Genomic DNA, 72,089 nt, shown 5'->3' with positions numbered 1-72,089 from the left:
TTCTTGTAATGTATCTTCCTTTGACTGCAACCACTGGTGTGGGCCGGCCGGAGTGACCGAGCGGTTCTAGGCGCTACAGTCTGGAACCGCGCGACCGCTACGGTCGCAGGTTCGAATCCTGCCTCGACCAAGGATGTGTGTGATGTCCTTAGGTTAGTTAGGTTTAAATAGTTCTAAGTTCTAGGGGACTTATGACCTCAGCCGTTGAGTTCCATAGTGCTCAGAGCCATTTGAACTATTTTTAAACCGCTGGTGTGTTCTTCCAGCATGTCGACGCGATTGGTTGTTCCATTCGTCACGTGACATGATCTAAACCTAACATTCCACGGAAGATGGATCGGCCGATATGGTAACGTCTCTCGCCAGACGCTACCTCTTTAAATTTTTGCCTGTGGGGACAGTTGAAAGACGAAGTTTAGAAAGCAAAACTAAACACAAGAGGAAAATCGATCGTTCGGATTATGAGTAATATTGCTTAGAAGGCACGTGGTGTTGCCAAGAGAATTAGAAAGTCTCAGCTGAGAAAGTTAGCTTCGAACTTTATCATTCGCCTTTGCTTAACACTCTCTGTCTTTCTTTAGGTTAAATTTATGAGACATATTTCTGTAACCTATTAAAACTGAATTAACAAAATGGTACAAATGGCTCTGAGCACTATGGGACTTAACTTCTGAGGTCATAAGTCCCCTAGACGTAGAACTACTTAAACCTAACTAACCTAAGGACATCACACACATCCATGCCCGAGGCAGGATTGCAACCTGCGAGCGCAGCGGTCGCGCGGTTCCAGACTGTAGCGCCAAGAACCGCTCGGCCACCCCGGCCGGTCCTGAATTAACACTTTCCGTATTTGTTTAGCTTATATTCTAGCAGCTGTGTCGCTATAACGAATAAAAATGGGAGTTTTATTCGGCTTGGTCGGTACTATCACATTCTAAAACACTAAATTCCTGCTGAAACGCACTGTACACGCGAGTTGAGGCAGCCGCGTAGGTGGACCACCCTGAAGGCAGGCTCGCCTGCGACACACGGCCCCTCCTAGTTACGGAGCCGGCCGCGAGGGGCGCGTCGGTGGCGGCGGCACTCAGTGGATTCATTCAGTCTGCTGCAGCAGCGCGCTTCAGCTGGACGCCCCGGGGCCTCTACTCGTTCCGCCCGCCCCTACACCGCCGCCTGGCGCGAGCCGAAACTTTCTCAACACTAGAGCCTAGCTTTTGCGGTAGAGTCAGAGACCGTCCACTGGGATAACGTCATTAGGCAGACGCGTCTCACAGTCTTTTTCCTGTTAAGTGAACGTCGAAATACGTGTTTAGGGCTGGTTGTAAACAGTTTTCGGTAATGTAACAATCGAATTCTGCGGTGGTCAAAATAACTTACGAGAGCTGCTTTTAGTTGTTTTGTGTGCCCGTCCTTATATACATGATGGTTTACGGCGCCGGTGTTGCGAAGTGAGGCAAAGGTGGTTTTCGAGGGGAGTACATTTCGCGTACAACACATTGTATTTTCCTTCCTATTGCCGTTTCGTAGTTTCGAACTGTTGTTAAAGCAAGCTGTTCTGTCGCGGTGTTTAATAAGTACCGAGCATTACGCAAGGGTGAATTCGAGCGAGTCCTCGTTAAGACATAATCCTCTTGATTGGTGGTAACATATGTATTATTATAAACCATTCTAGCTCCTTCTAGGTTTTGGGAGGGGGGAAGAACATAAATGTTGGTTTCTTTTGGTCATCGTTACGAAATCTCTTCCTTGTTGCGAGTTTTTTGACCGTAAATGCGCGGCAGAATACTGCTGGTGAGTTAAACGTAATCTAACGAGGACGGCAGTATTTAGTTGGCGGTAGGGTATTAAGGGTAGCGACAGGGATGGCGGAAGCGGCGTTCAGTTCTGCCGTTCGCGGTTCTTGCGAGCCGGCTTCGGCGTCGCAGGCGGCGGATTGCGAGCTGTCGGAGGCGGACGGCGTCGGCGGCGGCGGCGGCGGCGTCCACGCTGCCCACGGCGAGCTTCCGGGGGAGCAGCCGGAGGGCCCTGACCTCACCGTCGTCGACGGCTGGGTCAAGTTCAGGGACAGCAAGAGGGTGAGTAGGCCTACCGGCAGAAGGTCGCTCTCCCGGCGCAACAATAGCACCTCCCAGCTGCAGCGCTTCGCTTCCTTTAATAATGCTCTGCCAGCCGCAGTGCCGGTAGCGTTTTGGCTTACGTGACAATGCAAGGGAGAGGGAACATAAGTTACTAAGACTTCCTTGGCAGAAAATAAATGTTTATTCCCCTTTCATTTGTATATCCAAACAGTTTATTTTTTAAAAAGTTTGTTTGTGTGGCCATCCTCCGCAACAAGCATATAAATACTTGTTTTGTAAATAAAACTGCCTTTTCCTGCTGCTAGTTACTTTATGTATCCCATACGCCTTCTCCTGTTCTAAGGCATCATCAGTGGGATCTATAACGATACAGTTTTTTTACTTATAGACTTATTTTTTTTTACAAAAAAGCGCGAAGTGTACTGTTTCATAATCTATAACTAACAAAACTATATCGTTATAGATCCCACTGATGATGCCTTAAAACAGGAGAAGGCGAAACGCGTATGGGATAAATAAAGTAACTAGCAGCAGGAAAAGGCAGTTTTCTTTTCAAAACAAGTTTATTTATTGTTTACCAATTACGACTTTCCGTGTTTTTCAAAATTAAATGTTAATTTTTAAATATTTGTTTGCGTAACGGCATTTTTCATACAGGGTGAATCAAGAGCCACCGAAAAACTCACAGAGGTGGTAGTATGGATCGAAATTAGAAAAAAATAACCAGTAAACATCATCACTAAACTGCATACCTTAAGAGCTGTCCGGATTTGTTTATTAGAAGAGATGTGTTTCGTAATAATGCAGATGAACAAGTACTAACATCCGTTAAGGTATGCACTTTGTAGCACACGTTTTCTGGTCACTTTTATCTTATTTTTGTCTATACTACCTCCTTACAAAACATGAGAAACAAAGATAATATGCCTCACAGTAACGATGTTCTAATGCTCATAGCACTACATGCCTATTGTCTGCAAAATGTATTGCAAATAGAATTAGGAGTAAAGAAGTAATAAGGTAAAACGTTACGCCTGATGCTGAAGTTTCACTGCATGGACAGCGAAAATATAGTAAGTGATAAACGTTTTCCCTTTCATCATTTTGTGGGGGTGTCAGTTAGAAACAATCTCCTAAAGGCTCTAGAATTAAGTCAATAATTACATGAAATACCGAAAATCAAATTTTTGTTGCCCTTGGATGCCGGTAGACAGTCAACCTGCAGTTGGGGCGGTGCCCCAGGTTAGTCGGTTGGACATCAGCAGCCGTCTTAGATTGTTTGCAGACGATGCTGTTGTTTGCTGTCCAGTAAAGTCATATGAAGATAAAAACCAACTGCAAAATTATTTGGCGATGATACCTATGTGGTGCAAAAATCGACAATCGACTCTAACGAATAAAAAGTGTGAAGTTCGACACATTAGTACTAAAATTAATCCGTTAAAGTTTGGTTACGTGATAAATCAAACAAATTTAAAGGATGCACATTCGACTAAACACCTGGGCATTACAGTTACGAGCAGCTTAAATTTTAAACATCACACAGAAATTATTGTGGGGAAAGAGAAGACTGTGTTTTATTGACAGAACACATCTGGAGTACAAACGCAGATGTTAATATGTCAAGACAGACAATATAAAGTTTCCATTTGGCAGAACTCAGACTTGTTAGACCATAACTCAGTTCGATCAAATGGCGATGACTTTAACTGTTCGAACAGGTTACGTCAAGTTCGGAAATACTCGGGTTCTTTCGATCGGCCCACGATCTGGTCATTTGTCTTGGCACTCTCGTAACGACCTGCCTTAGCGTTTTCAATTCACTATGGATTTTAATAACAAAAAATTGTAAAACACGGTGGGAAATATCTCTTAGGGTGAAGGTCATGTGCAACAACGGTCACTAATAAATAGATGAAAGATTACAATCAAGATTCTGTTCAAGTCTCAAGATTTTGTTCGTCCCGCGCTGTAGTCACGTCTGATAATACTTCCTCCAAGACGTGTCATGCCACTGTAATTCATACTCTCGGTGGAAACTAGTCATTTCAATATATCTAATTCGTTTGTTCGGCGTTCAGTTATTAATTAGTTGTCTTGATTGTTTCATATGAATGTTGCACTCTTGTTTTCAAACTAATTATCTGTTATTCTGCAATGTGAAGACGGACTGAATTTCTCATTTGCAGCCGGCCGGTGTGACCGAGCGGTTCTAGGCGCTTCAGTCTGGAACCGCGCGACCACTACGGTCGCAGGTTCGAATCCTGCCTCGGGCATGGATGTGTGTGATGTCCTTAGGTTAGTAACGTTTAAGTAGTTCTAAGTTCTAGGGACTGATGACCTCAGATGTTAAGTCCCATAATGCTCAGAGCCATTTGAACCATTTCTCATTTATAACGTACTTCGTAAATAACTACGGTCTCTCGTAAATAAATAAAAAGTATTATTATTTGGACAATATTTTCGTGTTTATCCGTTATGTTTCCTTAAAAACCAGTGTAAATATTTACATATCCATATATCCATACATATCGGTACTATACGAAAATTCGTATTGTAAATTTGGTCAACCGCAATAGGAGTTCGTGCAATGGTAGAATTTAACGCTATTTCCAAAACAGTTTTTTAACAGACAATTTCAGTTACATAGTAATGGTTCAGATGGCTCTGAGCACTATGGGACTTAACTTCTGAGGTCATCAGTCCCCTATAACTTAGAATTACTCAAACCTAACTAACCTAAGGACATCACACACATCCATGCCCGAGGCAGGATTCGAACCTGCGACCTTAGTGGTCGCGCGGTTTCAGACTGTAGTGCCTAGAACCGGCCGGCCACTCCGGCCGGCTAGATAGTAATGATCCTAGCTCCTGCAGAAGTAGTCCTCTTGACTGTCTATACACAGTTCCCAACGTTTCTGGAGGTCTTTGAAGCAAACAGGGGAAATTTTCAGCTGCGATGCTTGTAAGCTCATTTGTCACAGGCCGTTGGATGTCTGCGATATCACGATGCAGATTTCCTTTCAGTCACCTTTTCACTCCCGGAAACAAGAAAAAAATCGCAAGGCAAGAGGTCGGGTGAGTGTGGCGTGTGTGGGATGGCAGTAACAGAATGTCTGTTTCCTACCAAAGAAAACGATCAACATTGTCTGTGTTCTCGAAGGTTGTCGTTTCACGTTTTTCGAGGCTGGTGATCTAGGACTCCGCCAATCAGCACTATGAAGCTTCGTGTGAGCTTCCATCCCCGGCAATAATCTTTGACATAAATGTGGGATCAGTCTGGCTGTAGTAGTTCAGCAGAAATTCTTTGTCTCTCCGCTTTCTATTCGTCTACACTCCTGGAAATGGAAAAAAGAACACATTGACACCGGTGTGTCAGACCCACCATACTTGCTCCGGACACTGCGAGAGGGCTGTACAAGCAATGATCACACGCACGGCACAGCGGACACACCAGGAACCGCGGTGTTGGCCGTCGAATGGCGCTAGCTGCGCAGCATTTGTGCACCGCCGCCGTCAGTGTCAGCCAGTTTGCCGTGGCATACGGAGCTCCATCGCAGTCTTTAACACTGGTAGCATGCCGCGACAGCGTGGACGTGAACCGTATGTGCAGTTGACGGACTTTGAGCGAGGGCGTATAGTGGGCATGCGGGAAGCCGGGTGGACGTACCGCCGAATTGCTCAACACGTAGGGCGTGAGGTCTCCACAGTACATCGATGTTGTCGCCAGTTGTCGGCGGAAGGTCCACGTGCCCGTCGACCTGGGACCGGACCGCAGCGACGCACGGATGCACGCCAAGACCGTAGGATCCTACGCAGTGCCGTAGGGGACCGCACCGCCACTTCCCAGCAAATTAGGGACACTGTTGCTCCTGGGGTATCGGCGAGGACCATTCGCAACCGTCTCCATGAAGCTGGGCTACGGTCCCGCACACCGTTAGGCCGTCTTCCGCTCACGCCCCAACATCGTGCAGCCCGCCTCCAGTGGTGTCGCGACAGGCGTGAATGGAGGGACGAATGGAGACGTGTCGTCTTCAGCGATGAGAGTCGCTTCTGCCTTGGTGCCAATGATGGTCGTATGCGTGTTTGGCGCCGTGCAGGTGAGCGCCACAATCAGGACTGCATGCGACCGAGGCACACAGGGCCAACACCCGGCATCATGGTGTGGGGAGCGATCTCCTACACTGGCCGTACACCACTGGTGATCGTCGAGGGGACACTGAATAGTGCACGGTACATCCAAACCGTCATCGAACCCATCGTTCTACCATTCCTAGACCGGCAAGGGAACTTGCTGTTCCAATAGGACAATGCACGTCCGCATGTATCCCGTGCCACCCAACGTGCTCTAGAAGGTGTAAGTCAACTACCCTGGCCAGCAAGATCTGCGGATCTGTCCCCCATTGAGCATGTTTGGGACTGGATGAAGCGTCGTCTCACGCGGTCTGCACGTCCAGCACCAACGCTGGTCCAACTGAGGCGCCAGGTGGAAATGGCATGGCAAGCCGTTCCACAGGACTACATCCAGCATTTCTACGATCGTCTCCATGGGAGAATAGCAGCCTGCATTGCTGCGAAAGGTGGATATACACTGTACTAGTGCCGACATTGTGCATGCTCTGTTGCCTGTGTCTATGTGCCTGTGGTTCTGTCAGTGTGATCATGTGATGTATCTGACCCCAGGAATGAGTCAATAAAGTTTCCCCTTCCTGGGACAATGAATTCACGGTGTTCTTATTTCAATTTCCAGGAGTGTATTAGTGTGTTAGGGGTGAGTTTTGCATTAAGTTTCCGTTCCCTTAAATCTTTGCGTAATGCCTTATGAGGCATATCATGATTCAAATTAAGTTCTTCTGATACTGCACACGCAGTCACATGACGGTCTTACTGCAATAACTGCCTTACAAGCTCCACGTTTGCGTTGGTAAGTGCTATAGACGGGCGATCTGATCTAACATCGTCTTGCACTGAATCTCTGCCTTCACGAAACCTTTTGCGGTACTCGAAAATACGAATTCTTGAAATTGCCTCGCCTGCATGTGCTTGCTTAATTATTATCCACATTTCACCGTGTATTTTCTCGAGCTTAACGCAGAACTTAATGTCCATTCTTTGCTCACATTCAGCATCCATTGTGTCACCGTAACCAATGCACCAAGAACCCAGACAGTGTTTTACGAAGCGCAGCCCTGCCACATGGTGAGCTAGTGCAAAAACTTGGCCAAGTCGTTTCAAGGACGCACACATACCAGGTAACGTAAAGAGAACATTTGTTCGTTTTTACTATTGCAAACCCACACTTGTCTTCGAAATTTTGTGACAAATGGTAAATATGACTCTTTGTGATGCGTAACTGTGGAACAAAGAACGTAAGCTATCCTTTGCAAGCCACAGTAAATATGAAATCTAACGTCACTAAAACTATAGGCCAAGAACCTCTCTTGCTAGTAGCAAGTAAGACCATATACCTTATGCAAGGAACAATTGACGTTCGTCCTTGTTGCGTTGGATCAGTTTCAACGGACAGGAATCCTTCCAGAAAGTTATTCTCGTCCTCCCTCCTCCCCCCCCCCCCCCCCCGCTAATGCCTTCCACACACCATCTCTTCACATCCGAATTCCTGGAAACTGCTGCCAAGCTAAACCTCCAGATTCGTTCATGTAGCAGTCTTGCAGTCTTCTGATATGGAATGAATCTTTTTGAAACAACCTGTATAGTGCGATAGTGCGTGGATGTGTAGTGTCAGTGTACCGCTTCACGCGCTACAACAGCTGTTGCTCCATTCGTGTGAGGCTACAGGAGGGGGTCTATTAGGCTGCGTGGATTTCCACTTTACGACCCGGTTCAAACGTGCCTAGCAGCCGGTAATCCGTTAGAGTGCGATGTGGTGGGTTATCACTGGCTGTTGAGCTCCGAAACACGCTCCGCTGTCGGCCTGCAATGTCCTGACCGGCTGTTTGCTACCATTGGGGCTCGCCGCAAGCTCTCTCACTAACCGGCGTGTTTCTGATCACACTACCAGATCCACCGAATAGTTCGCCCCTCTTCATTGGAACTCCGTGGTCTCGACCTGAGTAACAGCAAATTTTCACGAAACATCATGTTTAAACAGGGTTTTACAAAAAGGTACGGCCAAATTTTCAGGAAACATTCCTCACACTCAGAGAAAGACATGTGTCCGGAAACGTTTACTTTCCATGTTAGAGCTAATTTTATTACTTCTCTTCAAATCACATTAATCATGGAAACACACAGCAACAGAACGTACCAGCGTGACTTCAAACACTTTGTTACAGGAAATGTTCAAAATGTCCTCCGTTAGCGAGGATACATGCATCCACTCTCCGTCGCATGGAATCCCCGATGCGCTGATGTAGCCCTGGAGAATGGCGTATTGTATCACAGCCGTCCACAATACGAGCACGAAGAGTCTCTACATTTGGTACCGGGGTTGTGTAGACAAGAGCTTTCCAATTCCCCCATAAACGAAAGTCAAGAGGGTTGAGGTCAGGAGAGCGTGGAGGCCATGGAGTTGGTCCGCCCCTACCAATCCATCGGTCACCGAATCTGTTGTTGAGAAGCGTACGAACACTTCGACTGAAATGTGCAGGAGCCGCATCGTGCATGAACCACATATTGTGTTGTACTTGTAAAGGCACATGTTCCAGCAGCACAGGTAGAGTATCCCGTATGAAATCATGATAACGTGCTCCATTGAGTGTAGGTGGAAGAACATGAGGCCCAATCAAGACATCACCTACAATGCCTGTCCAAACGTTCACAGAAAATCTGTGTTGATGCCGTGATTGCACAATTGCGTGCGGATTCTCGTTAGTCCACACATGTTAATTGTGAAAATTTACAATTTGATCACGTTGGAATGAAGCCTCATCTGTAAAGAGAACATTTGCACTGAAATGAGGATTGACACATTGTTCGATGAACCATTCACAGAAGTGTACCCGTGGAGGCCAATCAGCTGCTGGTAGTGCCTGCACACGCTGTACATGGTACGGAAACAACTGGTTCTCCCGTAGCACTCTCCATACAGTGACGTGGTCAACGTTACCTTGTACAGCAGCAACTTCTCTGACGCTGACATTAGGGTTATCGTCAACTGCACGAAGAATTGCCTCGTCCATTGCAGGTGTCCTCGTCGTTCTAGGTCTTCCCCAGTCGCGAGTCATAGGCTGGAATGTTCCGTGCTCCCTAAGACGCCGATCAATTGCTTCGAACGTCTTCCTGTCGCGACACCTTCGTTCTGGAAATCTGCTCGATACAAACGTACCGCGCCACGGCTATTTCCCCGTACTAATCCATACATCAAATGTGAATCTGCCAACTCCGCATTTGTAAAAATTGCGCTGACTGCAAAACCACGTTCGTGTTGAACACTAACCTGTTGATGCTACGTACTGATGTGCTTCATGCTAACACTGTAGAGCAATGAGTCGCATGTCAACACAAGCACCGAAGTCAACATTACCTTCCTTCAATTGGGCCAACTGGCGGTGAATCGAGGAAGTACAGTACATACTGGCGAAACTAAAATGAACTCTAACATGGAAATTAAGCGTTTCCGGACACATGTCCACATAACATCTTTTCTTAGTTTGTGTGTGAGGAATGTTTCCTGAAAGTTTGGCCGTACCTTTTTGTAACACCCTGTATATGTATCACTTTGATTGCATTCAGGTTGTTCTATTGTTCTAAATGCTCGCTACAGCATTTACTTTGCACTTTCGTGCGTACATTCAAATCACACAATAATTCTCTACTGGCCGTTAGTTTGTTGTGATTTGAATGAGGAGGTGCTTCTCCATCCACAAATAAAGTGAGGTATGGATCAAAAAGGTTGAACCAACCAAAAACCAAAGACTTTTTCAAGTAAAAGAACCGAGTACTTTGTCCTCGAGGGCGAATGTTCATCAGAGACAAGGGCATCGTCAGAAATGCTCTACGGAAGTGTGATACGACCGCTCTTATTCTCTATGTACATAAATCTGCCGGACATGGTGAACAGCAGTTTTCAACTGTTTACTGGTGACACTGTGGTGTACGGGAATGTGTCGTCCTTGAGTGACTGTAGAGGGTACAAGATGACGTAGATAGGACTGCTAGCTGGTGTGATGAATCCAGCTTGCTCTAAAAACAGAAAGACGGATGTTAATGCCGATGAGAAGGAAAAACACTCATGTAACGTTAGAACATAGCGTAACTAATGTGCTACTTGACACAGTCACATCGAGTAAATAGCTAGATCTAACTTTGCAAAGTGATATGAAATGGAATGAGTATTTCAAGTTGGTAGCCAGAAGGCGGATTCTCGATTTTGTTTTATTGGGAGAAATTTGGGAAGGTGTATCTCATATACACTCCTGGAAATTGAAATAAGAACACCGTGAATTCATTGTCCCCGGAAGGGGAAACTTTATTGACACATTCCTGGGGTCAGATACATCACATGATCACACTGACAGAACCACAGGCACATAGACACAGGCAACAGAGCATGCACAATGTCGGCACTAGTACAATGTATATCCACCTTTCGCAGCAATGCAGGCTGCTATTCTCCCATGGAGACGATCGTAGAGATGCTGGTTGTAGTCCTGTGGAACGGCTTGCCATGCGATTTCCACCTGGCGCCTCAGTTGGACCAGCGTTGGTGCTGGACGTGCAGACCGCGTGAGACGACGCTTCATCCAGTCCCAAACATGCTCAATGGGGGACAGATCCGGAGATCTTGCTGGTCAGGGTAGTTGACTTACACCTTCTAGAGCACGTTGGGTGGCACGGGATACATGCGGACGTGCATTGTCCTGTTGGAACAGCAAGTTCCCTTGCCGGTCTAGGAATGGTAGAACGATGGGTTCGATGACGGTTTGGATGTACCGTGCACTATTCAGTGTCCCCTCGACGATCACCAGTGGTGTACGGCCAGTGTAGGATATCGCTCCCCACACCATGATGCCGGGTGTTGGCCCTGTGTGCCTCGGTCGTATGCAGTCCTGATTGTGGCGCTCACCTGCACGGCGCCAAACACGCATACGACCATCACTGGCACCAAGGCAGAAGCGACTCTCATCGCTGAAGACGACACGTCTCCATTCGTCCCTCCATTCACGCCTGTCGCGACACCACTGGAGGCGGGCTGCACGATGTTGGGGCGTGAGCGGAAGACGGCCTAACGGTGTGCGGGACCGTAGCCCAGCTTCATGGAGACGGTTGCGAATGGTCCTCGCCGATACCCCAGGAGCAACAGTGTCCCTAATTTGCTGGGAAGTGGCGGTGCGGTCCCCTACGGCACTGCGTAGGATCCTACTGTCTTGGCGTGCATCCGTGCGTCGCTGCGGTCCGGTCCCAGGTCGACGGGCACGTGCACCTTCCGCCGACCACTGGCGACAACATCGATGTACTGTGGAGACCTCACGCTCCACGTGTCGAGCAATTCGGCGGTACGTCCACCCGGCCTCCCGCATGCCCACTATACGCCCTCGCTCAAAGTCCGTCAACTGCACATACGGTTCACGTCCACGCTGTCGCGGCATGCTACCAGTGTTAAAGACTGCGATGGAGCTCCGTATGCCACGGCAAACTGGCTGACACTGACGGCGGCGGTGCACAAATGCTGCGCAGCTAGCGCCATTCGACGGCCAACACCGCGGTTCCTGGTGTGTCCGCTGTGCCGTGCGTGTGATCATTGCTTGTACAGCCCTCTCGCAGTGTCCGGAGCAAGTATGGTGGGTCTGACACACCAGTGTCAATGTGTTCTTTTTTCCATTTCCAGGAGTGTATAAAGGAGAAGGCGTACAGAACATTAGAGCGACCCATTCTTAATTACTTCTCGAGTGTTTGGGATCCCCAGCAGGTCGGATTAAAGCAAGACAGCGAAGCAATTTGGAGGCGGGCTGCTAGATTTGTTATCGGTTGGTTCGGTCTTCACGCAAGTATTACGGAAATGCTTAGTGAACTCAATTGGGAATCCCTCGAGGGAAGCTACGCTCTTTTCGCGAGGCACTGTTGCGGAAATTTAGAGAACCATTTGACGCCGACTGCACGTTGATTTTACAGCCGCCAACGTACATTTCGGGTAAAGATCACGAAGATGAGAGAAATTAGCGCTCATGTGGAGGTTTATGGGCAGTAGTTTTCCCATCGCTCTATAGGCGAGTAGAACAGGAAAGGAAATGTCTAACAATGGTACGTTGTACCCTCCGCTATGTACCGTACGGTATCTTTCGGTGTACACATGCAGATGTAGATTTACGTCTCCACAAATAGCCGTAACAGACAAATGAAAGTCAGTAAGTAAAGGCAATTTAGTTTCTGTCCCGTAGTTTGGCTTCATTGGCTCAGGAATGACAGGCCTTAACCATACTGTTGTACTTCTATGCTATGTGATGTTCCAGTACATGGCTCTATTTCTTGTGATTTCAGAGCATTTTATTACGAGTGCCCATTGTCTGTATGCGGCAAAGAATAAATGAGGGGAATTATCCGTCTTCTATAGTCTGAAGGAACTGTAGCAATGAATTTCATTCGTAAATACAGTTGCATTGAAGTATGGTGATACCTGTCTCAATCAACAAAAAAATTACGAGTGGCTAAATCAGATTCAAAATTGACAAATATCTGTGAGCGACGAAGAGCGTTCGGGTAAGCCATCTACTTCATAAACTAACAAGAAGATCAAGACAGGTGAGTAAATGATTCGTCATCATCGTCATGTCGGATCTCATTACAGTGCTAGTGAGTTGAACAATAGTACGGTTGAGTGCTTGTAATCGCCCATTCATCTCTGAATTATTGTAAATCTAGTGCTCGTTGGGTACCAACTCAACTGACAGGCAAATACAAACAGGAACGTTTGGATATGTCAGAACTACATTTAAAACTTTCTCATGTGAAAGGTTTACTCAGCCACACAATAAACTCTGATGAGGCGTCGGTCCGTTACAACGAACCACAGAGTGTCGTGCAGAGCAAGGTGTGAAAATAGCCACCTTCGCCCTCAGCTAAGACTTTGAAAAGACAAATTCTGCAGGGAAGTTAATGTGCTTGAGTTGGGACATGAAAGACCTATCGCTTATTTATTACACTGCTGATGTTCAGACAGCGAACAGTAGCAGCTACTGTGAGCCACTGCCATATTCGAAACCCGAAATCAGATCGAAGGGCCCGAGGGAACCACTGTTTGAGGAAAATGCTCGCCACAGTACAGCTGGGGAAACTATCTACTGGGTTCAAAATCATTTCGAAGGATACTGCATGCAGTGGACTTTCGGATTCGGATACCTAGTTAGCCCATTGCTTTCAGCGACACATGAAGCTACACGCTTTCAAAGAGTCACATAACACAAGCTGTGCAGTAGATCACTGTGGAGAGTTGCAGTATGTGTTGTGCAGAACGAAAGAACACTCGTCGGCACTGTGATGGATTCTTAGCTTTATTGCGTCAATGCATAAATTCGTTGCGTTTTTCCGTAATTTAACTAAACACCACAGACACACACAACCTAAACTTTAGACATCAACGATGAATTCCCATCTTCACTATCTACAAGTTTGCCAATGCTGAGGTAACTTTCCGATTCCGTGAGAGTAGAAATCACATGGTTGTGAAAACAGGAACTTATTGAGCCATGTTCGGAGCGCATTTTCATCCGGAAAGGATTTTGCTTTAAGGTTGTTAGATGTACAGCTGAAAAGATGAAAACCTGAGGACACAAGATTACGTGAATGGGTGTGAGTACGGAATGACTTCCCAACCCAACTTGTACATAGTGCTTTTTCCAATCCAACTCCTACACAGTGCTTTTTGTCAGTCTTGTAGAATGCGAGTGGGCGTTATCGTGGAGTAGTATTACTTCACGCAGTCTTCCTGGTCGTTGTTCTTGGACAGCATCCGCAATACACTTCAGTTGTTGACAACAGATGTCAGCAGTGATGGTTACACCTCGGGGAAGCAATTCGTAGTACACCACACCGCCTCTGTTCCACCAGACGCGTAACATTACCTTCTATGGACGCCTGCAGTCTTTATTCGTGGAGGTGCTGCTTCGTTTGGGCTCAACCATTCCTTTCTTTTTCGTATGGTAGCACAAAGATGCCATTTCTCGTCACCAGTAATGACACAGGGTTGGAATGTTTGGTGTTGTGCACGAGCCAATTGATGATGAGCAGGTTGAGATGCACATAGGGACACTCGCTGATATTGGTTATTTTTGGCTTGGAGCATGTATCAACCAAGCATCTGATTTTTGAACCTTTCGCATTACATGCAAATGTTGCACGATGGTGGAATGATCACAGTTCATCATATTTACCAGTACTCGAGAACAGTGACATGGATTATTGTGGAATCTCTCTCTCTCGTTTGTGCCTTTTTCCGCATCACGCAGGGTCGGCATGGTTAAACGGATTTTGGCAAAGTTAGTTTAAGGGGTGGCCGGATGCCCTTCCAGCCGCCACCCCGTTCCCCCTGGGACGGAATTAGTGCACCCCAACTGTCTGCAACTAGTGTATCCATGGAAAAGTGCGAAAGTGTTCAGATGTCTGCGAGCTGTGTAACTGAGGCGGAACGTGGGGATCAGCCCGGCATTCACCTAACGGGATGTGGAAAACCGCCTAAAAACCCCAACCAGGCTGGCTGGCACACCGACCGTCGTCGTTAATTCTCTGGGCGGATTCGATCAGGGGACAGCGCCCCAACCCAAGTCCAGGAAGCAGCGCATTTAGCGCTCTCGGCTACCCTGGCGGGAGTGGATTATTGTGGACTAACGCGTTTAAACGATCATCAAACCGCGAAGGTTTTCCTGAACGTGGAGAATCACTAATGTCAAAACGGTCATTCTTAAAACGAGAAAACCGTTTACTTGCTGTGATCTGTCCTATGGAATTATTCCCATACACAGCCCAAAATATCTGGCTGCCTCCACTGCTGTCACCCCTCTACTGAACTCAAACAGAAGAATATGTCGGAAATGTTCAGATATCTCCACTTTGCACTCCATTTTCTAGGGTTCATAGCTTCACTCACTACTCCGAATAACAAAATGACTATATGTAAACTTAGACAGAAACAGTGAACTACAAATAAAAAATGACAATCGATAAGTAAACCCATAGCATCTGAAATACCAACATGCAAAAGAAAAACGCTACAAACTTAGGCACCAACTAATACTTCTTAATGTGACAGAGTATATACGTAACACATACAAATATTAGATCACTTTATTATAATTAACAAGACGAAATGCTTAACTGTGAAACAATACATTTCCACAGGTCTTTCATTTATGTTTGTTACTGTCATAGAAAACTTATTTATCACTCGATACAGTACAATATAAGTCACTTCGCTCAAAGTACAATTGACTACAAACTGTGCTGCAGTACTGTCGAATACAACTCTCGCACTGGTGGCTGTCGTCAGACGATGGTGTCGCCTTCAGCGATGATTGCAGACTGGGACCGATCGGCATCACGCTCTGACGTACGTAAGCATGCTGCGGTGACGACAGATGGAACTCTTGACGGCGTGTATACGTCAAAGCCTCTCATTCGTCGTTGCTTCTGGCACCAACTACTCTTACTTGCGGCTCCGTCGCGTGTACCAAGTTGCCTTGGGAACTTCTTCGGACGACACCACAGTATGTGCCGGTGACTTGGAATTTTGCCTCTTTTCAAACGAAGCAAGGCGTCGAAAGCAACGACCGACCAATGAGATGTTTACCAGCAGTGTGTGTGTGTGTGTGTGTGTGTGTGTGTGTGTGTGTGTGTCGACGGAGTACGTCAAGCCACAGGCGAGGTAACTGTATATTATTTTGAGGGTGTTTTTCGTACTATCACTTGGACCAACTGATACAAGTTACGGTCAACATAACCGGAATGTATACTTCCCCATAATCGACGAGCAGATGTTACGGTTTCTCGTACACTGTGGTGAGAAAATCGTAGGGATATCTCCTAATATCGTGTCGGACCTCCTTTTTGTCCCGCGTAGTGCATGAACTCGACATAGCATGGACTCAGCAAGCCGCTGGAACTCCCCTGCACCATTACTCAACGGCGCTGTCTCTACAGCCGTCCATATTTGCGAAATTGTTGCTGGTGCAGGATTTTGTGCACTATCTGTCTTCTCGATTATATCCCATAAATGATCGATGGGACTCACGTCAGTTGATTTGGGTGGCCAATCATTCGCTCGAGTTGTCCAGATTGGTCTTCAAACCAATTGCGAAGTGGCCCGATGACATGTTTGGGAACATGAAGTCCATGAATGGATCCAATCGGTCTCCAAGTACCCAAACATAGCCATTTATAGTCAATGATCGGTTCAGTTGCACCAGAGGACCCACTTCATTCCATGTAAACACAGCCCACACCATTGTGGAGCCACCACCAGGTTACACAGTGCCTTATTGCCAACTTGGGTGCATGGATTCGTGTGCCTGCGACATACTCGAACGCTACCATCAGCTCTTAGCAACTGAAATAGCAACTCATCTGACAAGTCCTCTGTTTCCCAGTTGTCTAGAGTCCAACCGATATGATCACAAGCCCAGGTGGCTCACATCGATCTCCTGCCATAGATCTTTAACACAAAATTGCGCCGGATTATCGTAACCGATACTTTCGTCGTACGTCTCAAATTGATTTCTGCGGTTATTTCACGCAATGTTGCTTGTCTGTTATCAATAACAACTCTACGTAAACATCGCTATTCTCAGTCGTTAAATGAAAGCTGTCGGCCACTGTGTTCCTTGCGGTGAGAGGTAAAGCCTGAAATTAGTTATTATCGGTTCGTTACTGGTGCTGTGGATCCAGGAACACTGAATTCCTAACGATTTCTGAAATGGGACTCCCATGCATCTAGCTGTAACTACCATTCCGCGTCCAAAGTCTTTTAATTCCAGTTTTGTGGTTATAATCAAGTCCGAAAACTCTTCACACGAATCATCCGAGTGCAAATGACAGCTCCGCTAGTGCATTGCCTTTTTATACCATCTACACCCGATACTACAGCCATCTGTATGTGTGCATATCGCTATGCCACGACTTTGGTCACCTCTCTGTACACACACTCTAATTTTCATGATTTATTGTAAACTTTCAACACAAGATTATAAATGTCAATGAGTAGATTAGTACAGAATGTTTAACTTTCTATATCAATAAATCTGTAACATCAAATTTTGTTGCCCTTGGAAGCCATTAAAAACTTTTGCTAGTATAGTTATGACGTAGCTGACACAAGTTGTGAGCTCTCTTCCGCGATGAACGAGGCGATTTTCAAAGTTAGTGAGAGCATTACACGGTATCTCCCCATAAAAGTCTCAAAACTTACCTCTCAACATGTCCAGAATACTTCTAGGTGACTGTCCATACAGCCGTCGCCAACCAGTCATGTACTGACTTGGATACTAGATTCTACATCTACATCTACATTTATACTCCGCAAGCCACCCAACGGTGTGTGGCGGAGTGCACTTTACGTGCCACTGTCATTACCTCCCTTTCCTGTTCCAGTCGCGTATGGTTCGCGGGAAGAACGACTGTCTGAAAGCCTCCGTGCGCGCTCTAATCTCTCTAATTGTACATTCGTGATCTCCTCGGGAGGTATAAGTAGGGGGAAGTAATATATTCGATACCTCATCCAGAAACGCACCCTCTCGAAACCTGACGAGAAAGCTACACCGCGATGCAGAGCGCCTCTCTTGCAGAGTCTGCCACTTGAGTTTGTTAAACATCTCCGTAACGCTATCACGGTTACCAAATAACCCTGTGACGAAACGCGCCGCTCTTCTTTGGATCTTCTCTATCTCCTCCGTCAACCCGATCTGGTAGGGATCCCACACTGATGAGCAATACTCAAGTATAGGTCGAACGAGTGTTTTGTAAGCCACTCCCCTTGTTGATAGACTACATTTTCTAAGGAGTCTCCCAATGAATCTCAACCTGGTACCCGCCTTACCAACAATTAATTTTATATGATCATTCCACTTCAAATCGTTCCGCACGCATACTCCCAGATATTTTACAGAAGTAACTGCTACCAGTGTTTGTTCCGCTATCATATAATCATACAATAAAGGATCCTTCTTTCTGTGTATTCGAAATACATTACATTTGTCTATGTTAAGGGTCAGTTGCCACTCCCTGCACCAAGTGCCTATCCGCTGCAGATCTTCCTGCATTTAGCTACAATTTTCTAATGCTGCAACTTCTCTGTAGACTACAGCATCATCCGCGAAAAGCCGCATGGAACTTCCGACACTATCTACTAGGTCATTTATATATATTCCGCTTGTTCGACCTATTTCTAGACCAAGATAGAACTTTCAAAGGCTAAACTGGGAAACATTCTCAAAGGAATCTGATAAAGTTTTCAGACGAATATCAGTTTCACCTGGAAGTTTCGACAGACGTCTTGGTGCTGTAATGGCGGGTATATAAAAATGTGTACCATGGGGTTACTATAAGGAATATATTCTAGGGTAGTGCCATGAATGCCAAGAACTCTCTGAATCATATGGATGGTGGTCTGATCTAGCTCGTGAAAAGATGCAAAAGCTGAGTGAATTAAGAAGAGAGAAATGGATCAAAACAACAATTAAGTTGGATTTTAAGAAATCAAGTAGCTAGTCCTGTAACTTGATGAAAAATATGGGTGGAAGTAACCTGACAATTCGGGCAGGTTACTCAGTGACAACAGACGAAATAGTAAACGAAAATGTTGCGCTCTCGCAAGCCTCACCAGACAAAGCATACAAGAAAAATGAAAAAAAAAATGAGCATAGTAACATTCGACAAATAACACCTGCTGATACACAATTCTCTCACGACTTCACTCTGAAGGAACTAGAAACAGCTCTCAAAGATGTAAAGATAGGCGAGTCATCTGGTTTTGATAGTATTTACTCTGAGTTTCTAAATCGCCGTGGGAAGAGGATTAGGGTACGGCTGATAAAATTTTTTACATCGGGATGTCTGCCAAATGCTTTGAAATTTACTAATATTATCGTTGTCCTGAAACTTAATAAACCTTCAGATGAAGGAGAGAACTATCATCCAGCAGTATTTTTCAGTTGCTATTACAAGACTTCTGTTAACTAGGGTAGGCAAAAGAATCCTGGGAAATATTCATGTAGAGCAAGAGGGTTACAGACCAAAAAGGAGGTGCATAGACCTGGTTCTAAGCCTAACTACGCACATCGAAGCTGGACTTCAGAAACAACTGATTTGTAGCCTTTGAGACTTGACTGTCGGTTACGATACATTGTGAAAGATTGGATTGGATTGTTTGGGGGAAGAGACCAAACAGCGCGGTCATCGGTCTCATCGGATTAGGGGAGGATGGGGAGGATGGGGAAGGAAGTCGGCCGTGCCCTTTCAAAGGAACCATCCCAGCATTTGCCTGGAGCTATTTAGGGAAATCACGGAAAACCTAAATCAAGATGGCCGGACGCGGGATTGAACCGTCGTCCTCCCGACATTGTGAAAGGACGACTCGTATACAAGCTGATCACAGTCGTCCCCTGCGAAACCACATTGAGACTAATCAATAACATCCTCTCAGACAAGCAGAGTAGTCTCATAAGCAAAGAGATTAACTAAGGGACTACCTCACGAGTCAGTACTATTCCTTATAGTTTTCAATCCTTATATTTGTGATGTACCTGAAGCCAGCGTAAAGAAGTCTGGATACCTTGACGATCTAGCACGTGCATTTCAGCACAAGGCGTTCAAAAGTGGTGAAAGCACTCTAACTGATGATCTCAACAAAATGCATAAATATTTCACCATGCGGAGACTCGTCTCCAATCTTTCTAAAACCAAAGTCAGCCGTTTCCACTCAAACAACAAAGCGGCAGACTATAAACTGGAGGTCCATATGAACGACACAGCGCTTCCCCACCAGAGTCACCCAAATTGTCTTGGAATAACTTTTTATAGCAAGCTACCATTCAGGAAGCACCTTGTTGTGTACTATTTCGTTCACAACGGTAAGGAGAGGTGTGCTACAGAGTCGTCTGGCAACTATAGTTGTAGGAATACTGCACAGGAGCAGAAATAATTGGCAAACACAGTAAATAGAATATTCACTTAACTGGTTTTTCTCCAAGCGTACAAAGGCTCATTACAGATAATGCAGCAAAAAATAGATTCAAGCTATCACAATGTCAATGAGCATGATGCTCAAGTAAGATCGTGTCTTGGCAAAGAGGCTCCAAGTGTGAATGGGGTGAGTCGTGGCTGTCGCCAATAGTCCCACACTGTGGCGGGAGAGCGCGCTCATTTTCCAGAGCCCGTGGAGGTGTGGCTCAGTGGGAGCACACCGTTGGGTCTGCCATCCTCTGCTTGACCGCTATCGGAGTCTGATAGAAACTTTCAATTATTGCCAACTTTGTGACGCCTGTGGGGTAGTAGCGATACATGATACGACACATCTAGCAAAAACTTCTTGGAAATTAAATACACACGACAACCTTATTCAGAAACTCTGTATTACCAACTGGGGAGCATTAGCAGATACTCTTCAAACTTTAGTGTTTTAAATGGCTGAATATTGTGCTCCTGTGTGTTTGAGCAGCGTTCACATAAAGAAGATAGACAATAAGCTCAACAATACAGTGAGAATCATTTTCGGATGCGTAAGAAGTACTCCCTTATGTTAGCTTCCAACACGCAGTGACAAAGCTCCCCCTCTGTGAAATCGAGGGAGGTGGCGCAGTAGTTAGCAGACGGGATTCGCAATTGAGATAGACGACAGTTCAAAACCGTGCCTACCCACCCACATTGAGGTTTTCCGTGATTTCCCTAAATTGCTCCAGACAAATGCCGGGATGGTTCCTTTGAAAGGACACGGCCGATTTTCTTCACCATACTTGACACAATCAAGCTTGTGTTCCATCTCTAATGACCTCAGTGTAGACGGGACGTTAAACTCAGTCTTCCTTTTGCTCTGTTAAGAAGGCAAGAAGCCCTGCTGAAAGAATATTCGAAGAGAATGAATACTTTTCAACTCCTCATCCACAAAAATATTTCGTTATATTTGTTTATGCGCTTTTTATGTCTTATTGACTGTATTTCGCGGTCTAAGGCGCTGCAGTCACGGACTGTGAGGCTGGTCCCGGCGGAGGTTCGAGTCCTCCTTCGGCCATGGGTGTGTGTGTTTGTCCTTAGGATGGACTGATGACCTTAGCAGTCCCATAAGATTTCACACACATTTTTTTTGACTGTATTTCATGCGTAATGCTATATGGTGAATAAATTCTCGTGATGTTTAATTTTTTGTCTGGTGTACTTAAGTAATCCAGTCATGCGAAAGATGACAAAACAGAGACACCAGTTGGGCACATACTCCCCTTGTCAAGCAAGACAGATCCGTAGGAAGAATGCGCAAATGGTCCTCAGTTCCTGGATTATCCCCGTAGTTTCTGAGAAAGCTAATCGAATCAGCTCATTCTTACCCTGGGGCTGAGTTTCCGGTAGGGCCGTCTCCTCTACAAAAAGTAAACACTGGGGGCAAAGCAGGAAGCGAATTCAGAGCGCGCGCTGGCCCTTTGCGCTGGTACGTTCGCTTTGGCTCCGCTCTGGTCCGTGCCGTGCCGGCCGCCGCAATGGTCGTCCAGTGGCCGTAAACATTTTTTATCTGCGCGGGCGCCCCTGCTCGCGCCCTTAACGGCCACACTATGAATATGTATGCCAGCAGGGTGGGGGGGGGGGGGAGAAGCAGCTCGCATTTAGAAAATAATTTAGATACTGGCCGCGTTATTTCGGGGTTTCCGTCGTGGGCGCATTTAGGGGGGTTTGTGCTCTGCGGTAATGGCGCAGTCGGAGCGTTAGCCGCTTTGGAAGCGGGTAGAAGCGAGCAGCTCCCCAACTCCTTACTGTCGAGTCCGGCCGATAGAGCGGGGGCAGATTTACTGCCGGAGGTCGCAGCAGTAGCAGTGGCTGCCTCCCGAGCTCATTGTGCGCTGAAGAAGTCCGCTAGCCCGCCACCTGCTCGCGTGTATTTGGCGTTTAATTCACTCCGCAGTAGGCAACCCGGCTTACACATCCGCCGAACTGCGCTCATTACGCTGTCGCCAGCACAGTGCAGACGGAAACAGGGGAGAGCTGCGAAATGCGGAAATAGCGCCGCTAACACCTAAACCTCCAGATGTCAGACAGCTAGATCGTAACTAAACGTTGTTCCGTTAACTTACCTAACTTGGTAGTATTAAGAATTGTAAATGAAACAACAAAACAAATATTCAATGTAGAAATTGTATATATTACACTATTGGCCATTAAAATTTCTACACCACGAAGAGGACGTGCTACAGACGCGAAATTTAACCGACTGGAAGAAGATGCTGTGATATGCAAATGATTAGCTTTTCAGAGCATTCACACAAGGTTGGCGCCCGTGGCGACACCTACAACGTGCTGACATGATACGTTTGTAAGACAACAACCATCTGCACGAACAGTTAGACGACGTTTGCACCAACATCGACTATCAGGGTATTGCGCGGTTCGGCACCAGTTGGGGTACTCGAAGTTGTGTACCGGCGGGGTTCCTCGCCCCCTAATAGAAGAGCAACTAGGGACACCTGTGCGGAATTGTTTGTGTGTTACGAGGCTGACGTAACAATTTTTGTCGAATATTGTCACATGCGATGAAATATGAGTTCATTACTTGAGACCGAAAAAAGGCCATCCATTGAGTGGCGCCACGCTACCTCTCCTCCGAAGAAAAACTTCAAAGCCACACCCTCCTCCGGTAAACTCTTGGCCACGGTCTGCGGGGAGTGAAGGTGTTATACTCTTTGCTGTCCTCCCTAATAGTGCAATAGTTATTGTGTAACCCTCAACAAATTGAAGAAACAACTTGAGCGTTTTCGTTGCCACAAAAATGCAAAGAAACTTCTCTCTCTGTCTCCATAACAGTGCAAGACTTCACACAAGTCTGCACACCAGAGAGCAGCTCACAAAACTTCATTTGAATGTTGTTCCTCATCCACCCTACAGCCCGTATCTCGCACCTTCTGTCTACCGTCTGTTTGGCACAATGAAGGATACGCTTCGCAGGAAGCAGTACATGGATGGTGGGGAGGTTATCGATGCAACAAGGAGTTGGTTCCGACGTCGACCAGTAGGATGATACCATGCGGGTATAGAAGTGTTCCCAGTAAGGTGACGTAAGACAGTTGCACTGATCAGAGATTATGTTGAAAAATAGTGTTTTGTAGCCAAAAGAATAGAGAATAATTGGAGTATTGGAATTGTGAATAAAATAAACATGCTTTCGTGAAAAAATGTTACGTTACTTATTGAACGCTTCTCGTATGAAGTCTATGAACATTTCAAAAAATCTGTTCAAAGAAATGGCCAGGAACAAGTTAGCAAATGATACGAAATTTTAAATGTTCGTGACATCTACCCTTCACCTTCGTCACACGGCCCACATGTAACCGGTAGTCCAGTGTATCAGGAGCAACGGTAAGAACAGCTGCTACAGTACGGTGTAGCAAGTCTTCGAGGTGTTGGAGGAGGAACATAAACGCTATCGTTAATACGACCCCACAAGGAAAGATCGTGACGTATCAAGCCAAGCGACCGTTGTGGCCCCTCGAGTAGCACCAAACCAGTGGGTGCAAGGTGGCCTATCCAGTGATGTGGCAATGTGTCATTCAGGTAATCTAGTACACAGTATTGTGGAAATTTGAAAGGCGCCATCCTGTTGAATGATGAAATCCCTATGTAGCACATTAATTTACACCCCACTGCCTAACTTACATTAGGTTGAGACATAAGGAATGTTCCTGCTGTAACATTACTACACCGGTCTTGCTAACAACGCATGTTGCTTCTCGCGAACTGTTACGTATGTAGGGCTACGGTGATCAACAGGTAAAGAGGAGGTCCAGCAAACTTTTTGCAGCTTCCCTCGCTTAACAGGTGACGGTTTTCTTGCCTCGTGTCTTTTACAGCTGTCTAATTGTGCCAATTCGGTTTTCTTCTCCGCCGGTCACCGATTCTAACAGTCGTGGAATGAACTGTGAATAATGGAATGGAATGTGAGAAAGTCTCAATGCTTCTTCAATCATTATGTCGAAGTACAATGATATCACCCCAGTTTTTATTAAGAATCGGGGAAAAACATTCTTTAGAGCCAGTTTAACTGTAATGCATTCAAAGACCAATCAGAATGGAGCGGATATCGGTAGACGTGATGTGCGTGTAGAGACAAATAAATGATTACAATTTCAAAAAAATTAGATGATTTATTCAAGAGAATACGGTTCACTAACCCAGCAAGTCAATGACGCATTCGTCCACTTCTGGCCCTTATGCACGCTGTCATTGGACTTGGCATTAATGCAAAGAGGTAATGGAAGTCCTCATGAAGGATAGCCTGCCAAATTCTATTCTTAGGTCGTCAAAATCCCAAGTTGGTTAGAGGGCCCAGCCCGTAATGCTCCAAAAGTTCTCAATTGAGAAGAGATCCGGCTACCTTGCTGGCCAACGTAGGGTTTGACACGTACGAAGACAAGCAGTACATACTTTCACTGTGTGCCGGCGGGCATTATTTTGCCAAAATGTAAGCCCAGAATAGCTTGCTATGAATAGCAACATAGCTGGGTGTAGAATATCGTCGACTTACCGCTGTTTTGTAAAGGTGCCACAGATGGCCACCAAAGGGGTCCTGTTATGGCTTTCGACAGTCAGGTTGGCATCCCACCACTGTCCGGGGCGACTCCATATAATTAAAAATGCATATGCATAGTTACAACCGCAAGAAACTTCTTCTTTTCGAGATTACCGGTTTCGGTCTGTTTTACACCATCTTCAGACCTCTCACCATAATGATAGGTGGTGGAGGTAAACGGAGCACGCGCTACGACTCCACAAACGCTAACTGCTAAATGTTCTAAAAAATTACTGTCTCCAGATACATCTTCGTTAGTCATCGGGACTCAGCTCGAAGCTGGACTCACCAGCGAAGACAGCTCTAATCCAGTCAATGAGATTACAGGGCGAAGACGTTTCTGGAGATGCCCCAGACAGCAGTTGGATACCAACCTGTCACCCGCCGTGTGGCCCGATAGCCAGCAGTGATGGTCTGATGTGCCATTCTTTTTCGTAGCAGATCCAATTTGGTTGTTATCTGCGGCACCCTTACACAATGAGACGTCGCCGATATTCTACTCCCTGGATTATTGCCCATCATTGCAAGCCATCCTGGACCTACATGTCAGCAAGATAATAGCCGACTGCACATGGTGAGAGTTTTCACTGCGTGTCTTCGTGCTTGCCAAACCCTACCTGGATCAGCCAGGTACGGAATCTCTCCCCAGTTGAGACCGTTTGGAGCATTACGGCCAGGGTCGTTCAAGCAGCTCTGGATTTTGTCGATCTAAGGTGCCAGTTGGACAGAATTTTGTACGATATCCTTCAGGAGGCATCTGTCAGTGTCAAGACAAATAAATGCTTGAGTGAGTTGTCGAATTATGAAAGTTTCTTTCATAATGACGTTACTCGACAGCTGTACTGACGGCTGAGTCAGTGATGTTATGTCGTTACAGGCTGTTTGCTTCTATGGTATGCAAAAAGAGATACACATTCTAAAATACGTTGCAGAAAGAAATGATTTTGATCCTAAAATTGTCGATAACCTGTAAATAAACGCGCTACTATACAACGCCGCCCCCCCTCCATGAACCATGGATCTTGCCGATGGTGGGGAGGCATGCGTGCCTCAACGATACAGATAGCCGTACCGTAGGTGCAACCACAACGGAGGGGTATCTGTTGACAGGCCAGACAAACGTGTGGTTCCTGAAGAGGGGCAACAGCCTTTTAAGTAGTTTCAGGGGCAACAGTCTGGATGATTGACTGATAGCCTTGTAACACTAACCAAAATGGCCTTGCTGTACTGGTACTGCGAACGGCTGAAAGCAAGGGGAAACTACAGCCGTAATATTTCCCGAGGGCATGCAGCTTTACTGTATGATTAAATGATGATGGCGTCCTCTTGGGTAAAATATTTCGGAGGTAAAATAGCCCCCCATTCGGATCTCCGCCCGCATCTCGTGGTCGTGCGGTAGCGTTCTCGCTTCCCACGCCCTGGTTCCCGGGTTCGATTCCCGGCGGGGTCAGGGATTTTCTCTGCCTCGTGATGGCTGGGTGTTGTGTGCTGTTTTTAAGTGAGTTAGGTTTAAGTAGTTCTAAGTTCTAGGGGACTGATGACCATAGATGTTAAGTCCCATAGTGCTCAGAGCCATTTGAACCATTTTGAATCGGATCTCCGGGCGGGGACTACTCAAGAGGACGTCGTTATCAGGAGAAAGAACACTGGCGTTCTACGAATCGGAGCGTGGAATGTCAGATCCCTTAATCGGGCAGGTAGGTTAGAAAATTTAAAAAGGGAAATGGATAGGTTAAAGTTAGATGTAGTGGCAATTAGTGAAGTTCGGTGGCAGGAGGAACAAGACTTTTGGTCAGGTGAATACAGGGTTATAAATACAAAATCAAATAGGGGTAATGCAGGAGTAGGTTTAATAATGAACAAAAAAATAGGCGGGCGGGTAAGCCACTATACACAGCATAGTGAAGGCATTATTGTGGCCAAGATAGACACTAAGCCCACGTCTACCACAGTAGTACAAGTTTATATGCCAACTAGCTCTGCAGATGATGAAGAAATTGATGAAATGTATGAGGAGATAAAAGAAATTATTCAGGTAGTGAAGGGAGACGAACATTTAATAGTCATGGGTGGCTGGAATTCGAGAGTAGGAAAAGGAAACATAGTAGGTGAATAATTGATTTGGGCTGAGAAATGAAAGAGGAAGCCGACTGGTAGAATTTTGCGCAGAGCATAACTTAATCATGCTAACACTTGGTTCAAGAAACATGAAAGAAGGCTGTATACATGGAAGAACCCTGGAGATACTAAAAGGTATCAGATAGATTATATTATGGTAAGACAGAGATTAAGGAACCAGGTTTTAAATTGTAAAACATTTCCAGGGGCAGATGCGGACTCTGACCACAATCTATTGGTTATGAACTGTAGATTAAAACTGAAGAAACTGCAAAAAGGAGGTAATTTAAGAAGATGGCACCTGGATAAACTGAAAGAACCAGAGGTTGCACAGAGTTTCAGGAAGAGCATAAGGGAACAATTGACAGGAATGGGGGAAAGAAATACAGTAGAAGAAGAATGGGTAGCTTTGAGGAATGAAATAGTGAAGGCAGCAGAGGATCAAATAGGTAAAAACACGAGAGCTAGTTGAAACACTTGGGTAACAGAAGAAATATTGAATTTAACTGATGAAACGAGACATAATAAAAATGCAGTAAAGGAAGCAGGCAAAAAGGAATACAAACGTCTCAAAAATGACGGACAGGAAGTGCAAAATGGATAAGCAGGGATGGCTAGAGGACAAATGTAAGGATGTAGAGGCTTATCTCACTAGGGGTAAGATAGACACTGCTTACAGGAAAATTGAAGAGACCTTTGGAGAAAGGAGAACCACTAGCATGAATATCAAGAGCTTTGATGGAAACCCAGTTCTAAGCAAAGAAGGGAAAGCAGAAAGGTGGAAGGAGTATATAGAGGGTCTATACAATGGCGATGTACTTGCGGACAATATTATGGAAATAGAAGAGGATGTAGATGAAGATGAAATGGGAGATATGATACTGCGTGAAGAGTTTGATAGAGCACTGAAAGACCTGAGTCGAAACAAGGCCCCGGAGTAGACAACATTCCATTAGCACTACTGACAGCGTTGGGAGAGCCAGTCCTGACAAAACTCTACCATCTGGTGAGCAATATGTATGAGACAGGCGCAATACCCTCAGACTTCAAGAAGAACATAATAATTCCAACTCCAAAGAAAGCAGGTGTTGACAGATGTGAAAATTACCGAACTATCAGTTTAATAAGTCACAGCTACAAAATACTAAGGCGAATTCTTTACAGACGAATGTAGAAACTGGTAGAAGCGGACCTCGGGGAAGATCAGTTTGGATTCCGTAGAAATATTGGAACACATGAGGCAATACTGACCTTAAGACTCACCTTAGAAGAAATATTAAGGAAAGGCAAACCTACGTTCCTAGCATTTGTAGACATAGAGAAAGCTTTTGATGATGTTGACTGGAATACTCTCTTTCAAACTCTAAAGGTGGCATGGGTAAAATACAGGGAGAGGAAGGGTATTTACAATTTGTACAGAAACCAGATGGCAGTTATAAGAGTCGAGGGACATGAAAGGGAAGCAGTGGTTGGGAAGGGGGTGAGACAGGGTTGTAGCCTCTCCCCGATGTTATTCGATCTGTATATTGAGCAAGCAGTAAAGGAAACAAAAGAAAAATTCGGAGTAGGTATTACAATCCATAGAGAAGAAATAAAAACTTTGAGGTTCGCCGATGACATTGTAATTCTGTCAGAGAAAGCAAAGGACTTGGAAGAGCAGCTGAACGGAACAGTGTCTTGAAAGGAGGGTATAAGGTGAACATCAACAAAAACAAAACGAGGATAATGGAATATAGTCGAATTAAATCGGGTGATGCTGAGGGAATTAGATTAGGAAATGAGACACTTAAAGTAGTAAAGGAGTTTTGCTATTTGAGGAGCAAAATAACTGATGATGGTCGAAGTAGAGAGGATATAAAATGTAGAATGGCAATGGCAAGTAAAGCGTTTCTGAAGAAGAAAAGTTTTCGTTTATGAAAGTATTTGTATGGAGTGTAGCCATGTATGGAAGTGAAACGTGGACGATAAATAGTTTAGACAAGAAGAGAATAGAAACTTTCGAAATCTGGTGCTACAGAAGAATGCTGAAGATTAGATGGGTAGATCACGTAACTAATGAGGGAGTATTGAACAGAATTGGGGAGAAGAGGAGTTTGTGGCACAACTTGACTAGAAGAAGGGATCAGTTGGTAGGACATGTTCTGAGGCATCAAGGGATCTCCAATTTGGTACTGGAGGGCAGAGTGGAGGGTAAAAAACGTAGAGGGAGACCAAGGGATGAATACACTAAGCAGATTCAGAAGGATGTAGGTTGCAGTAAGTACTGGGAGATGAAGAAGCTTGCACAGGATAGAGTAGCATGGAGAGCTGCATCAATCCAGTCTCAGGACTGAAGACCACAACAACAAACAACTACTATACAATGAACCATAAGTAAGGAAATAACGCCGACAAGAGAATTACCAACAAAACAAAAATTTATATATATGCCCGCTACATATCTAGGAACTATATGTCACACAATTAATACATTACTAAAACACACTAATATAAATTTGCACATTAGGCATAACAGAATCTTTGAACACTGCTTTACTCCAGGCAAACAAAAACCAATTATATACTCTGAGCTAGGCAAATATAAAATTCAATGCGAAGTAAGTGATAAATTCTATATAGGTCAGACTGGACGGAATTTCAATACCCTATACCGAGAACACATTAGAGAAAGCGACAATAACCCTTCAATTTTCTTTCTCCATTGGAAAATGGAATGATATACAGCGGACGATATAGAACGGGCTATCTAGGTCTTACACGTTGCACAAAAACGACCGCTAATGAATATTCTTGAAGAAACCGAAATTATATATATTTACACATTCAAAATTACTGTCAAGAAATTCTATACGAAAGGATCGAATTAAGACACAAAGATTACGTAGAAATTTTTATTGAGATTATCCCTCCAAACACGTGATGAGTAGAAGAACAAAATCTAAAAAGCATTAGAGACTATGTTACCACGAAATTAAAAATAACCACTGAAAAGCATACGTTTAAGAATTAAACAACGTCGAGAGCTGTCGTAAGTCTCGCGCACCGTAACAGTATCTAGCCTCATCAGTCCCAAAACAACCACAACATTAAATTACATATGAGCTGAAACCACATAAACACAGACCATACAAGCAATATAAAGCAATATAATATGACTGGTAAGAACAAAGACAAGAACCATAGGGTACTACGGAAGCAAACATCCTTTCGCAATGAAACATTGCCTACTCAAGTATCAGTACAGCTGTCAAGTAACGTCGTTATGAAAGAAACTTTTATAATTCGACAGCTTCACAAATAACTGCCCCAACAGATCTTTATCACTTGCTATAGCTCCAGCGACATCAAAGGAACGAACTTATACAGTAGTATTACGGCAAGTGAGACATCGATATCATATGGGTATCAAAACTACCTGCTGCTCGTAGCATACCATAGTTCTGCAATACCTTAAATTATCTGCTTCAAAATCTGAAGTATTATACCAACTATGTACGTCTCATACATAACTTGTAGACGGCAGTCACGTCGAATTGTCTTATAGTAGTAGACAATAAATCAAACAGAGCAGCGTCTTTGTCACATAGCGTGATAGATAAAGTCCTCATACAACATATGCGATGCAACGGGCCCAGATGGGTACAAATTATTAAATCGAGATCACGTGCGTAGCGTCGTAAGTAATGTTCTACCGCAAACGACAATTGTGAACCGATATCTGTGCAGTACGTCACTGATAACGCACACATACAGAATCCGCAGAAACGATGGAATATTAACACTTGAACTGTGAAGCGACATAATGCGGAGCTGCAACCGCTGAACTTCAGCGCTGGTAGTTGGCCATTACAGCGGGCTCGCTTGCGCGAGATGTTTGTCATATATTGCGAAGTTTGTGTGGGAGATAATGATCAGTAATTTGGAAACAGGACCCGATCCATTGTCGTGTAGCTGAGTTTCACTATGTATATTAAAACAAATAAGCAGTAATTTTCAATGGGACATATATAATGACACGCTCTCGCCTACAGAACTTTGTGTGATATCCTCAATATGCGACAGCGACGTGACGTAAAATAATGGTCAGCGTTATGGCAGCAGTTTCATTAATTACATACATAGTCGAGTGTGTATTTTATGTAGCACACCGCAACAACCCCAGCAACGACGTACTATTGAACCCTAGTCTAATTTTTAGTAAAACGTCAGTCAAAAAAAGATCTATCCTTTTTCATATTGAGACTGTGTAACGTGGATAGAGCCAGTATGCATCAAATCCAGCGGCGGCGTTAGGGGCAGCGCACAGATTAAGCTTGATGGTACGGTTTCCATTTCTCAGCGTATAATATATTTGCAAAAATAATTAATAATCTCATAAAAACTACAACAGAAACTCTCATATTAGAAGAAAAATGTATTACGGAAATGCCGTTCAAGTATTTTAGAAATATTTTCGGAAAATATTCTTTTTAGATAAAAATTGGCATGTAATATAATTCTGTATGAAAATTTGTCTTAAGGATTTGTTGTAAAAACGTTTTTAAAATTATGATACTCTGTACGCTGGTCATTTTTTGTTACATGATATTTTTGACATTCGTCATCTATGGTGAATTTCATGTGAACATATTTGTCCTAGCACAGCATATGTAAGAGTGAGCTGATAGTGCTAAATCATTGGCTCAGTTTAAGAGCGATTCTATTCCCATACGGCGTGATAATTGTGCACTGATTATATTAACCATTGGAAGAGTGTTCGCCTAGCTATCAGGTGATCAGATTGCACATCGGCGTCCGGTGAAGAGATTTCGCCTTAGCGTCGAGCGACATGTTGCCATGGATAAGCTCATGTAAATATGTTAACTCGTAGGAAAGGCACAAACATTAAATAGCTGCATTGCTACTTCGAATATATTGATAAAATATCATATCTGTGCCTGTAGATGTCAAGCTATTCATGGATGTAGTAAAATCAATCTAAATATGATAACATTATCTACAGGTAAGGGATTTTTAAGTGGTTATACATTGTTACATTGTTTGTGATTATGTAAAGTGGAAAATTTGTTAAAGGATTATTAAGATTTATGCAAAATGTTTTTAAAAAATTCTAAATGAGATAAAAAGTTTATGTATAAATTATGTTTTAGGAATGTTGCACATGATTTTACAGACATGTTTTCTTTAAAACTGTAGAATACTTACTTGGGTTTTATGTTATGATAATTTAGGCATATGTAGTTGTATGGAATATGAGATCCATGCCTTAATCTAAGGTGAGATGATAATATCGATTCGTATTACCACTGCGCCGTCTTATGTACTTATGTATCACTATGAATGTTCACGTTGAGCTCTGTCTGTTGTGGTGATGAATGTGAGTTCTTGTAATCGACGCCGAAACGTGTGTACGTAGCATGTTATTTTAAAACTGACATGCCGATTTCTAGTATGACGCATGACACACAACTTGTACATACATTGTTTAGCTCCATTTACTGTACTGAAAGAGAAGATGGTGTAACGATGTAAACATTCGTATGTTTTTATTCCATGTACTGCCAATCTTGTATATAATTATGTGTGCTGTTGTGTTAGTTTCTGTACCCTAGCATTTTCGGTGCCATCTTTTTCAGATCCAAAACTGGCGGCAGAAAACTGCCGAAACCGGTAATCTCTATAAATAAAAGATTTTAGCGATCTTGTCTGTTGAAAATTTATTCAGTATTAATAGCTATAAAACGCTTATACAAGGACACAAAAATAATAATTAAAGTTGGTAATAACAGAGCTGAAGAAATCACTATCTATAAGGGATTAAACTAAACTGTAGCTTGTCACTTACCATTTCTAGTGTGCATATAGATGATCCGATTAAGAACCGGAGACAAATACGTCAGTAAACGTATGTATGCAGATGATGGAACGATTTTGGAAGAAATGTAAGATTAGCTACAAAAATGAGTGTAGAACAACATCAATTAGGGAAAAGAGAATATAACCTTCGCATAAACTAAAATCATGTGTCACCCGTTGAAAAGTAGTAACAGGTAACACATTCTTGTGCAGGTCTACAGCATAAAATTTTCATGACACGATATAAACGGTAATATACAAAAGGATACAGAAACTAAGATCAAGAAATATTAATCAATAAGCGGAATGATAAATAAGAAAGGAAAGGAAACAAAATTAAAGTTTTATAAAACAATGGCTCCATATATATGGAAGTGAGTCGTGGATCCCTTAAAAACGCGATACAAGCAGGCTACAAGCAGCAGAAATGAAATTTCTCATGAAATTTAGAAATGTTGCATTACTAAATGAACTCCCATCGCAATTCGACTACTTTCCAGTACATTTGTTTCCTTTCAGTTGATGTCATATTAGGAACTTTTCCAAGACTCTCCAGCCCATTCAACTGTTCATCCAAGTCATTTGCTGTCTGATGGCATAAGTATGTCATCGGCAACCCTCAAAGTTTCAGTTTCTTCTTCCTGGACTTCAGCCCCTTTTATAAATTTATCTTTGATTTCCTTTACTGCTTGCTCTGTGTACAGACTCAATGACATGGATCAATCTTGTCTCACTATATTCACAACTATTTTCTTCCTTTGACATATTTCGACTCTTGCAACTGCAATCGGTTTCCCTTACACGCTGTAGATAACTACTCGCTACTTCAATGTCACACATGTTGCTTTGAGAATTTCTAAGTATGTATTCAGGTAACATTATGAAAATCTTCTTCGAAGGCTGCAAATGCTGTAAATATTTGCTTACATTCTGAATTTACCCCCGTTTAGATAAGTCGTTGCATCAATAGTAACCATACCTTTCTCTATAACCCGAACTGATCTTGCCCGAGATCCGCATCTACGTATCTCTTGATATTATCAAGCATCCTCACACAACAATTACTTTACGCTCTTCCATATGTCAGCATGGTCGATTTCACACCGTAGTGTGGAATACATCATGTAACGGAGTTCCACATTTCAACTGAATGGTGTAACAATGTACCTTCACAGACGCCACTTCTGCGTTTGGAATAAAAATTGTCAGTGTACCAGCATACACAACACATTAAAATTGGTCACCACATGGCTTGGAATAAACATACACATGATGCAGTAAGCGTCCTAAAATGAAATAGCATGATCGTGTGCGAGCTCAGGAACTGTACTGTCTTAGCAAGTAGCCAATGAATAAAGCTTTTGTTTCAAATAAATACAGCTGACAGAGGTAGGAAAGTGATTTCTCACAAGAATAATCGTGGTTCTCTCTTCGGATGGAGGCCCCCGTCGCGATCGACAGCACAGTTCCAAATTACTAGCTCAGACGCAAATGCATCATCCCTTCTCACCACTTAACACAACTTTTCTCAGTAGCGCATTTTGTTGGCACTCTCGGCGTCGACTCGTTAAATGCTACGTGCAAAATGCGTTTGCGTAAATGCTGGGGAAGGTATTAGATGCGTCGGAATCAACTACATGCCAGGCATATTCGAAAAGGAATGTTAGGTTTAACGTTCCCTCGGCGACGAGGTCATTAGAGATGGAGCACAAGGTCAGATTAGGGAAGAAAGGATAAGGAAATCGACCGTACCCTTTCAAGGGAACCATCCCGGCATTTGCTTTAAGTGATTTTGTAAAATCTCAAATCTGTATGACCGCACGAACAGAGATCTGAACCGTCGTCTTCCAGAACGCGAGTACAGTCTGTTAACCACTTGTCACATCGCTCGGTGGGTCTCTTTGAGATCGCACCGAAACCCATACATGGACCAGGAGGTTTATCTGAATACTTGTCTCTGGAATCCATCCTAGAAGGGTAATTGACAGTAGAAATTTCCTGTGGAGCTAAGGCATAAGCGATTCTTAATATGCAGTCTTCGATGACTTGTGCATTGGTCCCTTAGATGTGAGGCGCCGAGTGCAGCCCGCACAACTTCTAAGTCGTTTCGATTGCCGCGAGGTCCGCCACTGCGGAACAGTGACGTGGGGACTCTGAACTCCGCAGGCCGTGGCAACAGCGTTTTGGCCAGGCCACGAGGCGGCGTGCATGCCGATGCGAGATGTAGCTGTGTTCGCAGAGTCATGTGCCTAAATTAGGCCCGCACGTATCCAACCGCGAGGCAGCTGTTTAGGCTGGCACGCGGGCTTAGCAGAGCAGTTCCACCAGAGTGAGCAACTGACCAGCGGGTCTCCGCTACGTCTCGGTCTGGACTCCGCCACCACCTTCTGGGACAGCATTGACGTCTCCCCTTCTGGAGTCTCATCGGCGACGTACTAGATTGGACTTGGTATAATTTCTAATGTACGTTTTATTCACAGACAAGATAGTGCCACGAATTTACTTTGTGCTTATATCCTTGCCAGGCGTAGAAATTTTTCTGAACTGTTTGACCGCCGCTGCTTCTCCTGTGAAGTCCCACTGTAAGGTGATCTGAAAATTTATTTCAATATGTACAGTCGTAATCTAATTTAAGTAGTTTGACCGGTTTCGATCTTTTGATCTTCTAAGAGATCATCTTCAGATCTTACATTCCTTGATCTGAGGATGATCTATAAATAGAAACCGGTCATCTAAAAATAAAAATAAACAACTTAAATATACAATAAATATTGAAATAAGTCTTAGTATTAAAAATAAATTTTAATTTGAAAGAACTGAGGAACTTGTCTTGAACGGAACTTAACTTCATTCATATTTCATAATTTGGCACACCTTTAGAGCATGAGGTGGTTAATTCCACGTGTTGAAGAACTTAATTATTTGTTTTTGGGATTCAGGATCTTCAAGTCTGATTATCATTGAAGAACCATTATTTGGTTGTTTGCTTGTAGAAGAACTTCGTTTAATTTAAAACGTGAAGGAATTTTACCTCCATAATACTTTGAGGGTTTTGTTAACATTATGTTAGGGAAATGAACTTGTGTTGCTGTGATTACCTGCCTCTTTAGTGGATATCTCCGAGGAACTGGATATATCATCTTGTCAACCCTAGTTATCCACAGTGTGATGTAATCTTCTGCTGTCTGCTTTAATACGTACACGCACCTTACAGCTTTCGATTCCAGCCGTGGCTTTCTCTCGTACCTGCATGTGTAATTACCTTTGGCCTCAATTGTGATTATGGTCAAGGCTTCTAATAGAAATAAAACCCCACACATCACGTTTGTGCGGTACCATACAAAGATAGCTGTGCGACATCAAAGTTGGCCACGCGAATCGACACTACAAACATTAGCGAGGGCTAGCTGCAATCCGCAACGACGTCCGCGAGCCGCTTCTGACGACCACGCCTCCCATCTCAGCATAGGAACTGGCAAGAGCTCGCCCCGAGTTAGAACCTCAACTACAGGAGTCAACATAACAGTACAGGACCAACATGATAGTTTAAGTTTCTGACAACTTGTCCATTTAAATGTGGAGCATTGTATTAAAAGAGAACAGATTGTTAGTCTCTGCATCGCCGGCCGATGTGGCCCAGCGATTCTAGGCGCTTCAGTCTGAAACCGCGCGACCGCTACGGTCGCAGGTTCGAATCCTGCCTCGGGCATGGATGTGTGTGATGTCCATAGGTTAGTTAGGTTTAAGTAGTTCTAAGTTCTAGGGGACTGATGACCTCAGATGTTAAATCCCATAGCGCTCACAGCCATATGAACCATTTTAATCTCTGCATCAACTCATGCTTTAACAGACAGTAACAGTTGTAACATATCAAGCACTCCTTTGGCAAAGATCTGTGTCACAGTTAAATAAATCTCTTATTTATTTACGTAATAAAGTGAATATTTCATGTGTGACAGCGTAATGTGCTAGCTGACTGAGTAATCAAAGGACCCACTGTTGTGGCTGGACGACTGTAATTTCGTCTGCTCACAACAAAGCTGACCAATAAATAGCTCACGGGCTACTTTGAAGGAAGGCCACACAAATGTAACTGAAACCCGAAATATTTGGGGTTCGTACTTGATAGAATGCCCAGTTACAAACAACATTCATTAAAAATAGCTGCAGAAAATGAGAACTCGAAGTAACATTCTCCGGAAACTTTGTGGCACATCATTTCTGATGTTCTGCATTCACACTCCGTGTATCGTCTCTGGGACTGGTTTACTTTGTTGCAGAATATTGCTCCCCAGCGAGCATGAATAGTATTGTAGAGGCTGGGGGTGTGACCACTACTGTAGCGGAGGAAATGGCTATGCGAAGATAGGGAAGTAACGCCACCTCATTCACTGGAAAGTGGGTGGTGACTGGAAGCGATCGGCTGATTGCTAGCAAGACATTCCCGGTTGAATTAGACGTTTTATTCACGTGAGGTACGGAATGGGGATCGCTGCTGGAGGAGAGGCCATTGACCCCGGGATGACGTAGCGAACGACAGAGCTCAGAGAGCGGTCTTTAGCAAGTATGCCTGGTCGGAAGTGTGCTTAGACAGCGCCACACGCAGAACTGCCGTAGCCGGCAGCGAACATGCGCAGCTGCTGATGTAAGACTAAACCGTCCAGGCAGCTGAATAGAGCACAGGAAAGGACACTACTGAAGCCGTACCCCCCTGTGTCAGCGACGTCGAGGGCATGTGTCCGCCCTGGCGATGATCAGAGTCAACGGAAGCCTTAAGAGATTTCTGACAGCGACAGAGAGACCGGGCCGCCCCGACTGATTGATGGATTGACTGATTTATTGATTGAGAGGGTGTTATGGGAGTAAACGGTGAGGTCATCGGTCTCACCGTTCAAAAGTTACGTGCCTAAGATAGAGGGTCAGCTGAAACGGAACAGATCGAGTCAGATGAACTCAAACTATAAAGTGAGAAAGTTAAAACACACACACAGTAGAAAGTATAAAAGGGTACGCCAAATCTAAGAAACTGGAAAGCAGAGTGATAAAACAACGGTCTTTGCACGTGGGGGTGGTCCTGGGTCTCAGATCTAGGAAACACGATGCCCCGACAACATCCACCCTGCCCCTGCTCCAGGAGCAAAGCAAACCTTATAACTGAAAATAAAAATCATTTTTATGTAGGAAATTTAAGGACCAGTACATCCATCCATGAATAGACTGTTAATACGAGGGCTGTTCGGAAAGTAAGGTCCGATCTGTTCCGAAACGGAAACCACTGTGAAATTCAAATATGTTCATTTTGCAACGGTTAGCTACAACTTCCAGCTGCTTCACTACATAGTCGCAGCTCCGACTTGGACACTTGTCGTAGCTTTGTACCAAATTCCCATCATCCTTGTCACAGAAGGCAGCCGCATGTGCTTTCCGCCAATTCTCTACGCTGGTCTATAACTAGTTGTCTGTGCCAAAATGTTGTCTTCATTGGCAGCGGTTCAGGGGAGCACAGATGAAACTCAGGGGGAGCCAACTATATGGTGGATGGTGAAACACTTTCCATCGAAAACTCTGCAGGATCATCTTCATTCCCATTGCAGAATGCGGCCGGGAATTGCCTTGAAGAAGAAAACGCACGACAGTTACGTTATGTGGGCTGCAGGGCGTCAGGCGAAATCTCTTACCACGCCCTCATACTTGGCGGGAGACTATTGTTCTACGCATGTTTTCGTACTCACTCTGTGCCCAAAACAGAAAAGAACGACACTGCCCAACACATTTGTGCAAGGCTTCATCGGATTTTCACTGTGGTTTTCATTTTGCGTCTAATCGGACTTTACTTTCCGAATAGCCCTCGTCTTAAAGACAAGGAATCTGGAAGGCTACACTAGCACAAAGAGCCAAAAAATGGGCCATTCGACCAACATATGGTACACCGTCAGTTTGGCTACACAACCACATTGTGGGGGTGGCTCGTTACGCAAGAGAAAACAATGGGTGAGCCTAGTATGGCCGATGTGTAGACAGTATAAGACAGTGGACTCTTTCCGAGAGGAGCGGAAGTAAGATCGCTGAACTGCAGTAGCCTCCATGATTGTGTGAAGTTTATTACTGAGAGCAGTAGCGCACCGATACCATTTCCCTTTTGGGCAAAGAGAAATTTGATGTGTTTCAGCATATCTGTACATCTGAAGCTGGAATCATGAAAGAGGGGGGGGGGGGGAAACTGTCAGCCACTTCATTCCCTGGGATGCCCATCACAGAGGCAGACAAATGAGCAGGTGGCACGGCCAAGGGTAGAGAGAAGGTTATGGATAGCAGAGACCAAAGGGTGACGAGAGTAGCATCGATCTGTAGCTTGCAACCTACACGTTGAGTCAGTACATAAGAAAACACTGTGGAGGGAGGCCTGAGAAACAAAACATAGGCCTTTTACTGGCTAGCAGCTTTGCTGTGAACACACTGCACCATCCCGGCAGTAAATGGTTTTCCACGCCAGTAGGAGACGTAAAAGGGTATCCCGCCTTATCCATCGTTTTAGCACCATCAGTGTAGAAGATGGTAGCATCCTGGAACTCATCAAGGATGGAATGTAAGTGGAATATCATAGGGGCGACGGAGAACTTAGGACCCAGGAATAGGTCGGTGCTAATCCATGGTAAAGATAGGTGGGGGTGGGGGGGATGGTGTTGTGGGAGGAAATACACGAGCACTTTTCAGTGAGTGCAGATCCCAGCGGAGGGAATTATGCCCCAAGCCCAGGCTCGAACAGGTGTCCCTCTACTGAGACGCAGCCAGCAGAAAAAAGTCAGCCACACAGAGACCCTACATCTTATTAACTGACGTGTAAAACGAAGATACTCTGATACTGATGCTAATGTAAAATTGTGATCTATACAGACGTTATCTAAACACGCCCAACAGCGTTTTTCCATGTCCCTGATATTAATTCTTAGTTGCGCAACCAAGGTATGGAAGCCCAGCTCCTGTCTCCCACAGTACCTGTAATGTAACTCTTGGTCTAAAATAAATCAAGCTTCTTCCGCCAAAAGCGCTGTTAAGCGTTCCTTATCAAATAAATCACAAAAGGTGCAATGTGTGCAAGAAACAGTCAGGCTAAGTAATCTCCTAGTCGTCATAACGAAATGTGGAATTGCAGGGTGAAAGTTACATTGTAGCTCAGTTAACAAACTTTTAAAGCATTACTGCTATATTTTGAAAGAGGGCTGCGAGCGTCTTTTAGACATGTTCAGTAACAATCATGGGCATGACTACGAAATAGAAAAGTGTACAGATGTATCAGTCAGTTTTAAGAAAAGCATTATTCCGGGTTTAGATACATTGAAAAGATTGAAGTGTGCTTTAATGATTTCCTGAGTACATGCATGGCAATCGTGAAAAACTGTCCAAACACTATCCTGTTACACATGCACTGAATTTCTGTTTTATGACTCGCGAAATGAAATATCTTTCTTAAGCATGCAATTCAGACATGTAACTGTCACGAATGCAAGTGCGTTACCACATTCAGTATACCCCAAGACGGAGAACAATGCTTCCTGAAAGTCTCCATACTATCTCTGCCAACAGTATAAGCCCAAAAAAACCCGTGTACCCTGCAAGAAAAGACCAGATAGTGAGTGACGTCATCAATCAATTGATTGATAGCTCAATGCGATGTCCTCCATTCCTAAGATAAAGTTCACATTTCCCCTTGTCAAAAATGTACTACTTCTCCTCTTAAAGGTACCTTACACATGTATGCAAATGATAAGTGAAGCTCCAGATAGAAAATGGTGTATCATCTTTAATGGTAAACAAACAACAATTTATGTTGAAAAACCGTCAGACGATCTTCAGTTTTCTGACGAACTCAAATCGGTTCATAATGAAGATCTGTCAGATGATCTTCAATTTGTCTGACGAACTCAAACGAAGAAGCGAGGGAAAAAAATTCAGCAGTATACACGTTTCACTATATATTAACTAAGCTTGTGCTTTCCTGAAATTACATGTACAGGTCCTTATCAATTGTTTGCGTTTATTAGGCTACATAAAGTTGTGTGCAAGTTGCATTCTTCGGCTTTTGAGAGACGTACACAAAAAATAACAAATGAGGCCGCGCTGGCGTTTTTCACTCGGTAAAGCAAGCACTTTGCTGCTGACGAAACCTGGCTCTGCATAAGAGTTCAGAAACCAAACGCCAGTCACTGAAATGGCATCATTCGCGGCCCCCAATGAAACCAAAGGAGACCAAACAAATTTCGAGCACCAAAAAGGTTATCACCCATGTTTTGTGATCGAAAAGGCATCCTACTCAATTTCATGCCTAGAGGAAAGGCCATAAATGCAGCAACTTGCTGTCAGACCTTTAACGGAATAAGCCTCGGTTTTCAAAACAAGCAGCGTGGATGTGTGTCCAGCGGCATTGTGTTTCTTCACGATAACAGTCTCTCGTTTTCTGCTGCATTTACCAATAATTTGAAGTGCGAAGCTGTAAAATAAATTCTCTGCTCTTATCTCGAAGAAAAATGTCCAGAGAAACGCGTTCTTTTGTACTAGAATGACCCACGTAATTGAGCACTGAATGAATTTTCAATTGCCAAAATCGTTAAAATCATTTATTCATGCATATAATCGGTTTCGGCACTTCTCTGCTGCCATCTTCGCATCTGCAAAAGATGGTACCTAAAATGATAGGATAACTAGCATAACAGCACACACAACTTTATCCAAGATTTGCAGTGCGTGGAATAAGAACATACCCTTGGTTACATTATTACATAATCTTCTCCTTCAGTAAAATAATTGGAGCCATGTACATTGTATATCCATGTTGTGTCGTCATCTATACTAGAAGTCAATTTTAAAATAACGGCTGTGTACACTTATGTTATGCTGACTACAAGGGCTCACTTTCATCACCATTTTACAATTGACAGATCGGAGCGTAAACATTCTTACTGATTCATAAGTACATCAGATACCGCAGTGGTACTACGAATCACACATTAGATTATGGAATGGATCTACTACTCCATATAACTACATACTTTACCATACTATCATAACATATAACCGAAGTCAGAGCTCTACAATTTTAAAAAGTTGACTGTAAAGTCATGTGAAACGTTCATAAAACATAATTTATAGGTAAAAACGTTTTTATATCGCCTTAAATATTTTTAATTTTTTTTTAAAGATGAAATGATGTTATTGATTCATACTACCACTGCGCCATTTGATTTACTTACGTATCACTAAGAGTGTTTACACTGGGATCTGTCAGTTGTAAAGTGCTAATGAATGTGAGCACCTGTTATTGGCTCAATAACATATATGTACATAGCTGTTATTTGAAAATTGACATTCCGACTTCTGGTATAGGTCACAATACCAACATAGATATACATTAAATAGCACCACTTGTTGTTGTAAAGGAGAAGGTTGTGTAATGAGATCAACGTAAGTTTGTTGTTCCACGTCTTGCAAATTTTGGATCTAATTACATGTGGTGTTATGTTAGATGCTGTATCCTACCATTTGCAAACCCATCTTTTGCAGGTCCGAAGATGGCAACAGTGAATTGCCGGAACCGGTGATCTATATGAATGAATGATTTTAGCGATCTTGGCAGCTGAAAATTTTTTCGGCGTTCATAATACTACGGATCGTCCCCACGCTGACGATGTCAGAGGTTACCCTTATAGTTAATCAATGCCGATGGCATCGGTAGAAGCCTACTGCGATTCCCCTCAATTGCGAGCTATGCTACCCACGTCACGTGACTGCATCGCCAGACGGGATGCCCGCCAAACAAAGCAGGCTGAAGAGCGTAACAAACGATGGAAAGCCATCTACACAGGCTAATCAGGGGCCGCTCTCCCCACTTTAGGGCACGACACTGATTTATTACCCTGCGTGCACCATTACGGCAGTATGATCTATTTTGGTCCGTTTCGCGGAAAAGCGGACTTTGAGTCAAAGGGGCACTTTCTCATTTTCTAAGCGCTGCATTAGTCATTTTATCACTGACACATCCTTCTTGTGACATTTATTGATCCACCTAAACTCCACTCAACTCAGTTTGTAAAATCTGTGAATCTGGAGACCTATCATTAAATCTTCAGAGAATCATCCACACAATCTTCAATATGGCAGAGGCAGATAAATGCGAAAATTATCGCACAGTCAGCTTAGCAGCTCATACATACAACTTGCTGACAAGAATAATATACAAAATTACCCGTAAAATTCAGTGATAAGATGACATTGCTATCCTTAGTGGAAACGAGGAAGAATTGCAGTCTCCGTTGAGTGGAATGAACAGTCACGCGAGTACAGACTGCTGATTGAGAGAAAAACGAAAAAAGACGACGTGATGAGGAGTGACAGAAGTGAGAAAGGCGAAAAACCTAACATCAAGACCGGTGACCGCGAAGTAGGGTAACTTAAGGAATTCTGCTACCTTGGAAGCGAAATAAGATACGACGGCGGGGATAAGGGGACATAAAAAACGGACTAGCGCAGGTAAAAATAGCATTTCTGACCAAAAGAAATCTACTATTATGAAACATCGCTCTCAGTTTGAGGAAGAAATTTTTGAGAATGTAATTTTGTAACACAGCATTGTACGGCAGTGTGTTGTGAACTACGGGAAAACGGGAAAAGACGAGAATCGATGCAACTCAGATGTGGTGCTATTACCAGATCCTGAAAATTAGTTGAAATAATAAATTATAAATGAGATTCTTCACCGAACTGACGAGAAGAGGAACTCTTAGAAAACATTGACAAGAAGAAGGGACAGGATAAAAGGACATGTGTAAAGACATCAAGGTACTGGCAGAAGTGAAGCTGTGAGGACGTGGTGTGCGTCGTGCCTTGGTAGCTAAGATGGTGGAGCACTTGCCCTCGAAAGGTAAAGGTTCGGAGCTCGAGTCTCTGTTCGGCACACAGTTTTAATCTGACAGGAAGTTTCATATCAGCGATCATTCCGCTGCAGAGTGAAAATCTCATTCTGGGGACATCAAGGAATAGCTTTCATGTACTCGAGGGAGCTGTACAGGGGAAAACAGAGACTGGAATATATCCAACAAATAATTAAGGACGTGACATGTAAATGATATTTTGACATGAAGAGGTTGGCACAAGAGAGGAATTAGTGGTGGACCGCGTCAAAGCAGAGAACTGATTGCTTGGCATTCAGCAACAAAATTTTTAGTGTTTGAAAGGCTTGCAGTGAAATCCTGTTTCGGTACGTATTTTATATGGTTCAAATGGCTCTGAGCACTATGGGACTTAACATCTTAGGTCATCAGTCCCCTAGAACTTAGAACTACTTAAACCTAACTAACCTAATGACATCACACACATCCAAGCCCGAGGCAGGATTCGAACCTGCGACCGTAGCAGTCCCGCGGTTCCGGACTGCAGCGCCTATAACCACACGACCACCGAGGCCGGCACGTATTTTATACGAAGGTGCGTAATCCAAAACGTGATGCAGTTTCGTTACTGGAATATACTGGAAACTGCTTTGACCTTAAATTAAATTTTATAACATTACTGACTTTTTCTATCTCGTGGAATTTCTTTCACGTTTTTCACGTTATGAATAAATACACTCTGCCAGCCATTTTAAATAATCATTGTGACGAAGCCAACAGTCAAGGTTAATTTAGTTTTACGCACGTACACACACACACACACACACACACACACACACACACGATGATCTCAGCTTGGAGTTCACTTTGTTCACTAATTTTCACTGAATAAGGTCAGTATTCAACAGAGACTCCATGGAGTGTAACCTAATTATAAGACTGGCACTAACATCAGTGCTGCTCCTGTACGTTTTATAACTACCGATGAATGAACTCCTGACACTTAATTTGACAGTAACATACGGTGGATAACAATATCCAGTTGTGACCTAACGGTGACTGAATGCTGGAGAGAGAATCACTTCGAACGTTTAAAATTCGTTGTTTGAAGACCGCTCAGACACCATGTCCCACTTCGACTGGCCCGCTGATCTTCATCCAATAGCAAGATGTCTGGGACTATATGGAACAGCGGGTGAAACGTAACAGTCGAGATCCCCAGAGTTTGGTATCTCTGTGGATTCTAATCAACAATGAGCGGCTTCTGCTGGACATGGCATACGGAAGAAGCTTTTGGACTCTCGTCGTCGCCGATTGAGGACATCGAGTTGTGAGTTGGTGCTACAGTGTTGTAGCATAAGTTCTCCATGAGTTGAATAATTTTTCTTCCTTACAGGTATCTTTCCATTAATAATAATCTGTGTGTCTAGATACAGAAATAACGTGCAGCAAAATGACAACACCTGATTTTCCTATAGTGTACTGCAACCTGAAATCTGAGTATTGCGCATCAGTGTGGGATCCGTACCAGATCGGGTTGACGGAGGAGATAGAGAAGATCCAAAGAAGCGCGGCGCATTTCGTCACAGGGTTATTTGGTAACCGTGATAGCGTTACGGAGATGTTTAACAAACTCAAGTGGCAGACTCTGCAAGAGAGGCGCTCTGCATCGCGGTGTAGCTTGCTCGCCAGGTTTCGAGAGGGTGCGTTTCTGGATGAGGTATCGAATATATTGCTTCCCCCTACTTATACCTCCCGAGGAGATCACGAATGCAAAATTAGAGAGATTAGAGCGCGCACGGAGGCTTTCAGACAGTTGTTCTTCCCGCGAATCATACGCGACTGGAACAGGAAAGGGAGGTAATGACAGTGGCACGTAAAGTGCCCTCCGCCACACACCGTTGGGTGGCTTGCGGAGTATAAATGTAGATGTAGATGTAGAATAGCCACGTGTTTGCTACGGCTAAAATTCTAGAATAGGGCCAGTCTCGTACTTACGTGTTTCGTGCAGGAATGTTGTCCGCACTTGCCATGAGATATGATGGCAACAAAAGGAGGAGTGTCAGCTGTTGGTGTTGCGTACCCAATGAGAGAGCAGCAGGAAAAGTACGTGTTTCGAAGTAATACATTCAGAAGAACGGGCGAAATACTACTGTAAACGAGGATTATGAATTTAATTGCTCTTTGTATGAGTCGCAGCTATTTCAACTGACCTAGTATCTGCAAACGGAGGACAACGTCGCAACCCATCATATATTCGTAAAAGCAGTGAAATATGTCTCTGCTGTGTTGCTATATGTTCGAGCATACTAAGTGGATCAGTGTGTTTTAATTAAATCATTGGAGAAAGTAGGTGGATCAATGTTTATTCATATACCAAACCTGCGACTATTATTAGTAAACATTGATCCGCCTACGTTCTCTCATGATTGAATTAAAAAAAAACATTGATTACACAACGTGGCGGCTTTTGCTGCATGTCAGATGATGCCATCCACACAAACGTGTGACTCATTAAGAATCATTTCACCACCACATTTCATACATTTTCGTGTCTCTGCAATGAATTCATAAGACATGCATCAACTGACGACGTTGCCACGCAGAACTGAATCACTTAAATCAGTCCACAGCACAACACTCGCTACCATAATCACAAAATATTTCCCTCGAAACTTACGAACACACCGAAAAACACAACAGTGCTTTCAGTTCGACGCTAGAAATACATTGCCTTTGTCCTCGCCTATCATTGGTTATGTCAAATAATCATCCCACTGGCTACACGAAATTGACGTGATGCCAACCTATGAGCACCAGATAAGCACCACCGTGACTGCCGCTGGTCACGATCTAGACTTAAGCCTTCGTTACGATAGCAAGTTTTTGAATAGTAATATTCAATTATCTAAAAATTTTTTGGAGGTATATAAAAGTTTTTTGCAGAGCCGAAAAGCAGGGCTTTACACTAGGATTTATAAATCCTGATCTAGCCACTTATCTGTGTCGGATTTTTAGTGCAAGAAGTTTATTGAATATTTACTTACGCAAGATGTTTCTGTTCATGTTTCATATCATTTTATTCAGCCCTGTGGTGCGCTGTGAACAACACGGATCGAAACAACAAAGCTTGTAATAGAATAATGGCATTTCATCTAAATACTGTATTCCAACTGGATAACAAAACTGACACAAATACAATTTGTTTAGGAGCGATGTCAGACAACTTGCTACGTTTCATCATAAAGCCCCCGACATTTGAGAAAATAGTTTTTATTGTATATTTTAAAGAGAACATTGCTTTAAGTTATGTTTCACAAATTTTGTACGCCATATGAGCTAGGCTTTCGATTCTGTTCCACTGTTCTAGTAAATGAAATTTAAGGCTGAACGTCCCGTCAATAAGTAGGTCATGGAGCATAAACTGAGATTAAGAAAAGATGAGGAAGCAAGATCCGCCACATACTTTCCAAAGGAACCATTCGAGCATTTGCCTGAAACTACTTAGAGAAATCCCGAAAAATCCGAATGTGGTTGTGGGTGGAGGGATTTGACCCGGTGCTGTTCCGAAAACGAGTTCAATGTGCTAACCATCGTGCCACCTCCCACGTCATTTTTGTAGTATTGTTGTTTCAAAAATGTTAATACCTTCTTGTGCACCATGCAACAAAGGAATTACAGTTGCCAAAGAACGTAAATGTTAAATCAAAATACATCAATATAAGACAGTAAACAACCAAGAAATCAGTTTTAGAAAGGAAAACATTTTACGCCTTGTACGTACGTCAGGGTGTAGTGGAACAAAATCGTGCCTCTTAAACAAAGAATGACAACTCTGCAGATTAATTAAATACAATTGGTCAGTAAAACGTTTTAAGGAACAAACCTTATGTGCCAATGTATAGAATAAAGAAAATTACGTAAATGGTGTAATACAATGAGAAGCAGTGGTAGCTACTTAGACGGAAGATGGATTCACAGGATACAATTCATCAACACTTAATTGCTATATTGGCACTCATTTACAGGTTATGTCTCCAGTCATCCGAAAAATAAACAATGTTAGCATTGGCCAAAACATAAGGTTACAGTTCTCATCGAACTGACTTACACGTGTGGCTAGTAACTTCCATCCTCACCCTATATCTGAATATTATAAGGTAGTCACAACACTAATACATTAACAAATGCACAAACTATTCATCGTAAAATAATTACGTACAAGAGAATATGCATTAAAACAAAATTCAAAAATTCACAAATTCACTCAACATTTAACAAGAATATCCAAAAAAATAATTTAAAATTTCACCTCTTTAAATTCTTATCACGATGAACCCCACTTACGTTTTAAAATCACAAGGCAACCTGGTAAATATAAAATAAATTATAAGAGCGAACAACTAACCATTACAACACACTTCTTACAATACACAAAACTTGAACATAACATTCGCTAGTCACCATCGTGGTCCAGAAAATTAAATCCATTTAATACAGCAAGCTCCAGGTCAAAACTTACGTCACGCTACTCCTTCCTTATGTCAAGACACTTCCAACAACTGGCCTGTAAAAAATTCACGCCAGCACACACAGCTGTAAAAACTTTATAAACACAGGTCTCAGCGCCTAGCTAACTAGTTACGTCAGTGACGGCCACTACCAAACCGGAAGTGCTGCCTGGCAACACTGAACAAATTTCCTTATTTAAGCCGAATTACCAGAGTTCCGAAAGAAATCTCAAAAAAGCAGGTATCAAATCCACCATCTTGGAGAGGGTATACATTCGAACACATTGTTCAGGTGGTTTTAATTAAAATTTTTCTACATGAGAGGGTCCCCGTGATAGACGAGTGATTGTAAGACGATGAAACTTTGTGAAAAAATTTTTAAGGACTTACGGAAGAGTAATATCGATTGATAGACTGAAAGAAACATTTTAATTTCCTTCTGAGAGGGCAACAGTTGCTAATTGTGTACTATCTTTATATTACAGGTTGTAAGGTGCAATATTTGTGGTTTACTTTTCTAGGACTGAAGACAACTGTGTAAGATGTAATGACATGTTTAATGCTGCAATTTTATAACAAAAATACACGATTTTACACAGTTTTCAATGTGACAATAACAAAACAGTTGTCAGGATAACGCATCTCGTCAACATCACAAAGTGAAACAATACGAAACACAACAATATTAAATATTAACTCTCAGAAGGTTAAATTATCCTAAACGCGACAATGATAAAGTTTAACCAGAAGTTTCTTTACAAAATTGTTCCTACACTTACGTCATGATGTTGGTCAGTACTACGAAAATCGTCCGATTCCGGTTCAAAGTTTGATACTATTTTTATGATGACAATCAAGTCTACGGTGAATGGTTAGTTATGTGACCAATTGAGCAAACGATTACCCAAGGTCGCTCAAGTTTACAATGGACGCAAGCTGGTGAACCAACAAGTTTACGCCTCTGCACACGGTATTTACCTTAAGCTGTGATGACCTGTTGTCTGTTAGGCCGCTCTCTTCCGCTGAAATTGGTATGAAACCAATTACAAATTTGCTGAATTTTCCAGCAGAAACTTTCCCTATGTTTCTCGTTATGCGAGAGAACATCTACTCATCCCTAATCTTAGAATGTGGCGATATACACGCACATGGTTGGAGCAGCGTGCGTATTATGCCTTCTCAGTTCTCGCGAGAATAGTTAACTAATTGGCTGGTTCGTTTCTCCACAGTTGGAGCTAAACGAAGCTACAGCTAATTTCTAGCTGGATAACAGCCGCTGTGAACGCAATGTTTACACAAATTACTCCTCTGCGTCATTCAGAGCGTTATGCGCTCCATTCTGCACTTGTTGCCAGTTCAGAGAAGTAACCAAAAATTTCCGTCCTGTCTTACTCATAGCTGAACTGTCTCCCCACCTAGGTTCTTTCCTTCTTCACGTCACGGCTTTTTTCGACCAATAGGAGCGCTCCTCTTATTTTGTGGTAACTCTCTCTACGAATCACAAGGTCCCTACCATTAAATTGCGTCGAAACTTTGGCTCTTTTCTCATTCCTAGCGCGTTTCCAACAATCGGACGTTTTAAGCCCATTCCAGTTGCCTAAACGTGTACATTGACTCTCTCATGTGTGTACCACTCGGTGGACACGTGATCGAAAATGCGTCACTGGTCTTGTTTCGTATCCATTTGGAATTCCGTCAGTCATTGACTTTCCTCCTGGGACACTTCTTTAAATGGTTTCCATGGTACCCCTTGTAGCATGGGCTTGCATCTGCCCTCGTCCCTCTGAATTCCAAACTAAAACGCCTCTCGCTTTTTGTTTTACCTTCTAGTCAAACATACATTATAGGAACGGTGTGTTAATTACCATCGATTGAATGTCATCCCTTTTTTCATTACATAACTGCTAGGCAAATTTGCTCATTACCACCGAACTAAGTTAGGGATCATATTCACCTTCCCGTCGCGATGTATAAAACTCTCATGTAAGGTGTGAATCTGACCTTCATTTATTCTGCCACCTCACAAGGTTACAAACGTTGCTCATTGTGACAAGGATCTGCATCCATGACAGCTTGGTACCGCACTTGAGATTTCTCTGCTACTGCCCGAAATAATGGTGGACCATGAAATGTTCAGCTGTCGTGACACAGCTCGTGCACTGCTTGGATATTGCACATTGCGTCCAGCATTTGCAGCCATGGCAACAGAAACGTCTTCAACAATTTGTGGTGCAATTGGCCGTCGGCCGCACCAAGAAGCAATTCCCAAATCGTCAGTTAATTCGAACTTCTGAACCATGTTGTTCAGCCCTGGGACGGAAACAGGACCTCTTGTATTCTTTTAATGCGTCGATATGATCACGAAGAGCAGCAGTATTATTTCTGTTGTTTTGATAAAGCAGTTTTACGAGTAAAGCCCTGCTAACATCGTCCAGAGCTATTATGTTGACTGTCTGCTACTGTAATCTTCACACTAATGCTTGTCCTGAACTCTACGTCACCATACCAGTACATCTACATCTACATTTATACTCCGCAAGCCACCCAACGGTGTGTGGCGGAGGGCACTTTACGTGCCACTGTCATTACCTCCCTTTCCTGTTCCAGTCGCGTATGGTTCGCGGGAAGAACGACTGTCTGAAAGCCTCCGTGCGCTCTCGAATCTCTCTAATTTTACATTCGTGGTCTCCTCGGGAGGTATAAGTAGGGGGAAGCAATATATTCGATACCTCATCCAGAAACGCACCCTCTCGAAACCTGGCGAGCAAGCTACACCGCGATGCAGAGCGCCTCTCTTGCAGAGTCTGCCACTTGAGTTTGTTAAACATCTCCGTAACGCTATCACGGTTACCAAATAACCCTGTGACGAAAGGCGCCGCTCTCCTTTGGATCTTCTCTATCTCCTCCGTCAACCCGATCTGGTACGGATCCCACACTGATGACCAATACTCAAGTATAGGTCGAACGAGTGTTTTGTAAGCCACCTCCTTTGCTGATGGACTACATTTTCTAAGGACTCTCCCAATGAATCTCAACCTGGTACCCGCCACACCAACAGTTAATTCTATATGATCATTCCACTTCAAATCGTTCCGCACGCATACTCCCAGATATTTTACAGAAGTAACTGCTACCAGTGTTTGTTTCGCTATCATATAATCATACAATAAAGGATCTTTCTTTCTATGTATTCGCAATACATTACATTTTTCTATATTAAGGGTCAGTTGCCACTCCCTGCACCAAGTGCCTATCCGCTGCAGATCTTCCTGCTACAATTTTCTAATGCTGCAACTTCTCTGTATACTACAGCATCATCCGCGAAAAGCCGCATGGAACTTCCGACACTATCTACTAGGTCATTTATATATATTGTGAAAAGCAATGGTCCCATAACACTCTCCTGTGGCACGCCAGAGGTTACTTTGTCTGTAGACGTCTCTCCGTTGATAACAACAAGCTGTGTTCTGTTTGCTAAAAACTCTTCAATCCAGCCACACAGCTGGTCTGATATTCCGTAGGCTCTTACTTTGTTTATCAGGAGACAGTGCGGAACTGTATCGAACGCCTTCCGGAAGTAAAAAAAAATAGCATCTACCTGGGAGCCTGTATCTAATATTTTCTGGGTCTCATGAACAAATAAAGCGAGTTGGGTCTCACACGATCGCTGTTTCCGGAATCCATGTTGATTCCTGCATAGTAGATTCTGAGTTTCCAAAAACGACATGATACTCGAGCAAAAAACATGTTCTAAAATTCTACAACAGATCGACGTCAGAGATATAGGTCTATAGTTTTGCGCATCTGCTCGACGACCCTTCTTGAAGACTGGGACTACCTGTGATCTTTTCCAATCATTTGGAATCTTCCGTTCCTCTAGAGACTTGCGGTACACGGCTGTTAGAAGGGGGGCAAGTTCTTTCGCGTACTCTGTGTAGAATCGAATTGGTATCCCGTCAGGTCCAGTTGACTTTCCTCTGTTGAGTGATTCCAGTTGCTAACAGCAAATCATGACATTAGTACTACTAACAACACAAATCCTGCAGTGCACAGTCTTAACATTAATCCGAAAGATTGCCTACCTATAAGGCGAACAGTTTTCATTGTACACTACCTCAAGTAGTTAAAGTTTAATTTTAAGCCGCAGCAGATTAGACAACCTACTTTAGGTAACAGAAGAATGCCTTGTATCCATTCACAAAGAATTTTCCCATCCTGTAAGTTCAGCTATATTTTTATAATACTTCAAGAAAATCTTCTAGGCGTAGATGATTTTCTTTCATACATTGCCGGGCGCTAATTCGAATTCCAGTACAAAAGCAACCCAATAACGAGCTCCAGAAAATGTGACCAAGAGTCAGAGCAGTATCACGGCATACTCCCCGTGGCTCCACCAGCTGACCACAGCCGGCAGTTTACAAGTACTGCCGGAATTTTCCTGGTCGTAAACTCACGACAGACAGCCAGTATCGGCCGCTCCCGTCACCGACCACACTAACCGCTTACACGGGTCGCCATGCCGCACTGGCTCGACTGTTATTAAATTTATTTATTCGCCACGAACCCGATTTCGGCCATATGTGACATTCTCAAGTGATAGCTCATTACGAAATGCTTCAACACATATCCTTTCTTATAAGAGGACACTGCTCTATTGCCAACCACGTTTCCAGTTGCATAATAAGACCGGAATAATCATTTGCGTAAAAGAACGCAGCATTACTTGTCTCTGTTTCCTTTTAAAAGGATCAATACTCTTTGGCAACCGGCCGCGCTTCAGTCCGGAACCGCGTGACTGCTACGGTCGCGGGTTCGAATCCTGCCTCGGGCATGGATGTGTGTGATGTGCTTAGGTTAGTTAGGTTTAAGTAGTTCTAAGTTCTAGGGGACTGATGACCTAAGATGTTAAGTCCCATAGTGCTCAGAGCCACTCTTTGGCTATATTTATAGCGAGCCTTCCAGTGAGGCTAGTATAATAGGCTATATTTATAGCGAGCCTTCCAGTGAGGCTAGTATAATAGGCCGAAATCGCGATTGTGTTGGATAAATACACTTAATAACAATCCAGGTGGACAATGTTGCTACTTTCTAAAAGATTTGGAGGACTGCGGATGCAAGTGAACGGGAAATAAAGATATTAAGTGATTGTCTGAGACACTGATAGTGTAATATCTAACTGGATGATTTTATAATTTCTCTGTACCATATCATCGGGTTGGTGCAAGAGTTCGTAGTGTTTTTCCGTAAGTTTAATAAACTCAATAGATACACATAACGGAGACATCAGGCATTAAAAATACACTCCTGGAAATTGAAATAAGAACACCGTGAATTCATTGTCCCAGGAAGGGGAAACTTTATTGACACATTCCTGGGGTCAGATACATCACATGATCACACTGACAGAACCACAGGCACATAGACACAGGCAACAGAGCATGCACAACGTCGACACTAGTACAGTGTATATCCACCTTTCGCAGCAATGCAGGCTGCTATTCTCCCATGGAGACGATCGTAGAGATGCTGGATGTAGTCCTGTGGAACGGCTTGCCATGCCATTTACACCTGGCGCCTCAGTTGGACCAGCCTTCGTGCTGGACGTGCAGACCGCGTGAGACGACGTTTCATCCAGTCCCAAACATGCTCAATGGGGGACAGATCCGGAGATCTTGCTGGCCAGGGTAGTTGACTTCCACATTCTAGAGCACGTTGGGTGGCACAGGATACATGCGGACGTGCATTGTCCTGCTGGAACAGCAAGTTCCCTTGCCGGTCTAGGAATGGTAGAACGATGGGTTCGATGACGGTTTGGATGTACCGTGCACTATTCAGTGTCCCCTCGACGATCACCAGTGGTGTACGGCCAGTGTAGGAGATCGCTCCCCACACCATGATGCCGGGTGTTGGCCCTGTGTGCCTCGGTCGTATGCAGTCCTGATTGTGGCGCTCACCTGCACGGCGCCAAACACGCATACGACCATCATTGGCACCAAGGCAGAAGCGACTCTCATCGCTGAAGACGACACGTCTCCATTCGTCCCTCCATTCACGCCTGTCGCGACACCACTGGAGGCGGGCTGCACGATGTTGGGGCGTGAGCGGAAGACGGCCTAACGGTGTGCGGGACCGTAGCCCAGCTTCATGGAGACGGTTGCGAATGGTCCTCGCCGATACCCCAGGAGCAACAGTGTCCCTAATTTGCTGGGAAGTGGCGGTGCGGTCCCCTACGGCACTGCGTAGGATCCTACGGTCTTGGCGTGCATCCCTGCGTCGCTGCGGTCCGGTCCCAGGTCGACGGGCACGTGCACCTTCCGCCGACCACTGGCGACAACATCGATGTACTGTGGAGACCTCACGCCCCACGTGTTGAGCAATTCGGCGGTACGTCCACCCGGCCTCCCGCATGCCCACTATACGCCCTCGCTCAAAGTCCGTCAACTGCACATACGGTTCACGTCCACGCTGTCGCGGCATGCTACCAGTGTTAAAGACTGCGATGGAGCTCCGTATGCCACGGCAAACTGGCTGACACTGACGGCGGCGGTGCACAAATGCTGCGCAGCTAGCGCCATTCGACGGCCAACACCGCGGTTCCTGGTGTGTCCGCTGTGCCGTGCGTGTGATCATTGCTTGTACAGCCCTCTCGCAGTGTCCGGAGCAAGTATGGTGGGTCTGACACACCGGTGTCAATGTGTTCTTTTTTCCATTTCCAGGAGTGTATATTGTCCTTCACTACGTACAACAGTCTGTCAACGCTGGGGTAGCTTTTCAATACTGCGGCTGTACAAAACACTTGGTTTTGAGGCCAACAACTCACATACCCATGTTCGGAGCGCATTTTCATCCGAAAAGGAAGTTCCTGTAGCAGAACTTTACGCTAGCACAGGAAATGTTCAGTTAATGAAAGGACTAGACCACAATTCTCAAATATGATTGACTTTATTACAATATAACTCTCTGAGCAAGTTTCAGTCCTTGGTACTTAAAAAGAATATACATATAGAATCATTGCGCTGCCAGCCTTGATCTTGAGCAAGGGTAGGCAAACATCAGCTCATTTAGCATTAAACTTCTACGCAACCTATTAAAATAATAAAAGACTAAATTATATTTTACCAAGAAGTAATATTTAAAAAGGTAGGAGACGAGGTACTGGCAGAAGTAAAGCTGTGAGTACGGGGCGTGAGTCGTGCTTGGGTATCTCAGTTGTTAGAGCAGTTGCCCGCGAAAGGCAAAGGTCCCGAGTTCGAGTCTCGGTCCGGCACACCGTTTGCCAGGAAGTTTCATATCAGTGCACACTCCGCTGCAGAGTGAAAATGTCATTCAAGTAATATTTAAACAACCACTACTAAAGCAATCAGAATGCAATAAGCCTTGTAATTCAACTAGAAAAATAACTGTCTCACAGTATAACCTTTGGTCTTACCCTAAGCCGGCATCTACCAATGAGCTCAAAGGAATAAAAAAGAACATAAAATTTTAAGACAAAGTTTCTCATAAAAACATTACTCTAATTAAATATAGAATTCTGTAAAATAAATTCAAGCTGACAGGTAAATGACTTTAGAGCTAACTTGTGCAATAGTTCAACACAGGATCATTAAACATCATTAAACGAACTCGTGGTTTTAAAATTAAGCCACCACTCACGCAACTACAAATGCCTCAAGGGATAATGGTTATAACTGGAGGCGTATACTTAAAGCAGGATTACACAGCTTTCCTTTCATTACACATGAACTGCCGCTCTTGGTACGAGCTCTTTACTCTCGAGCAAACAACAGGCCTAGCTCCCCCGTCTCATCAAGCAGGTCGTCGTACACACGAGAGAGAACACAAAGTAACAAGACAAGCTTCTAAAACGCACAGACAGATCCTGTTAATTCAACAAGCCTCAAAAACACCTTCATAGTGCTTCAGGGAATACAGGCCAGACAATAATGACAATTTAAACTATGGCCTGGAAAACTTCAACCAACGCATTGGTCCAGTAAATAAAATAAAAAAATTTAACCAAACTTAATATACCATCAAAACACGGACATTTCACTACTAAGGAAATCGTTCAGGACTGGCAGTTGGATATACCCATAGCACAGATTGAGGTAGCTGACGAGAATTTCGAATGGGGCAACAAGAGGCAGCAATACATTAAATCACGTTGTTCATGGGCTGAAATTTTGCTCACCCAAAAAATAACCTATCCATGGTTCCAGTGCCGTCGTGAGTAGAAACAAGGCTGTCCACTCAGAGTCCCGTCAACCAATGAACGTCAGAATCACCACCGCTAGTACCAACAGTCTCAGTTCTACACGTTGCCAACTTATACTGCCGCCCAGCCTGCTTCCAGACACAGCGCATGTGCGACTCACACGTCCTAGCGGCTCCGTGTTCACTCTCTTCTCGCGCGTCGCTTTTTTTCCCTGTATTGTCAATTTCACACCTGATACAGGTAGGCCAGCAGCGGCATATTAAGGCGCTCTTCGGCCACAGATAAAACTTATGATACAAAAGAAGACAATCGCAGAACAGACAGGGTGGATATACAAACGTAGACATGCAAAATTAAAACACACGGAGCCGTTCACGAGCGCAGAGTCCAAAATAAAAATGTTCAGACACTTGGACACGCACAGAGATGACAGATGGCACACGCGAACGTTGGAGCACAAACGAATAAACGCTGGAACACTTGAGCACGAACACGTTGGCGCACACAAACACTAGGCGATGACCTCCGGCGCGCGAAAGTTCACTATACGTGTGCGAGTCCGGGGACCTGCCAAAAGGGGAAAAAGGGGGAGAGGAGGGAGAGATGACAATGGCAGAGGAGATGGGAGGGAGAGGAAAGAAGGTAGGGGGGTAGGGGAAACCCGGGGGGAGGAGGGAGGGAGGAGAGAGAGAGGGTGCCCTAAGAAAAAAAAAACAGGGTGCGGTAGAGGAGGATCAAAGTTGGTAGGAGGGGTAGATGGAGGGGATGCGGGCATCATAAGGGAGGGGGAGTTGGTGGAAGCCACCTTGGAGAGTATGGAGAGTGGGAATGTGGGAATGCAGGAGCGGCAGCAGATGGGGGTGGGAGAGGATGGGAGAGACAAGTGGGTGAGGGGGATCAAGCTTGCAGGAGGCGTAGAGGATCCGTATCTGTTCGAGGAAAAGAAGGAGCACATGGCGTTCTAGGATTTGAAGGGATTTGTAAAAGGTAGGAGGGGCGGATATCCAGGTGGGATGAGCGTAGAAGAGGATAGGACGGATATAGATGTGGAGGATGTTGGAGAGGTCCAGACCGCATGTGCGGCCAGAAAGGAGCTTGAGGAGACGGGAGCGTGACTTGGCTTGGATTGTCCAGAGATGGGGCGTCCAGGAGAGGCGACGGTCAACGGTGACGCCAAGGTACTTAAGGGTGGGGGTGAGGGCGATAGGACGGCCATACATGGTGAGATAGAAGTCGAGGAGACGGAAGGAAGGGGTGGTTTTGCCTACAATGATCGCCTGGGTCTTGGAAGGATTGACCTTGAGCAACCACTGGTTGCACAAAGTGGTGAAGCGGTCAAGGGAGCGGTTGGGAGCGCTGAAGGGTGGGGGCGAGGGGAAGGAAGGCGGTGTCGTTGGCGTACTGGAGAAGGTGGAGGGGGGGTGAAGGCGGCGGCATGTCCGCCGTATACAAAAGGTATAGAAGAGGGGAGAGGACGGAAGGGTAGAAGGTGTAGGAATCTGTGTTATGGATGGTGACATAGGAAGGACGTTGGGAGTGCCTCGCCTCAGGCGCGCGCTGTACAGGCAAACTTTACGCCAGACGGAATCGATAACCGCTAGGTAGATGTGCACACGTCAGTTCCTTGTAGGGCTTTAGATAGCGAACGGAAAGGTGAAAATCTGAGGGCGCAAGATGAAGTGAATAAGGTGGGTGCTGAATGATTTTCCATCCCAACTCCTGTACAGTTTATTTTGTCATTCTAACAGATTGCGCGAGGGTGCTGTTGTGAAGTAGCACCACTTCACGAAACCTTCCTGGTCGTTGCTGATGGACTGCTTTTGCAAGACATCTCAGTTGTTGACAATAAAAGTGAGCAGTGAAGGCTACACCTCGAGAATCGATTTGAAGAACACCACACCTTCGCTCTTCCACTAGACGCAACAGCATTATGTTTGTGCGGGGAGTTACTGCTTTGTTTGGTCTCAACCGTTCCTTTCTTTCCATCAGGGTAGCATAAAGAAGCCATTTCTCGTCACAAGTAATGATGGCGGATAGAATTGGTCGGTACTCTTCACGAGCCATTTCATGACGGGCAAGCAGAGATGCACATATGGCAACCCGCAGATTTTTGTGATTTTGGCTTAGGGCATGCGATATGCACTTACCCGATTTTTGAATCTCCACCGTTGCATGCCAGTGTCACACAATGGTGAAATGATCACACGTCATCGCCTTTGCGGTTATCGAGTAGACTACGTTCATAATTGTGGATTAATCTGTTTGAACGATCTTCATCAAATCCCGAAGGTCTTGTTGAACGTGCAGAGTCTCTTATGTCAAACCGATGCTCCTTAAAACGGGAAAACCATTTTCTTGTCGTGCTCTGTACAATGGTATTATCCCCATACATGGCGTAATTTTTTCTGTCTGCCTCCCCTGCCGTCTTCTATTGTACTCAAACAGAAGAATGTGTTAGAAATGTTCCGATTTCTGCACATGGCACTCCATTCTCTAACGTGCACAACTCCACTCTCCATCTCCGAATAACAATACGTAAATTCAAATAGCAGCAATGAGCTACATATGAAAAACGACAACCGATAAATAAATCCATAGCAATCGGGATGCCAACATGCAAACGGAAACGCTACGAACTTACGCAACAACCTAATACTACTCCAGTCTCAACTGGTGTACTATTTATTGCACAACAGGGAATTAGGATTGTCTCAGCAATTCTCACGGCATGAATAATTTCACGTACCACTTCGGCTCCCGTTGAATGAGATGATTTCCCTTTGTTTTTGTTTCTTGTATTCTGCTCCTTCCTGTGTGAAGCCACTTTCTAGTGTTGGCTTAAGTACAAACTATCAGTACGATCACAAATGGGCCAGGGCGCTAGAACTCATCAAATCATGCCTGTAATAATATAAATACCCTAAATGGTGGTTAAAATCCCCATCCGCTTTACACAAGATTTGGTATAGAGCACATCCGCAACTGAGAGGCATGATTAATTGGCACAAATGGCTCTGAGCACCATGGGACTTAACTTCTAAGGTCATCAGTCCCCTAGAACTTAGAACTAATTAAACCTAACTAACCTACGGACATCACACACATCCATGCCCGAGGCTGGATTCGAACCTGCGACCGTAGCGGTCGCGCGGTTCCAGACTGTAGCGCCTAGAACCGCTCGGCCACCCCAACCGGCCATAATTAATTAATTTAAAGAGATCAGCTTCATTTATACTAATGATTTTGTACTAATGATTTACTAGAGACTTTTATTTTTGATCCGGTTGTTAGAATTCCATCTTCACGTGTATAAAATTAATATATTTGGTAATGCATAACATACGGTCGGACCAGTCAGTGCATGGGCTCCAAATCACTACATCTTAAGCGGAAATCGCCTTCGGGCAGTTGCACTGTTCGAATGCTAACTGCTACTGACACTAATTGGCCCGACAGTTTGTTATTCATTACCAAATACAATAATTTCATACACCTGAAGACGGGATTTAAACATCCTGAAACCGGTCGTGGTTTGAATAAACCATTAGTACAACTGAAGCAGATCTCATTAAATTAATTTATCTGAATATAGGTTTACATTCTTTTTTTTAACTGGCTTAAGTCTTTGGAAGGAACCGACTGATTTACTTCCTCGTTCTTTTCAATCTGAGAGCGTGTGCTATCTCTAACGACCTCGTTGTCGACGGGATGTCAATTTTTCTTCCTTTTCCATAGCAGAAACTGTAGAATTATGGAAACCGTATGAGGGATCGATGAAATCTTCTAGAGTTATCATACGAGTCGTGGTGTCATGTCGTCGGAGCGTTTCGGAAAGTTTCCTACATGTCATCTGCAGGCCGCTTGATCGCAGACTCCTGTGCCGCGGGACCAAAGGGTCGGCCAGTCGCGTGCATCCAAAAGAGATTTCACAATCAGTGATGGTAGCGGGGGTGGTATGGGGCTGTGGCGTGGGGGAGGCCTAGGCTTCAACCCCTGGGCCGGCCGTTGTGACCGAGAGGTTCTAGGCGCTTCAGTCCGGAACCGCGATGCTGTTACGGTCGCAGGTTCGAATCCTGCCTCTGGCATGGATGCGTGTGATGTCCTTAGGTTAGTTAGGTTTAAGTAGTTGTAAGTCTAGGGGACTGAAGACCTCAGATGTTAAATCCCATAGTGCTTAGAGCCATTTGAACCATTTTTTCAAGCCCTGGTGCTGTCTGCCTCTTTCGTCCACTGCCTCCGCCGCTTTCACATCACTTCTTTCCGGCCGTGTTTTTACCTCAACAGTATCAGCAGCGAATGTAGCATGCAGCAAATAGGCCAGACGCAGCGATATATCTCGCAATACTGTTCAGAACACTTGAGGAGCATTAACTTCGGCCAAATTGACAAGACTGCAGTGGCCTCAACAAGGAAAACATTCTCATTTTTAAGCAGACAAAGGTGCCATATCGCGCAAGACTTCCGGGATTTGATCATCACAGAGGCAGTGCAGATACAACTATAAGACGAAATCGGACAGACGCAGCGATATATCTCGCAATACTGTTCAGAACACTTGAGGAGCATTAACTTCGGCCAAATCGACAAGACTGCAGTGGCCTCAACAAGGAAAACATTCTCATTTTTAAGCAGACAAAGGTGCCATATCGCGCAAGACTTCCGGGATTTGATCATCAAAGAGGCAGTGCAGATACGAGTATTAGACGATAGTGTCAACTAGAGCACTGGTTTCTTGACTCCACATAGGACGTGACGAAAGCAAAAATACTTAACGAACACTCTGGAAAGAAAGTGATGTAGGCAGCGGACCGAACAGGCCGGCGCCACCAAGTCTCCATACCCAGAGCCCCCTCCACCACGGTCGTGTCCTCTCCACCACCGGCCACAAAATCTCTTCCGGAGGCACGGGATTGTCCAAGCCGTTGTGTGTTGGTTCAAATGGCTCTAAGCGCTATGGGACTTAACATCTGAGGTCATCAGTCCCCTAGACATAGAACTACACTACTGGCCATTAAAATTGCTACACCACGAAGATGACTTGCTACAGAAACGTCATTTTTTCGGATGAATCCAGGTTCTGTTCACAGCATCATGATGGTCGCATCCGTGTTTGGTGACATCGCGGTGAACGCACATTGGAAGCGTGTATTCGTCATCGCCATACTGGCGTATCAACCGGCGTGATGCTATGGGGTGCCATTGGTTACACGTCTCTGTCACCTCTTGTTCGCATTGACGGTACTTTGAGCAGTGGACTTTACATTTCAGATGTGTTACGACCCGTGGCTCTACCCTTCATTCGATCCCTGCGAAACCCTACATTTCAGCAGGATAATGCACGACCGCATGTTACAGGTCATGTAAGGGCCTTTCTGGATACAGAAAATGTTCTGCTGCTGCTCTGGCCAGCACATTCTCCAGATCTCTCACCAATTGGAAACGCCTGGTGAATGGTGGCCGACCAACTGGCTCTTCACAATACGCCAGTCACTACTCTTGATGAACTGTGGTACCGCGTTGAAGCTGCATGGGCAGCTGTACCTATACACGCCATCCAAGCTCTGTTTGACTCAATGCCCAGGTGTATCAAGGCCGTCATTACGGCCAGAGGTGGTTGTTCTGGATACTGATTTCTCAAGATCTATGTACCCAAATTGCGTGAAAACGTAATCACACGTCAGTTCTAGTATAATACATTTGTCCAATGAATACCCGTTTATCATCTGCATTTCTTCTTTGTGTAGCAATTTTAATGGCCAGTATTGTACTTAAACCTAACTAACCTAAAGACATCACACACATCCATGCCCTAGGTAGGATTCGAACCTGCGACCGTTGTGTGCTCTTGGGAGGGGCATCTGCGGTCCAGTGTTTGTAAAGGAACGACCTGGACATGAACCCGATACCGGATGAAGATGAAGAATAGGAAACTCGTCGAAACGTTGCGACTACACGACGCCATGGCATGGATGATAATCCGACAAGATTTCATCAACAAAATTCGCCGAGAAAGCCTGCACTACCACAGATAAAAAGATGTTTTACGTTATCCAGATACTGTGTAACCATGGCGATAAAACGTCTTCTTTCAGATAATTTGTGGTGACTGTGGACCCTGTTACGATCACAACTAATTTTCACAATATTTCAAGGCGTGGCGCTTGGTGCAAATTATAGATCCGAAACCTAAATGGTGGTTGGAGAAGCAGGACACCGCTCAGCCAGCTCCATAAGTGGTGACATAACCGACACCATTTTGGTATGTTTTGTTCAGTATTTGAATAAAGGAGGACTTGGCCGCCGGCGAGCTGCAATATGACAGCTGCAGCTATCGCCCAGTTGAGAAAGCATTATAGGCACCTGGTGAACGTAATTGGGTCGTAATGGTAACTATCTGGAAGGACCGTCATGAAATATGACAATGGTGCACCATAGCTACTTTGTACCAGGTGTTTATAATGCTACCAAAACAACTCGCTGAATAAACTGAAGTCATAGTGCGGCTTTCCTTTTTCAAAAATATCTCTTCATTCAGTAGTAAGTCTGGGCGATTCTGGCGATGATCCTTAATTTCTAATACTTCAAGAGCTGAAACTACTTGTCTTCTAAGTCCTGAATGCAGTATTTCAACGTGCATGGAACGTTCATGATTTCTAAATTTTCTTGCGACGCAATTAATAGCGTGTATGATGTTCCTTCAGTCTGCTTCTCATACATAACTCTAAACACACTCTTGGAATACTACCTTACCTCCTGCACTTTTAGTGAGGGCCTATGCTTGCAGTCGAATAGGTTTCTGCCTTTTGTCTACGTGTTGCAATAGGTTACATGATAATTTATTGACTTGTAGACGTTGCCTGTCGTGGTGAACAGTTTACCAATGGAAGGCAACACACATACATCATCCGATCGGGAGTATCTGGGTATGGACGATGGCTGGTGCCACTTTCAACGAGGCGTCTAATGTCTGTGGAGTAATTGCAACCATTCTTCCTACGGTAGATATCTACCACGTGCGGACGAGCATTGTCTTGTTGAAATGTGGAACAACGATACTGTTGAATGAAAGGTAACAAATAAGGACGCAGGATGCCCGTAACGTACCGTTATCCATCAGAATCCCTCCCTCACTACCAACCGTGCCCAATCATAACCAATGGCTACCCACACCATGATGCCTACAGTAAAACCATTCTGCGTCCTCAAGACACTGGAAGATGGGAGCGAACGTTAACTATCTAGTCAGGCTGCTGCTGGTCGACCAATGGTGCGGAATGAGGCAGAATGATTCAGGGGGGCCATTACTTGTTCCCACATGGTAGGAGCACATATGAAGGAGTTACGTTGCTCTTGGTATACAATACAGCGATCCTTCCTTGTGGTGGTTAGACGAGGACCACTGGGACCAAGACGAGTACGCCCTCACATTTCATTGCACTCCTACATCAAGCTACTGTCTCATCCATATACCCCAGAAATCTTCTATTGTGCGATTCGGCCATTCCGTCAGCTTGCCGTGATTATTTATAGTGGTATTTTACGAGGACATGCTGAAGCACTTGTCAGCATACGAACAGCTCTCTTGAAATCATTTAAAGTGCGATGCGATTTCATTAGTCACCCCTGTACTTGTTTACTGTAACATCACCGCATGTTTCTGATAACGGCCTTGGGAGGTGAAATGCTCTAATACCGTGGTCGGGCAATACCTATCACAGACAGCTGAGTTACGACCTCTCCGATGGCTTGTATATGAACGAACTTACATAAACATCCCACCATGTCTTCTGAGTGCTACTACTGGCCATTAAAATTGCTACATCAAGAAGAAATGCAGATGATATTCATAGGACAAATATACTAGAACTGACATATGATTACATTTTCACGCAATTGTGGTGCATACATTCTGAGAAATCAGTACCCAGAAAAACAACCTCTGGCCGTAATAACGGCCTTGATACGCCTGGGCGTTGAGTCAAACAGAGCTTGGATGGCGTGTACAGGTACAGATACCCATGCAGCTTCAACACGATATCAAAGTTCATCAAGAGTAGTGACTGGCGTATTGTGACGAGCCAGTTGCTCGGCCACCATTGACCAGACGTTTTCAGTTGGTGAGAGATCTGGAGAATGTCCTGGTCAGGGCAGCAGTCGAACATTTTCTGTATCCAATCAGGCCCGTACAGGATCTGCAACATGTGGTCGTGCATCATCCGGCACAAATCTAGGGTTTCGCAGCGATCGAATGAAGGGTAGAGCCACCGTTCGTAACACGTCTGAAATATAACGTCCACTGTTCAAAGTGCCGTCAATGTGAACAAGAGGTTACCGAGACGTGTTACCAATGGCACCCCATACCATCACGCCGGGTGATACGAAAGTATGGCGGTGACGAATACACGCTTCCAATGTGCGTTCACCGCGATATCGCCAAACACGGATGCGACCATCATGATGCTGTGAACAGAACCTGGATTCATCGGAAAAAATGACGTTTTGCCATTCGTGCACCTAGATTCGCAGGCGCTCCTGTCTGTGATGCAGCGTCAAGGGTAACCGCAGAGCCGCGCGGGTTTAGCCGAGCGGTCTGGGGCGCTGCTGTCATGGACTGTGTGGCTGGTCCTGGCGGAGGTTCGAGTCCTCCCTCGGGCATGGCTGTGTGTGTTCGTCCTTAGGATAATTTAGGTTAAGTAGTGTGTAAGCTGAGGGACTGATGACCTTAGCAGTTAAGTCCCATAAGATACCACACACATTTGAACATTTTTTTGGAACCGCAGCCATGGTCTCCATGCTACTGCAAACATCGTCGAACTGTTCGTGCAGATGGTTATTGTCTTGCAAACGTCCCCATCTGTTGACTCAGGGATCGAGACGTGGCTGCACGATCCGCACAGCCATGCGCATAAGATGGCTGTCATCTCTACTGCTAGTGATACGAGGCCGTTGGGACCCAGCACGGCGTTCCGTATTACCTTCCTGAACCCACTGATTCCATATTCTGCTAACAGTCATTGGATCTCGACCAACGCGAGCAGCAATTTCGCGATACGATAAACCGATAGGCCACAATCCGACCTTTATCAAAGTCGGAAACGTGATGGTTCGCATTTCTCCTCCTTACACGAGACATCACAACAACGTTTCACCAGGCAACGTCGTTCAACTGCTGTTTGTATATGAGAAATCGGTTCGAAACCTTCCTCATGTCAGTACGTTGTAGGTGTCGCTACCGGCGCCAACCTTGTGTGACTGCTCTGAAAAGCTAATCATTTGCATATCACAGCATCTTCTTCCTGTCGGTTAAATGTCGCGTCTGTAGTACGTCATCTTCGTGTTGTAGCAATTTTTATGGTCAGTAGTGTAGTTTGCACGATACGTATTTGAGCAGTATACATTACATGCCGTTTGCCTAGAAGGCCTTTATTCCTTATTATTTATGTACTATATTTGAAGAAGAAATGAACATAGGAAGCTTATATAAATGTTGTGCTTTTTGCTGAGGCTTTTCCTCATCAAGCACAGTATGCTGTTGACGTCGTCTCCAGGCAAACACTTCATTAAGTGGAGCTGCACTTCTAGAAATCAAATTTAATTGTAATTTAAGTGACTGGATGCATTAAGCTATGATGCTGTGCGCTTGTGCCTCTATTTAATTTGACGTGTTTCCCCCCTTCTGTTCCAGTGGAAGCAGCGATGGGGCGTCGTGACCAAGCTGTCTCCTGCAGCAGGTGAGTGCATGGATACGGAGTACGCTCTGTTCTGAATTATAGTGTCTTCTTTAATGACACTCTGCTCAAGTGAATTCTGAAGCCGATTTTTACTTGTATGCTGTATTATACTGAACATCAGTGACTGATTCATCTGGGCCGAGAGTCTCTGAACCAGTGAAATATGCCACCAAACGTACGATAATCAGTTTATTGCCTAATAAATAACCTGATCGTAAAACCTGACAAACCTCTTTCAACGTATTTTGCATGGTCCCAGAATACTGTAACCATTAAATGTCAAACAGAGCTTATTATCTCAAACCATGGCATATAGAAATTTGAGGTAACAGTACTTGGTTGAAGTTCTGTTCAGACCACATTCTGTTATCCGTAAGTTGGCCAATTACGAGAGAGGGAGAAAGCTAACTCAGCCCCCATACAGACCGCTGCGGGTTGATTAACCGTGGAGGGCGAGGGTGGTGTGCGGTGGACGGGGGCGGGATGAAACAAGCCATGCCTACCTCTCGAAGTGCAAGCACCTTAACCCCTGCTTCATGTCTCTGAAAAAGAATAAGTCACGGACATAGGTAAAGACCGTTTAAACATTGTGTGTAATCAAAACTGAAATTATATACTGACATGCTTAATAGAGATCCTAAGTACAACAGTTATCTAAATTATCACAAGAAGAACCGAGGATAATGAAGTACAAAACAGTAACACAGCAGACAACAATGGCTATTCCCCATTTAGCCAATGTTGGCTACAGCCAAAAACAATTGACTACTAGTTGAAGCCTTCCGTCTTCTACCGATTAATACCAGCTGAGGACTGCGAAATCGATCGGTCGAGTTAAAATATAATACACTCTACATTAAACAATAACGTGCAGGTAAGCTACTAAGATAAAAGTTCCGATTCCATGGGGATTGTTGTTGCATTATTGTAGGCAACATTCCGAGGCCTCTCAATATTTTCAACTAGACTGAAATTTATCTCTACGAATATGCAAGATGATCACTTTATATGGCTGATACTACACAGCAGGGGGAAAAGTAACTGGGCCAAAATTATACATCAATATCCGCTGGATGACATTTGCGATGTTGTGAATATTTACATCCAATAGTACAACATATCCACAACATTGCTGCTGAATTCATCTACTGATACACCTATTGCCATTTTTTGACTAGTTTGACTAGTTTGAACTATTGCGCACGTTGTTGTTGTTGTGGTCTTCAGTCCTGATACAGGTTTGATGCAGCTCTCCATGCTACTCTATCCTGTGCAAGCTTCTTCATCTCCCAGTACCTACTGCAGCCTACATCCTTCTGTATCTGTTTAGTGTATTCATCTCTTGGTCTCCCTCTTCGATTTTTACCCTCCACTCTGCCCTCCCATACTAAATTGGTGATCCCCCTATGCCTCAGAACATGTCCTACCAACCGATCCCTTCTTCTAGTCAAGTTGTGCCACAAGCTCCTCCTCTCCCCAATTCTATTCAATACCTCCTCATTAGTTATGTGATCTACCCATCTAATCTTCAACATTCTTCTGCAGCACCACATTGCGAAAGCTTCTATTCACTTCTTGTCTAAAATATTTATCGTCCACGTTTCACTTCCATACATGGTTACACTCCATACAAATACTTTCAGAAACGACATCCTGACATATAAATCTATAGTCGATGTTAACAAACATTTTTTCTTCAGAAACGCTTTCCTTGCCATTGCCAGTCTACATTTTATATCCTCTCTACTTCCACCATCGTCAGTTTTTTTGCTCCCCAAATACCAAAGCTCCTTTACTACTTTAATTGTCTCATTTCCTAAACTAATTCCCTCAGCATCACCCGACTTAATTCGACTACATTCCATTATCCTCGTTTTGCTTTTGTTGATGTTCATCTTATACCCTCAGGACAATGTCCATTCCGTTCAACTGCTCTTCCAAGTGCTTTGCTGTCTATGACAGAATTTTAATGTCATCGGTGAACCTCAAAGTTTTTATTTGTTCTCCATGGATTTTAATACCTACTCCGAACTGTTCTTTTGTTTCCTTTACTGCTTGCTCAATATATAGATTGAATAATATCGGGGATAGGCTACAACCCTGTCTCACTCCCTTCCCAACCACTGCTTCCCTTTCGTGCCCCTCGACTCTTATAACTGCCATCTGGTTTCTGTACAAATTGTAAACAGCCTTTCGCTCCCTGTATTTTACCCCTGCCACCTTCAGAATTTGAGAGTATTCCAATCAACATTGTCAAAAGCTTTTTCTAAGTCTACAAATGCTAGAAACGTACTTTTGCCTTTCCTTAATCTTTTTTCTAAGATAAGTCGTAGGGTCAGTATTGCCTCACGTGTTCCAACATTTCTACGAAATCAAAACTGATCTTCCCCGAGGTCGACTTCTATCAGTTTTCCAATCGTCTATAAAGAATTCGTGTTAGTATTTTGCAGCTGTGACTTATTAAACTAATAGTTCCTTAATTTTCAGGTCTGTCAACATCTGCTTTCTTTGCGATTGCAATTATTATATTCTTCTTGAAGTCTGAGGGTATTTCGCCTGTCTCATACATCTTGCTCACCAGATGGTAGAGTTTTCTCAGGACTGGCTCACCCAAGGCCATCAGTAGTTCTAATGGAATGTTGTCTACTCCGGGGGCCTTGTTTCGAGTCAGGTCTTTCAGTGCTCTGTCAGACTCTTCACGCAGTACCATATCTGCCATTTCGTCTTCATCTACATCCTCTCCCATTTCCATAATATTGTCTTTAAGTACAGGGTGATTCAAAAATGACCGGTATATTTGAAACGGCAATAAAAACTAAACGAGCAGCGATAGAAATACACCGTTTGTTACAATATGCTCGGGACAACAGTACATTTTCAGGCAGACAAACTTTCGAAATTACAGTAGTTACAATTTTCAACAACAGATGGCGCTGCGGTCTGGGAAACTCTATAGTACGATATTTTCCACATATCCACCATGCGTAGCAATAATATGGCGTAGTCTCTGAATGAAATTACCCGAAACCTTTGACAACGTGTTTGGCGGAATGGCTTCACATGCAGATGAGATGTACTGCTTCAGCTGTTCAATTGTTTCTGGATTCTGGCGGTACACCTGGTCTTTCAAGTGTCCCCACAGAAAGAAGTCACAGGGGTTCATGTCTGGCGAATAGGGAGGCCAATCCACGCCGCCTCCTGTATGTTTCGGATAGCCCAAAGCAATCGCACGATCATCGAAATATTCGTTCAGGAAATTAAAGACGTCGGCCGTGCGATGTGGCCGGTCACCATCTTGCATAAACCACGAGGTGTTCGCAGTGTCGTCTAAGGCAGTTTGTACCGCCACAAATTCACGAAGAATGTCCAGATAGGGTGATGCAGTAATCGTTTCGGATCTGAAAAATGGGCCACTGATTCCTTTGGAAGAAATGGCGGCCCAGATCAGTACTTTTTGATGGGACTGCAACATGGGGCTTTTCGGTTCCCCATATGCGCCAGTTCTGTTTATTGACGAAGCCGTCCAGGTAAAAATAAGCTTCGTCAGTAAACGAAATGCTGCCCACATGCATATCGCCGCCATCAATCCTGTGCACTATATCGTTAGCGAATGTCTCTCGTGCAGCAATGGTAGCGGCGCTGAGGGGTTGCCGCGTTTGAATTTTGTATGGATAGAGGTGTAAACTCTGGCGCATGAGACGATACGTGGACGTTGGCGTCATTTGGACCGCAGCTGCAACACGACGAACGGAAACCCGAGGCCGCTGTTGGATCACCTGCTGCACTAGCTGCGCGTTGCCCTCTGTGGTTGCCATACACGGTCGCCCTACCTTTCCAGCACGTTCATCCGTCACGTTCCCAGTCCGTTGAAATTTTGCAAACAGATCCTTTATTGTATCGCTTTTCGGTCCTTTGGTTACATTAAACCTCCGTTGAAAACTTCGTCTTGTTGCAGCAACACTGTGTTCTAGGCGGTGGAATTCCAACACCAGAAAAATCCTCTGTTCTAAGGAATAAACCATGTTGTCTACAGCACACTTGCACGTTGTGAACAGCACACGCTTACAGAAGAAAGACGACGTACAGAATGGCGCACCCACAGACTGCGTTGTCTTCTATATCTTTCACATCACTTGCAGCGCCATCTGTTGTTGAAAATTGTAACTACTGTAATTTCGAAAGTTTGTCCGCCTGAAAATGTACTGTTGTCCCAAGCATATTGCAACAAACGGTGTATTTCTATCGCTGCTCGTTTAGTTTTTATTGCCGTTTCAAATATACCGGTCATTTTTGAATCACCCTGTACATCGCCCTTGTATAGACCCTCTATATACTCCTTCCACCTCACTGCATTCCCTTCTTTGCTTAGAACTCGGTTTCCATCTGAGCTATTGATATTCATACAAGTGGTTCTCCTTTCTCCAAAGGTCTCTTCAACTTTTCTGTAGGCAGTATCTATCTTACCCCTAGTGAGATAAGCCTCTACATCCTTACATTTATCCTCTAGCCATCCCTGCTCAGCCATTTTGCACTTCCTGTCGATCTTATTTTTGAGACGTTTGTAATCCTTTTTGCCTGCTTCATTTACTGCATTTTTATATTTTCTCCTTTCATCAATTAAATTCAGTATTTCTTCTGTTACCCAAGGATTTCTACTAGCCCTCGTCTTTTTACATACTTGGTCCTCTGCTGCCTTCACTACTTCATCCCTCAAAGCTACTCATTCTTCTTCTACTGTATTTCTTTCCCCCATTACTGCCATTTGTTCCCTTACGCTCTCCCCGACACTCTGTACAACCTCTGGTTTAGTCAGTTTATCCAGGTCCCATATCCTTAAATTCCCACCTTTTTGCAGTTTCTTCAGTTTTAATCTACAGTTCATAACCAATAGATCGCGATCAGAGTCCACATCTGCTCCTAGAAATGTCTTACAATTTAAAACCTGGTTCCTAAATCTCAGTCTTATCATTATATAATCTACCTGATATCTTCTAGTATCTCCAGGGTTCTTCCATGTATACAACCTTCTTTCATGATTCTTGAAACAAGCGTTAGCTATGATTAAGTTATACTCTGCGCAAAATTCTACCAGGCGGCTTCCTCTTTCATTTCTTAGCCCCAATCCATATTCACCTACTATGTTTCCTTCTCTCCCTTTTCCTACTCTCGAATTCCAGTCACCCATGACTATTAAATTTTCGCCTCCCTTCACTACCTAAATAATTTCTTTTATCTCATCATACATTTCTTCAATTTCTTCGTCATCAGCAGAGCTAGTTGGCATATAAACTTGTACTACTGTAGTAGGAGTGGACTCCGTGTCTATGCTGTTTGTAATAGCTTACCAGCACTCCTATTTTTTATTCATTATTATACCTACTCCTGCATTACCCCTATTTGCTTTTGTATTTATAACCCTGTATTCACCTGACCAAAATGCTTGTTCCACTTCCCTTTTTAAATTTTCTAACCTACCTGCCAGATTACGGGATCTGATATTCCACGCTCCGATCCGTAGAACGCCAGTTTTCTTTCCCCGGATAACGACGTCCCCTTGAGTAGTCCTCGCCCGGAGATCCGAATGGGGGACTATTTTAACTCCGGAATATTTTACCCAAGAGGAAGCCATCGTCATTTAATCATACAGTAAAGCTGCATGTCCTCGGGAAAAATTACGGCTGTAGTTGCCCCTTGCTTTCAGCCGTTCGCAGTACCAGAACAGCAAGGCCATTTTGGTTAGTGTTACAAGGCCAGTGATGTCAATCATCCAGACTGTTGCCCCTGCAACTACTGAAAATGCTGTTGCCCCTCTTCAGGAACCACACGTTTGTCTGGCCTCTCAACAGATACCCCTCCGTTGTGGTTGCACCTACGGTACGGCTATCTGTATCGTTGAGGCACGCAAGGCTCCCCACCAACGGTAAAATCCATGGTTCATGGGGGGAGGTGTAGATTAATTTAATTGATACGGTTAGTGGTCCCATCTGCG

This window comes from Schistocerca cancellata, chromosome 2 (assembly GCF_023864275.1).
Source record: "Schistocerca cancellata isolate TAMUIC-IGC-003103 chromosome 2, iqSchCanc2.1, whole genome shotgun sequence".
Classification (NCBI taxonomy): Eukaryota; Metazoa; Arthropoda; class Insecta; order Orthoptera; family Acrididae; genus Schistocerca; species Schistocerca cancellata.
Note: the sequence above shows the minus strand (reverse complement) of the source record.